General features: G+C 36.3%; 1 protein-coding gene across 2 annotated transcripts; it reads right to left on the bottom strand.

Annotated features, from left to right (window-relative positions):
- Window positions 1-17,168: 17,168 nt before the first annotated feature.
- On the bottom strand, window positions 17,169-50,616 carry LOC135077003 (neuropeptide CCHamide-1). Of its 2 annotated transcripts, XM_063971591.1 has the most exons (8): window positions 50,549-50,616; window positions 36,320-36,425; window positions 29,733-29,810; window positions 23,552-23,587; window positions 20,425-20,516; window positions 18,792-18,883; window positions 18,285-18,390; window positions 17,169-17,745 (listed from the first exon to the last, which is right to left on the bottom strand). In XM_063971591.1, exons 2-8 carry the CDS (start codon window positions 36,408-36,410, stop codon window positions 17,722-17,724), a joined length of 519 nt encoding a protein of 172 aa, XP_063827661.1. In that variant the 5' UTR covers window positions 36,411-36,425; window positions 50,549-50,616; the 3' UTR covers window positions 17,169-17,721. The 2 variants fall into 2 exon arrangements, with proteins under 2 accessions (XP_063827661.1, XP_063827662.1); XM_063971592.1 differs by lacking the exon at window positions 29,733-29,810.
- Window positions 50,617-59,784: the final 9,168 nt, after the last annotated feature.

The following is a 59,784-nucleotide window of genomic DNA, read 5'->3' as shown; positions in this document are numbered from 1 at the left end:
TACTGTCGTGACTACTTCGAATCAAAATAGCGCGAATTTCGTTATGCGCAACTTTAGGGCCCTGTAACTTTTGTATTTGTAGAGATATTTTCATGATTCTTTCACAATAATTATTATTAGTTTTACTTGTATTTTCAAGTTTTATTAAAAGAAAAAAATTAGAAACTTGTCCATTATGTAGTTTCTTTGACTCCAAAACGCGACTCCACAAAATATTTTTCATATCGATTACACCCAGATAGATTTTTTTCGGGATTTCAAAGTTCCTATTATGCAAAGTTCCATATGAGTCATATAGTTTAAAAGCTTATAAAAATATTTTAAACTATGAATAGTCAATTGAATTTTTTCACAATTTTTCATCCATAACGAGGAAGCTCTCGCTTTGCATCTTACGGCAACTTCAACTATCTATTTTCGGGGAAAAAGTTATTTTTAGGAAGTTGTGTCAAGGAATTATTGCATAATGGTGTCAAGTACCCAATTTTATGGGGTTAACTACCCAATTATTGTTAATAGCTACATTAACAAAGCCATTCATTACTGCTTAAAACAAGTCCCCGATTTCAAAAACCCAAGCGTTCATAAATAAGAAAAAATCCGAACCGAATGGCGGGTAGTTGGGAAAAAGGAGTGAAAAGTTTTAATTATTGCACAATACGTGACTTTCCCAGCACTAGCTCTGGGGGCCGCTAGATTGTGATTGAGTGGGAAACTGAAAATATGGAGCTCGTAAATTATCAAGTATACCTACTTTTAAGTAATTATTTTGTACATTTTGGAAGATGTGAAATAAAGCTAGGAAGAAAAGCGTTTTTAATTTTCGTGCGAGAAATTTTAGTGCAAGCAATTATTACTAGTACAATAGTTAATATAGTGACATAAGAAGGTCGATAGATATTTGAAAAATGTAGTTATAGCCCGACCAGTGGGTCTAGACAAAGTGCAAATTATAATCGCAAACCAGTCGCAAAGTGGTCGAAAAGCCCCTTTTTTGTATGGAGTTTTGACGTATTCGATTTTCGATTCGATCAAAAAGTGCGTTTTGTCTAGGGGGGCTGGAACATAAAAAAAACCCTCGCCATGTTGCGGAAAACTAATGGTACTAATTTCTTTTAATGGCAACAGTAACTGAAAACTTCATTGACATGTCACCTTGCATGTCAGTCTATTGCTGTCAAAGTGTAAACAAACTTTATTTAAATTTAAATGTGCGCAATTGATTTTGTGAAATAAATTGCTAAAATATTTTTATAGTCGTGAAAGAAAAGTGGTTCACAATGTGTTAAAGTATTTGTCGAAGAGAAATACTAAGGGTTCGAACAATATTTTCATTGAATAATGTTTCCGACAAAGGTTGTCAAATTGACTAACATGTTTATCGTATAGTACAGTCCACTATGAAAATTAGCTTTGGTTTGTTTCAACTACCTATTTTAAAGTTTTTTGTCACTTTCTAAGTGTTGAATTTTATGGAATTGGGAAAGAAGTACCGAGTTTGAAGCGTTCATGAGCAGACATTGCAGTTGAATATTCAAGTTCTGAATTTGATTATTGATGAATAATAAAATAAATCCTACTAGCTCGATTGATGGTTTCATTTAATTTATTTAAACCAAGTTACCTATAATAATATTTTTTCGTTAATTTATGAAAATATCAAATTAGCCCGTAATCCTGAATCCTGATACATAAAGTTAGTCTATTAATTTAACACAGGTACGACTGTACTCAGTGTTGCACTATCAAATGCAATTGACGCGCCTCTATGCCAGGGTTTTTATGTTCCTGGTCAGGCTATACATACATACTTGATAAAATGATAAATTCAAATTCAAATTGTTTATTAGTACCCATGTAGCATGTTTTAGAGCCCATTTCAGAGCACTTATATCCCAATATAGCTTACCCTACCACCACTTCGGGAAAACATATCGGCTGATACTGAGAAAAAGTGGCGGAAGAAACTCAGTCACGAAATAAATAAATCCATATATACTTATCTCTATCTCTACAAGGATAAAAGAAAGAGTTAGAAACAATTCGCAATACTTTACAGTGTAGAATCTGAATTCAAAAGTTATTATTCGTATTTTCAAGGCCTTCGTACTATCGTTTGATTCAAGTCTTTAAAAACTTGTTGAAAGGGTTCTCCTTATCTTTTGAAGGTAACCCTTCGAAGGGCTACAGTTTTAGCTATAAATCGAAAGATTTAACTTCATTGACGAGCCAGACGTTCACATAACCTGTAGGTTAGATAAAGAGCAAGTTTTCCTACAAATTTTTTTTTTTTTTTTTTATGTGATAGGAGGCAAACGAGCAGACGGATCACCTGATGGTAAGTGATTACCGTCGCCCATAGACACCCGCAGACCCAGGGGCGTTACAGGTGCGTTAAATTAGAAAAGAACTACAAAAATAAGGGAGTTTCATAACTATTTTTTATACAGGGTGTTGGTAAATGGGTATATCAGCCGACACTAGCCCATGTTAACATGGACATATAAATGGTATGGTGAAGTCAGAAAGTTGATATCTTCATTATAGTATAGATCAAACTATTTAATGTAGGTAGGTATATTTTACGAGATAAGACCACCTGGGGTCACATTCTATATGACTGTCTTAACGAACTTCTTATCTCACCCACAAATAAAATAAACTCATCCCTTAAAAATTGTATCTATTTTAGTATGAGACTTACACCCGTATTCACAAACGATGCTTGCTAAAGTGAAGCAGTAAATCGAACGCAAAGAGTTGAATAGAGCTTTGTGATTGGTTCGTGTGTCACCCTGTACGTTCACGCGCACTGTGAGACCTCATAGTAATGTTTGTGAATACGGGCGTTACACAAATAATAATTGTAACTGGGAACCAAATTTTTTTACGATGGTACAAAAATGTATGATCATAGTATTGCAGACTTAACTTCTAATTGAGTTGTGAACCAACGCACTCATTAATAATCTCAATTTCCCTCCACACTGGGAATAAGCTCAATTTGCTCAATTAACAAAATGAGTACACAGTCGGCCGTTTGGTGTAGTGGTTCAGAACGGACTACTATGCCGAGAGGTCCCGGGTTCGATTCCCGGCCGGGCAGAAATTGAAATGATGAATTTTAATTTCTGTGACGGGTCTGGGTGTGACTATGTATAATATTTATGTATTTAAAAAAAAAAAGTATATAAGTAGTATATCCGTTAAGCTAGCACCCATAACACAAGCATTAAGTTGCTTACTTTGGGGCTAGCTGGCGCTGTGTGAAATTGTCCAAAGATTTATTATTATTATTATTATTATTATTATTATTATTATTATTATTACATACAAAGTCTTGCGGGATAATTTAGTTGGGCAAACATTTGTAGTGATGCGACCACAGATGCCATGTTCTACGAGTACTTTCAAATTTATTATTACGAATACGAGAATATGAAAAAAGTGTTTTAATGAATGATAAATCAAAAGAAATCCTCACTGTTAATGAAATTAGTTATCTCAGTAAATTAATTTATTATTGTGACTATGAACGCAAAATTGCAATCACTCATTAATTTTACGGTTCATCTCACATTAATCTACAAAAGGACAAATATTGAATTGGTATCGAACCTTACACGGACGGTAAGGTATTTGAGATAGGCTGATGGTAGTACTCTACAAGTAATTTAATAAATAAAAAAATATATTTAAAAAATGAAGCGTTGTTACAGTATAAATCTTACTTTTACTCGTATATGCCTTCACTCTGCACTTTCACAGATAATAAATCTTTAAGTTAAGAGGTACTTTGGTGTCCTCCAAAATATGCATGTCACATGCAAACTTTATATTTTCACAAGTCATAAATACAGATTGTGTGTAGGCTCTACAACATAATAATATGAGGTCTCCTCCCTTCGCGGCGTTGATTTCGGCTTGATTAAATTTAAATAGAACATTACATTAGCAACTGACTTACGCAATTATCTTCGCCAGGTTACTGTTTAATCAAAATCTTTCAATTAAATATTTATCTCAATTTATTAAAAAGGATTAATGTGACACCAACCTAACTACTTATCAATCTGAATAAACTTTTAAGATGGTTGAATGGATTCGTGTTTATCGAACTACTAACGGTCGCCCGCGACTTCGTAAGCGACGATCTCGTCTTACCCCCTTAGGGGTTGAATTTTGCCAAATCCCGTCTTAGTGAGAACCTACGTTCTAAAAGGAACCCCCATGCAAAATTTGAGACTCCTAGCACTTGTAGTTTCTGAGATTTCGTGATGAGTGAGTGACCTTTCGTTTTCATAGATATAAAGATGAAGTGACTGATTGCGTTATGTCAGACGCTTAAGGATTTAGGGTTGCAACTTATTGAAAGGTTGAAGAAAATCTTGCTCTCTCCTGAAGTTTGCCCAAAAATAACTCATTATTAAGTGACCTACAGAAACTACGTAAATAATGCGGAATCAAATCTTGGACATGTTATTAGGAGGCAATAACAGACTGAAGCTTAAGTAAATTCATAATTCACGTATTACAATTTTAGAGAAATAATCTGAGAATGACAGGAAAGGGATGTGATTGCGATTGTGCGTTTGACATTATTGTAATAGCCAAACGTAGCGATTATTAAACATCCAAAAAACAAGCTTTATTTAGCTTCCATTGTTTAAGCTCAAAGGTTTCAATGATTAATGTGATGAAATAAATGCGGGAGCTTTATCGCGTAAGCTTTTGTAAACTGATACGGTGTTGCCATATTGATGTGTGGCCGATGTTGATATTTTTCAATTAATAAATGAGCACACATTGTCCGGAATTCAAAATCGCGAATAATTGAATAATCCTACCTGATGTTTGGTTTTAATGGTATTTTATCATGGCATTATAAAACTAAGTGAGATGGGATCTTGTATTAAGTGAGAAGCAGTCTAGGTGTAGTCTAGGTGATAGGTATGGCTTATGGCTTAGTTTGGCACCGTATAAATTTTAGAGGGTATTATAAGTATTTATTTAACTTGATGGGAAGATATGGTACTAGGGACACATGAAGCTTACCTATACAAAGTGTGGCATTTAACAAAAACTACTTTTAACAAACAAACGGAAGAAATGAATACTCTTTCAGTGTACGTAGCCTACCTGTATCTTACCAATGCGACTCATTTTGCGTCCAGTTTACCCTTCCCACTTAAACCGTTCCTCTCATACACGGTGTAGCATGCATCGTGGTGACTTATAGCCAAAATAGAACCACCACAACACAGGTGCAGTAACTTAGCAGCGTGATTAGACAGAAAAATGGGACTAATCCGCTATCGTGTGAATTTTGAGCTCTGAATGAGATTAAATATTGAACACATGGTTAGATATTATTTTTTGAATACAGTTGTTTTCTTTTAGTCAAAATTGTGTAAAAAGCATTATTAACTAGTTAGGTAATCTAAATTACCTTCTGAACATTTCAAACATCTAAGTCTAACAGGACTAACAGCAATGAAGTGTCCAGAACAAATAAATATGTAGTTCGTTTATCATAATATGCGATGGCTGTTCTCTTCAGGCTGTGCCCCGATAAGTCTCGGATCATTTTCCGCTATTTACGGGACCGTTTCACGGGTCAATAAGGAAATGAGTCGCTAACGATCGCACTGGATCGCTTCGCTTCGCTACTCGAATGCGTTTTTTTGCGGACACATTTGGAATGGACATATTGGACATGCTGTTAGAGACAAGCCTTAAATAGATTACGATTTATACTTGATTTAGATAGATTATATCTTTCTATCTGATAGAAAATACTCATTTGTAAATACTAAGACACACCAAAGAAAAAGTTTGTAATACTGAGTAACCGAAGGAGAATGAAAAGGAGTATTTTAAAAATCAAAGTATTAAGGTCTGTGTTGTATTGTGTATGCCGCAGCGATGCATAATCTAATAACTCAAAGCACTGCTCTAAAAAGGGTAGAACACAGATTTTTAGTTTTTGTTTAATCAAAATTCGTTATTTAGGTAGGAACGACTAATAGTATAACGTGTGTTACTCTTTGGAGTCTCTAAATGTCTCATTAATTTTTCCCTAGAACCTATAGAACCGAAGAGCATTTGGCAAGTTCTGAGAAGAAACTCTACCACAAACTCAGTTAACTATTCCTTTAATTAAAGGTTAAAGATAACTAGACCGTAACTGGTATTTCAGCTGGTTAAACCTGCGATGTTCCGTCTGACCAGCTCATCAAAATTACAAACTCAATACGCTTCACTTTAGTATTCATAAGCATTGCAAGACGGAAGTTATCTAAGTGTACAGTCTTGTAGAAAGAGCAATCTTTAAATTATTTATTAAGAACAATTTCATAGAATTGACTGTGACGAGTGTTAGGCTCGGCGCAAATGGGCCGACCACACAGACCACAGCCACCGGTGGTCCGGTGGCGGCCACATGCTATAGTAGTGTCTGCGACTCGCCGCTATGCAAAATAAATTAAAAAGTGTGTTAAGTCGCCGTCGCTGGCCACCGGTGGCTGTGATCGGTGACCCATTTGCGCCGAGCCTTAAGGATCACCTGAATTCGTCTGGCCAGTGCCTGGGGAGTGTAGGCCAAGTCCTCTATTCCATTCGTTGCTGGTAAACTAGAGAGGTTTGGTCTCCTGCAATACCTAGACTAAAAATCTAAAGATAGTGTGAACATGATATGTCTTCGCTCTATACTTTACAATAGATTTTATTTAATTTATGCACAGATTCATGTAAGGCATGAAGACGGCTGTAAGATAAAGACAGTGTATATTAGTAGTATTTAGACAGTTGCTAAAACTTATTTAACTTATCCCTTGATCGCACGCACCGAGCAAACGTGTGAGACAGTGCTCTCGGCCGAGTACTCGGTGTGTATGAACATTACGCCGAGTGCTCGGCCGAGCGCTCGAGTATGTGACTCGCTCACCCAACTGTCTCGACCGAGTAAACATTATACTGTCTCCCCCGTTTACTTGGTACGTGTGATCAAGGCTTTAGTTTGAATAGCAATATTATTCCTGTAATGTCCTGAAACATATACAAAACATAATAAATGTGACTTCTATAATACAGCTGACTGTATCTTTGATTAGCACTGTAGCAAACCCATTGGGATGCAGCGTTTCATAGTTTTCTTGATTATCATTTTGCTGGAGTTATTTTAAGAAAACTAATATCTGCTAAAACTAGCTTATCAGTGTTGTCTCCAGGGCATTATGTTATGTTAGCTAATTAAGGCAATTAGTAACTGCCCTATTTTCTGTAGTTTTCTTACCTTATTTTTCATATAATATTGTGTGGGTTGTTAATACGTTAACAAACAAATAATAATAAACTAAATAACCATCAGCAGCGCCAGATAATTTCTCGATTGGCCTGACTGACATAGTAAAAGTTCAAAAAGCTATGCGAGAGACCTTAGATAAATAAATAACTGGACTTTACGTTCAAGAAATGTTAATAATGAAAACAAAGAATTTCACAAACATTACGAAAACGATTAAAGTCGAGAAAAATTCAGAGTTGGTGAGATTTTAGAGGATGCTTGAACACCAAACATAGCTAGCTATAGCGAGAAGAATGGAAGATTGAGTGTATGTTATAATATACTAGCGGCCGCCCGCGACTTCGTACGCGTGGATCCCGTTTTATCCCCTTTTCCCGAATTTTCTTTGCTATAAACCTCACGGAGCCCGAGACCTTTCCAACGACTGCAAAACCGTGGAAATCGGTTCGTGCGTTCTGGAGTTATAGCGTCAGGGAGGAAAACCCGACTTATTTTTATATAGTAGACTAGTTGAAGTATATTCGTGGTCTACAATCCACTGTAAGTGTGGGGGCTAAATAGTATGCCGCGAATCCACACAAAATAGCGGGTTGAGTAAAAGGTTGTTTAATTTATTAAAAATTGCGAGAAAATGGGCTATTGAGGAATACAGCGGCCACTTCGCGTCCTGAACACTACCGAATCAAAAATTACAGACGATAGGGACACTTACTTGCAGCACATCAAGTCTTCTCACCGTGATCCACCACGTGAAGATGAAAAGTCTGCTTACTGGCGGGCCCGCCTTCTTCTCACTATCCAATAACCTGCTGGATCTTAGGGAATCAGATCACAGCCAGAAATCACCACAATTTTGCGTATTGTACACTATAAATCAGTTTTTTATGCGGCACGAAACACGCACAGTTTGAGATCTCAACGGAATAAAAAAAAAGTCTATGGTAGGACCGCGCGTCATTGACTGAGCGTGGCGCGTAATTCAAATTTCGAACTACGGCGTTAAAAGCGTTCCCAAATCGAATGATCGATTTGATTCAAATAGTGGGAAAGACTTGAAGTGGCACAAACAGTAAGCTAGCTTAGTCTTTGACTAACTACCTAGAAGCTAGCTAGTTTAATGTGTGCTTTGTTAAATTGACTGATTATTATTAATTATTATTATATGACATTCTTATAAGCGCTTTGGAACCTGTATTCTGTTAGCTTTTTAGATGTTTGAATTATAAATAAATAAATAGGGACTGTGTACACATCGCCTCGCATTGCTTTTACCTCCTATGGTCAAGTACCCTTATGAGATGATTATGCATGACTCAAGAAGTTAGGGAAAACGGCACAATAACGAACTAGGGTATTTTCGTGCGCTTACATTTCAAACAACGTTATTAAACGCTGCAAAGATGTTTGTGTTTTCACTTTTATTTTTATTTTCGTACTTCTAAACTTCCATTGTATTGGTTAACTATTGTTCTTCATATAACTTTTATGTAACCGATACTAAAATAAGGTATTACTTAATCAGTCTTAAATATAGCTCACTTCAAGAAGGAAGATGATACAAATTTTTAAACGTAGGTGCTCACTAAGAACGGATTTTACGAAACTCCACCCCTAAGGGGGTAAAACGGGATCCATGCGTACGAAGTCACGGGCGGCTGCTAGTTACTAAAATAAGAATAGAAATACTGTGTGTTTTACAAGAAATTTATTTTTTTGATAAAACTATAGATAACGCAAAACGTCATTTAAAGGTTGGTCCACATTAGTCTACGCGAAATGGAGTCATAGAGCAAGCAATAACTCGCACAGTAACTCAGCGGAGGCACAAAATATAACAGAAGACAAACTCCATACTAAACGCGCTCGAGCCACGCACACATAGACACCGCTCTAGCAAGACTGTCTTGGACGAATGCGAGCGCGACGTGGCGCGACAGACGTTCGCCACACGTTCGCTGTGGTTCGCTTGAGTCACGCGCCGGTCAACCGCCTGTGATATTATTTTGTTTTGCGAAATTGACGAAAATGAGTGAACAGAAAAAGTCGTATTATAATTGTTCGGTATTTGGTTGCTTAAACTCATCATTAAATACCGAATTTTCATTTTTTAAATTACCAGTTGATTCGGGGAGGTAAGTAAGTTATTTATTTGAATTTCAATTGAAATTAAAGCCAACTCAATTATTAGGAATATCAAATTGTTTTAGAGAGGTTTTAGGAATTATTGGATAACTAGCTTTTGCCCGCGACTTCACCCGCGTGAAATTTAGTTTGTCACAGATCGTCATAAATTATAGCCTATATGTTATTCAGGGTTATAAACAATAATACTGTAAAGTTACATCAAAATCCGTTCAGTAGTTTTTGCGTGAAAGAGCAACAAACATCCAGACATCCAAACTTTTGCATTTATAATATTAGTTGGATAATAGTGTCACTCAACTAAATACTACTTCCTTCTCGTGTATTTGTTTGCAAACTATTACTATAATAACGTACTAAATATAAATAAGTATACGTGGATATTTGTTATTGTCTTTCTTGCATAGTATTAAGAGTAACATTTTTCTATCTTATCGAAATAAACGCAACACATGACAAGACAACCCTAGCGCGACGGCCGAGCGTGCGAGCGAGAGAGGTATGCAAAGCGAGGTACATACATGAGTTTACCTTCTGTTATATTTTGTGGCGGAGGCGCACAGATACAGGTAATCTGTGCACGTTGAAAAATTCAATTTGTACGAGTGGTCAGAGAGCCAGAGACGATAGTGGAAGAGACATGGGAAACAAATGACGATCTGCTTAATTTGACGATGGATTTGGATATACTCGCGTGTCTGTTGAGATAAATTATTCAAAACAATTGCGCAATGTCAGTCACTAAGTTCAAATTCCTAAACATAGAGCCGGCGTGACGTGACCGAAGTTACTTTTTATTGAGTTTTGGGGTTTAACAATAAGAGTGCTTCGTAAATAATTAGAAGGGAAGAGTGGCAACAACTTTCATAATACAATTTCAGCTCTCAATTACGATATTAAATTATTAATAAGTAACTTGAAAAAAAATCTAGAAACGGTTTGAATTTTTAATGATCTCTGGGGTGCAGGCAGCGTGGGACGTCTACTCACAAGGCGGTATCAACCGTGCGATGTGGAAGTCATTGGGGGAGGCCTATGTTCAGCAGCGACGCGGACGTCCTGTGGCTGAAATGATGATGATGATGATGATCTTACCTCTATGCTAAAACTCGTAAATCAAACATATCAAGCGTCTCTTCTATGCATCTTAGATCTGTGCCCCATCGGAATCGGCTTACCGATCGACACATTCTGCAATTTAAACGTCCCTAGTTAGAGTATCATTGAGTGCGCCGTGACAGGCGGATTTGGGCCTTAACGGTTACACACCGCATACATATTCACGATTTTATCGCATGATCTTTTACCTCGGCTTCGTTCGCGGGGATCACCATCAAAAATAAATTTCAAATTGTCATTTAAATATTCTTTATACCATTTGTAACTAACCAAAACATTAATCAACGAAATATTTTTAACTTGTTACGTGTGTGGGTTCCCAATTCATAATATTTATTTCATTTGCGATAAAGGGCAGCTTATTATTAATTTACAGTATTTTCATAATTATGTGAAAATCCGTGTTTTATTAAGTATGGACTATTTCGTTTATTCTTTTCAAAATTCTTTTAAAATTCATAATAAGTAATGCATCATTTTAACTAAAGCACTATTGGTTTGATTTCATTTTGTATAAATCATCTTTTTATAGAACTTTTGATACGCTTTATACCTAAGTCCTAACTAAAACTATTTTATTTTTTACACAAGAGGGTTTCAGTTATTTTTATCACTTCTGTCGCTATAAGATGTTTCAGTCCTAATTGTTGTTAGTTTTCTGACAAGTTTCTTAAAACAATTAATTAATAACAATCTCCAATAGAAAGCATCAGAGAATTCCCCGCTGCAGGTCGCCATTGTGTTGTGACGGGTCATACATTTCCCATACGAAAACTCGTGGGCGGACATTTGGATGGACATTTATTTATATCTGTTTTATTTTATTTTCAGAAATACGGTAATGGAGGACAATGGTAACATTTTGGTAGACCAATGATAAGTGATATGGCAGTTTTGATAATGGAACAAATCTATCTGCGAAGGCCTGTTGAAAGGAATGTGGCGTGAGATCGTTTTGGAGGTTCTGGATTCGATTTCAGTATCAAACGATTACTATGGTATGCAACAGGCAAGAAAAAAAAGTTGTTCAGTAAAACATGGTGTTTTGCGTACAAAAATTATAACGCCATATTATGTGATTGCAGGTTTGATTTCAGCTCGAGGTAATATAGATCTGGGGGCACGGCAGTGCCCCCACCAAGTCGAGCAAAAAAGCGGCACGGCCGTACCATCCTTTTCTCGAAGCAATTCAGGCCATTTTCGACTGCCTGTAACTTCGTTGTGGATAAAACTAGAAAGCTGAATTTTCATTAGCTATGCAGGCATTGTAAAGACACGGTATATTTAAAATTTCATTCAATTTGAACCAGTAGTTTAAGAATTATAACGGGTCAAAGTTACTTAATTTTGTCACTCACTGACTCACTGACTGACTCACCGATCATCAAAACTCTAAGGCACTTCTAGCAGACCTAGAAGCTTCAAATTTGGAATATAAGTAGTGTTTGGTGTATGAATCAAGGAAAAACTAAAATATTTGGGGGCACGGTAGTGCAACCGCCAAGTCGAGTAAAATTTTTCAATTTCGGTCCAGTTTTCTAGATACATAACTGCTGTCTACAAAATACAAAAAGAAATGAGATTTGGGGGCACGGTAGTGCAACCGCCAAGTCGAGTAAAATTTTTCAATTTCGGTCCAGTTTTCTAGATACATAACTGCTGTCTACAAAATACAAAAAGAAATGAGATCCCATCAAAAACAATACTTGTCAAAAAAACCAAGTCTCGCAACTCAGTTGTAGAACAACTGAGTTGATAGATTAGATATTATTATACACGATAAGACAGTTCCTGCTAAGTAAGTAATATCGCGTCTAAAACTCATACATCTACAGACGAATTATCGTTCAATATTGAAGTATGAATAAATGTCCACTTTTGAGCGCTATAAAACCTTTTACTTTTGAAGTCGATTGTGCCACTTGAACCTTAACCTCTGCGACCTCTGCGTGCAGGATCTAAACCAGTCAACCGCAATTTAAGGAAAATAAGCCCCCAAAAATATTCCTTGAAAGATATTTTTCCCAAACGTCGTTATTTTTAGATTTTAGTTATTTATGGTAAGACTTTTTGTAAAATAGCACTTATGAGAACTGAATGAGATGTAAATGTATTTAGGTAACTTATGTGAGTCCTACCTAAGACCTAAGAAAATCCTAAACTAACCTAACCTATTCTGTAGAATCTAGACGCATGTTAACGTAAATAATAATTAGGAGTAGTAGGTAATTATTTCAATCTTGTATCTACTAATTATCTGCCTCAAAGAGAGCGGAGCTTAAAACATGGGATGGCGATTGAGCTATATTTGATATTTAATTGATTAGGTACGTTATCCACTCCCACACCTACTGCTTCACTACACTACTGCTTCTGGTGCAGGTCGCGGGAAGCACCAATGTATATGCGGGCAGCGCATTACCGGTCTTTGTGGAAATCCTTAGGGGAGGTATTTGTCCAGCAGTGGACGTCATTTGGCTGAAATGAACCGACGTTTTGCACAAAATCGTCATCATCATTACCATTTCAGTTACAGAACGTCCACTGCTGAAGTTCGACGGCTGAGGCATCTCCGAAAGATTTCAAGCTAGACCGATTGGTAGCGGTGCATTCAGCGACTTCCCGCTACTTTTATGAGGTCGTCTGTCCACCTTGCGAGCCACCCACTAAATATACATTTTAAGAGGAGAAATCTCGAAATAATTTCCACAAAGGAATTTCTAGTGGTCTTGCTCTGGCTTCTCCGCCTTTGTTAATTAAGAACAACAGAATATGATACACGATATCACTCCAAATGAACCGAGCTGCAGTAAATTCGTACGTTCGTTGGACAGTGGGCATTCTGCTTCTAATTGCGAGCGGCATTTTGCCGCTCATTTGCAGTTTGGTCTAAGTAAAAAATGCAAATGTGATCCTCTACTATTGTATTTTATTAATCCTAAGTCTTTAACTAAACTGTTGTGTAAAAATGTGTGTGCGCTAATTTGTGTAAAATAAGGATCACACAGCTTATGACCGCAGTCTGTGGAGGAATATTATCCGTGTGGTCGCGATCTTCATCAGTGAGGGACCAAGGAAGAAGAAGAAGGGATCTTTAAAATAGAACGTACCTATGTTCTTCACGTATTTTTGTTAGCCACCAGTTTGTTTATGACCAGGGCTGTAGCAATGCAGCCGAAACGTCAAGCTGTGTAAGTAATACTCATGTTTTTCACAAAACATTCGCCTTCTCTAATTCTCTACTTTAATTAAAATGGAACGTGAAAGTTTAAAATCTTATCCATGGTGAGATTTTTCTTGATTATTAAACTTCGCTGGAGTTGACAATTTGGGCCAAATCTTCCCATTCGTAAGTTGGTGTAATTTCACTATCCTCAAAGGTGGAGGTAGGCAACTATGCTTTTAGGGGAGGCTGGCCTAATATGCCTTTATATCTGTGATTATGAAGGGAATTATCTTAGGCACATATGTAATGATAGCGTTTATGTACTTAATAACCAACCAAAGTAAATATAGGTTGTTTTTTTCCCCTAAATACTGTTTTTAGGCTGTTGTACAAAGAAGCCGTTTTGGTATTTTTGACGTGCTTATTTGTCTACCTATATTTTGTATTGAAATTTTAATGTGAGTTCGCTGTTTTGATAATTTTACTCTACACTTATTTTAAGCTGTTATATGGGAGATAACACTCTTAACAGCCATTTAGTCATATTTTTCTTGTTATTTAAGATAAGCCATCTCAAATTATCATTAATAATAGTATTTGGACGTTCCTAAGTATTGTATCTTACCTACATTTCAATGTGTTGTTTTTATATTAAATACACTTTATAAAATAAAAAATGCGAACTGAATTTGAGAACTTCCTCCTTTTTGAAGTTAGTTAAAAAAGCGTAAAGAGCTGCAATCTGTTTACTTCCAGTTGGGATAAGTATCATCTGCTAATAGCCCACCCTCCCCTTCAAATGCTCCAGGAAATCTATATCTATAAAAGCGAAAGGTCACTGGTTGACTGACTCACTCATCACGAAATCTCAGAAACTACAAGTGCTAGGAGTCTCAAATTTTGCATGGGGTTTCCTTTTAGAACGTAGGTGCTCAGTAGAGGTGGGCGCCACGCCGGCGCGCCGCCGCCGCCGCGAATTTTTTCACGCCGCCGCCGCCGACGACCAGCTGTCGGCGCGCCGATACTGATACTGTACAAACTATTTGCAATTTATTCCTCTCCTATACTGTACTAATTTGTGTTTCAAACGCAGAAGAACTATCTTTTTATTGAGTTGAGCGTCTATTCTAGTTCAATAAAGTCCTAGTATAACTGCGACCGGTACCGATCTATTGTGATCGCCGCTATTTTCCTTACAGTTCGCCTCCGAGTCCTGCATCCATTAGGAATTGCAGTATCTTTTAGGGAGCGATATGTTTTACATCTTGTTGGCTTAGGATGTGATTGCCCAGGTGTAAGCTCCGCTTGCGCATCAAAAGTCCGCAGTCCGTGAGAATGTGTTGTGGCGTTTCATCTGCCTCTTGGCACATCCTGCACGTTCTTGATTCGGACAGTCCCAAAGTGGACAAGTGCTTGTTTAAGCTGCAGTGTCCAGTGAAGGCTCGAACTAAGATGCGCATTTTGATCCTACTCAGTCCTATGATCTGCTTAGAGCATTTTCGGTCATAGGCTTTTATAAGAGTTTTGGAATGAGTTAATCCTGGCGTGTCTGACCATGCCTTAAAGGATTTGTTTAAATAGATGTTCTCCAGGGTCATTCGAGCGAGACTTTTGGAAATGCCACAAAAGGGTTCTGGACCATATTGTGTTCCCTCCGCTCCCGCTCTGGCCATTTTCACGATTCCCGCGTGACCTGGAACCCATCTCAGCGTTACTCTGTTACGTTTTCCTAGGGTATTCAGTTGACTCATGCAGTTTTCTACCAACTTTGAAGTGATTAAGATGGAGTTTAAGGCCATCAGCGCGGCTTGACTGTCTGAGTTAATGTAAATTATGTGGTTGGCATAATTTTTTCGCAGGTTAGCTTCCACACATTCAATAATGGCGTAGACTTCTTGCCTGAAAGATAGAGGCAAATTTACCCAGGCTTTGAGATAGCCTAAGCTTCGGCTGCTCTCCATACACGCCAAAGCCTACGTTAGGGCCCATTTTTGACCCATCAGTAAACCATATTAAAACAGAAGAACTAACTATAATATTTTATCTTTAATGCCATATAAATTGGTACACAAGGCGAACTTAATGCCGTTGATATACTAATAAATTGATTGAATAACTTAATACTAACTATATTAACATTTAATCAAGGACATTATTCAAGTTACTGCTTAATTGATCGCGAGAGGCGCCGGTCCCTCTTGCTGTCAAGAAAAAAATCCCCGCCTTCGTCTGGCAGATAACCCACACTATTGGACTATAATTTAAGCGAATCACACACACAGAGATTGGCAAATATGTCTCGGAATGCAAATGGGAACCACAACCTCTGGAAGGCAACAAAGTACCTCCCTCAAAGTGTTCTCCGCTTATGACCCATATAGTATACCCGACCATAAATTTTGGCAGAAACCATACTAACCATAATCAGTACAATGTTTGGAAAAGAAAGAATCCTGTACGTCTGCTTTCGCTGCGGCTTCAGCTGGGTTTATCATAAAGGACTACTCTATGAAATTAAAAAGTACCTTCTATCACTTCTACTACCTGCTGATGGATTCTTATCTCAGTGACAGACAGTTTTAAATCAAACTCGGTGACAAAATCTTCTCTTTTTAGCTGCAGAGCTGGAGTACCCCAGGACTCTGTACTTGGTCCGATACTCTATAACATCTACTAGTAAAGTAGCCTAGACACCAGAAAACTACGGCATTCCTCTAATGTAACTGTGATCTTAAAGTGACTAGACTGTTGCAAAGTAAGCCCCGAAGTCTCACCATATATCATTTAAGACGTGAAACTTATCCTCCGGCCAATCTAGACCTCGACACATTGCTGCAATCAACCTGCATTAAAATCCTGGACCGTAGGATGACATGGAAAGACCATAAATTTTAATATAAATAAAACAGAACTGAATATAATATTCCACCGACAGTCAGCTAATCCAACATTAACTATGTGCCTCCAAAGAGCTCAAAAATACATGTTAAAGGTACTTTTATCGGCACATTGTTACGCTCGCCTTTAGGAAGTACACGAGAACCTGATCTCAGCCAAACCTGCTATCCAAATATCAAAGTACCTATCTATGATCAAGAGAGCTAATTTACTAGGGTAAACCATTGCTCTAGACTCTAGTGGCTCAAACCCCAACCAACTGCAAGTCACCTGATTAGTCTTGACGACAGAACAGATACTAAAAAAACCGGATTTATAAAAAATACCTAATGAACAAAGGTCAAACAAGGTCACGCCGCCGACGCCGCCGCCGCCGAGGTCAAAAAGTCGGCGCGCCGCCGCCGGCCAATTTTATATCGGCGCCCACCTCTAGTGCTCAGTAAGACGGGATTTTGCAAAATTCAACTACTAAGGGTAAAACGGGATCCACGCGTACGAAGTCGCGGGCGGTCGCAAGTATTGAAATAAAGACACACAAATGAATCTGCCCTATATTTCACAGGTCCACATTTTATAAATAACACATTCAACAATCATGACTAGTGCAGTCCTATGCGAATTTATATAATTTATATAACAAAATCGAAGTATACATCTAAAGCTAAGCGTTTAGATTTCGTATACAGTTTTAGATGAATGTAATATAAAGAAACACTTTTAGTTATGTAATTTATACAAAATAAATATTTAGATTTAAAGTACTACAAAATTTATGACAAAATAAATATTGTATTTGTAATAAAACTGAAGTTATAAGTTACAGAATTTACTTAGAGTAATGGTAATAGGCTAAGTGGAATAGAAGAAAATTATATTATACATAGAAGTGGCACATTTTACCCTATTTTTATATACTTTACATCTAATTGCCAATTGCAACCCAGCCTTACAATTGACATAGTTAATTACAGGTATATGGTATAAATTAGAGTATTATAAATGATAAATAAAGGAAACATTTCAAATATAAATTAGGAAGAAATGAGGTGAACTTAACGTCAGTCGATTTTATTTAGATAACTACGAGGGATTACTTATCTTCTGATGCCTCTCTCTGAAAAGAAAAACATTTCAATTAGTCATTGGTTCAAATAATCGTAGTTATATTTATGTAAGTCTTTCACTAGCTCCACTAGGTCTAGGTGGACTGACGATCTGGTGAAAGTCGTGAGAAGCACCCAGATGCTTGTTGTTAAGAAAATCCTTGAGGGAGGCCTTTATCTAGCTGTGGACGTCATTTGGCTGAAACGAACGAACGGAGCCTTTCACTAAGCCACGGTATTAATCCATTTAATTCTTTGTAAAATTAAATATCGTGGCTTAGTAGCGTGGGCAGGCCTCCTACTAGGTGGACCGATGATCTAGTAAAGGTCGAACCTGGATCCGGGCAGCGCAGGACCGTTCATTATGGAAAGCCTTGGGGGAGGCCTTTGTCCAGTAGTGGACGTTATTTAGCTGAAACGAACGAACGAACGAAGCTAAATCAGCATGCTTATAGCAAACGCAATCTCCTAAAATTGGGTCGGGTCATTCCAGACTTGTCAGTACCTAGGTATGATTATTAACTAAAGATAAAGTCAATTTATTTCTTACCATGATTTGCCACAGTTTGATCTTGGAAATTAGGTCGTCGTCCAGCATCGGTTTGGCTTCTAGGGTCTTGGGGCCTGTCTCCATTGGCATTTCTTCGTTATCAGATCTAAAATTGAAAATAAAACGTTTCTATGTGATTACTTAACAAAAACAAAACTAAACTTCTAGTTAGACAAAATTCTAAGTTTATAACCTTGAAAAGATAAATTAGCATACATTATTAAACAAATTAGAGTTTTTACTTTATTTTCCTCAAAACAATATCGTACAATACACCATCAATTAAATTTTAAGCTGTTCTTGACAACTACTAGCGTTATCTATTGACATTTTCTTAAAACAAAAGCAACAACGCCACTTGCAGTAATTTTCACAGTGTACATAAAACCCACACCAATTTCCACACTCCTACACAACCACTCAAAAGATGGCGCTATGGTTGCTAAGCGAGCGCTAGCATACAGCTAGCGCCATCTATTGGGAGTTTTCCGATTTAGGGAAACTTACGTGACTTTTTCGTTTGACGTGTCGTTTGGCACCTCCACCTGGAAGATGGCGTTAAGGTCTTCGTTGTTGTTTGAGGCCTGACGAACGCGGTTCTGAAAGTTGAAAAATTAATAATTTATATTTGTTGTTGGAAAATATGTACGAGTACAAAATAATCAGTATTAAGCAATACAAATACAATGCTGAATTTCAATTATGAGTTCTTTACAAAAATCTGTATTGAATATTTTTTACGCCGGCACAAAAACATTCACGGATTCGAACTCTTAACTGCTGGATTATAATGTTAACAGTTTAACATTATAATCCAGCAGTTAAGAGTTGTTACCCTGACAGGATAGTGTACATTATGTATAAAAACTAAATGTCTTGATCCATCTTCTACTGGCAAGCTCATAGATGAAAATCTACTTACTATTAATTCTAAATACGTATTCGTACTAGCTAGTTTTCCTTTTACATATTTCATGTAACACGGAAATGGCTTGGATTCCATAAGTAATCCCATCTTACTCGTGCTAACATTATCTGCATACGTAACAACATATCCGTTACCTAATCTATGGATTTTGCAAGTTTATCCAATTTTCGTGTTACTGTTTTCTTTTACACGACCTCCATTTTGCATATCTTTAGATGTTTTCCATAGAAATATAGATTCCTTCCAAAATATAAATTTATGGAATCAAGGCATAAAAAGTTCATATTGTTTCACAAGAAAATAACTAAGATTATCGTTATCACATTACGATTTATTTTATTAACAGATTTATATAGCATTTGACGCATTTTCAAAGTGTACTCTAGATACTTAGGCCGAGTTGTACCACCTAACCGTGACCTAACTTTAACCGTAACTATAACGATTTTGTATGGAGTCTGACAGATTTTTGACGTTTGTCGAAGTTAAAGTAAGATGATGCAACTCAGCCTTACACAATTATTTATTTTTCTATAAATGCTATGTAAAACAATTACAATAAGGGTAGTAATGCCCTGTAGGGCAAGACAATAAGGACCATTATAACGTGTACCCTGAATACTGAATAAGGGGTTTTGAATAATCAAAGGGCAAAAATAATAACCATGAATTTTAACATTCCTCGTAGCTACAGTACAACAAATCAATTGATCATTTATTTAATACCGAGGAGGGATGTTTGGCAATTTGGTATAGGATAGTTGTTTTAAAGTTTTATTTTGTATGCCCATTTCTTTCCCCGGAATAATGCATGATTTAAAACCTTAACCTACGCTCTTATTCCTTGTGGAATTAAAATAAACCGGTTAAAGGTGAGACGAACTCGCAGACGAGGTTATATATTTCAGATACTTCCTAATTGGAGAGTGAGGTACTCTCCGAATTATTTACACATTAATTTTATACTTATAGATTAATTTCCCACTAGGTGGACCGACGATCTGGTGAAGGTTGCTGGAAGTACTCTAAATGTGGGCAGCGCAGGACCGGTCATTGTGGAAATCTTTAGGGAAGGCCTTTGTCCAGCAGTGTACGTCATTTGGCTGAAATGAATTTTCAAGTGTAGGTAGGTCAAGCTACCTCCCATACAAATTTGATTCACCTATTTTGGGACATTCTGTTTGAAGGTGCATAGAGCTGAATGTTGCTTACCAGTTCAGCGTTGGAGGCCATGCGTCGGAGCATGGTGGTGAGATACCAGTCGGGTGCGGTGACCGGCGGCCGCCCGGACCTCTTGCCGTGGGCTGAAACCGAGTAAGTAAATTTTTATAAATTATGAAAATCTAACTTCGCTACAGTAAGGCTGAGTTGCACCACCTAACTTTAACCGTAACTATAACGATAACCGGTATTTTGTGTATGGAGTTAACAGATTTTGATTTTTGACGTTTGTTAATGTTATAGTAGGAACCCAGCTAGGTTGGCTGGATTGCACCATCTTACTTTAACTTTGACAAACGTCAAAGTTAACGCTAAGTCTTGCGCGGGTGCACGAAACGTGTGTCGATTGCACGAAACGTGTGTCGATTGCACGAAACGTGTGTAGATTGCACGAAACGTGTGTCGGTATCCAAAAATGTTTATAGGCGAGGATCTCAGGAGTTGGAGAGAAGTTAGAAGTACCTATTTAATTGGGTCAAAATATTGTCTGCTGAATAATATTTGCGATTTTAGATGCCTATACCATTGAACCTTTCTAAAGGTTGTGAAATTTTCACCAACGTTTCAAAATCTATTGACAAACTTTCATAATCTTAATCAAACCTTGGTAAATTACGTTGACTGACTACAGCTTAGAAGCTTACGGCGACAACGGTGGGGTTGTGCTAATTGGCAAGTTAAATGAATATTATTAATATAACGCAGCGTAATATTCATAAGATCCGCCAGTTCATTAATAAGTCGCTTTTATTCTGGGTAAATGTGAAATAACATAGTCATACAATTCTGTACGTACCTAATGTAAAGTCACGAGCACAAAAACTTATGTACTTAGACTAACTATTACTATTAACTGGCTGATAAACAAAGCTTACTGTTATTACCTATTTAAATAAACATTTTATTTCAAATAATGAGATTCCATTTTTAGGATTGTAATGGGGGAAAGGTTTGGGGTAATTGTTGTCACACTCGAAAAATATTCACATTCACATCTTTTGGGCGATGGGAAATATATTTACTCTTATACAGATCACTATGGGTCAGGAAATCAAAAATTGAATGAGACCTCTACTATGAACGATGTACTTTAGAAAGGCCGAAGCTTTTTATTGGGTTATTTGTTGCAAAAACGAAAATTTTAAAATGGGTGAGAAAGTTTTCTCAGGGAAACTATGTAGGTACCTACATCAAAATTACTTTTACAAATTGTTTCGTTCACAGAAACCGTATATCTTAATATAAGTACTAGTACAGGTAGGTACTTGTAGCGAAGCTTTCTTACAAAGCTCCATAAGTCATTGTCTTTATGCGACTTTGTGGTTGACAGATAAAGCTTCCTACTATTTAACTGGGCTTTTAAAGCTGGAATCTATTTTTAAATGAAAGCTAGTGTTGTAAATACCTACAGTGCCTATCGATGTTTACCCAGAAAACTAGTAAGAATATCTATAGTTTTATTGGTGCCATCGTTATCTCAGGTTTAATAATTGTTTATTGTCCGACTATATTAGGTACTCGTATGTATTATGATAGTTGCTTATCTTATATCAGTCTAGTAACAGATACATTTCAAGCTAGAATTGAAAATGTCTGTCATAATAGTAATATTGTTACGTATTAAATAGGGTCTTATTAGGGCACCAATACAAGCCAAAAATATCTTGCTGTTTTTATTGCTCTACCACTAAATATCTACTAGAGTAATGATTTAATCGAAATTGGACCTAAATAGTGTCATCATTAACATCACTACATAGTTTCATTAATACTATCCATAAGACTATCGATAACTTGGAATTACACTACATATAGACAGCACTATTCCGTACTATTACAATACCAATAACGGCCCAAATAAAAACACAATCGCGCTATATCGCACCATCTGCATCATTTCGCGTTTCAGTCTCGTAGTTATCGTTTATATTGCTATCGTTTAATCCCAGCTTACTGCACCGATAATAATAAACATTCTCGACTGGCCATAGTATTTATTTCGAAAGCATGATAGGAAAGTAATTGACGGATTATCTTGGGGTAGAACATTGACTCGTTCATGTGATGTAACGTGACGTCAAGTCATCATAATGAAGCTTTTAGGCGACGCTTTTGGGTACATGATGATGTACGAATTATAATTATTACTAGCTTTCCGCCCGCGGCTTCGCCTGCGTGTAATTTTGTTTGTCACAAAAATCTTAATCGCGCGCGTCCCTGTTTCAAAAAACCGGGATAAAAACTATTCTTTGACCTTTTCCGGGACTCAAACTGTGTCTTTACCAAATTTAATCAAAATCGGTTCAGTGGTTTAAGCGTCAAAGAGAGACAGACAGACAGAGTTACTTTCGCATTTATAATATCAGTATAGACTAGTATAGATTTCCACCCACAAGGTGGACCAACGACCTCATAAAGGTAGCAGGAAGGCGCTGGATGCAGGCCGCTACCAACCGGGCGATGAGGAAATCATTGGGGGAGGCCTAAGGCTCAGCAGTGGACGTCTTGTGGCTCTTTGCTTCTTATAATTGAATAGTAGTAACGCACGATCAATAAAATAAGCACCTTTAAGTATGTACTAGAATTAAACTACATAAAAGTTCATATATCTTCGTTCAACAAAAATCTATCTATTATATCTATAAAAGCGAAAGGTCACTGATTGACTAACTCACTCATCACGAAATACAGAAATTACAAGTGTTAGGAGTCTCGAATTTTGAATGGGGGTTCCTTTTTTTGCTTACTCAGACGAGATTTTGCAATTTTTTTTTTAATTATTAGTAATTTGTTATTACACAAATTACTAATACTCCCGTTAGCCCCTCGTACTAAGCTAAAATATGATTGTATCACGAGTGAGCTCACCACAATAGTCGAACGGCCGGCGGCGGGGACCGAACCCGCGTTCCCCGGATAACGAGTCGGCCAGTCCGACCCCTTCACCGTTCGGCTATCGTGGCTTTTCAACTAATTCAACTCCTAAGGGAGGTAAAACGGGATCCATGAGTACGAAGTCGCGGGCGGCCGCTAGTACTAAATATTTTCTTTTAGACGTCTATTAGTTACATGAAAATAAATGATATTAATGTAATTTATTAATAATACTTCAACTCACCTCCCCAGCACGAATGCCCGTAACTTAAGCACGAACCTGAAAGACAAATAGTCAATATGAATCTGAAACTAATAAATGTAATCGAACAAACATTGGTTTTGCTAGTTTAAAATATTTCAATGTTTTTGTAGGACCATATAAAGTTAAATGAATAGTAACGCGAATTGTTATTATGGGTCCACTAGTTGTTGATAGCTGAATACTTGATTTGTTATATGTGGGGCTGTGTAACAACTGTAACAAGTAATTTAACATGCGTAATAACAGTTAACAGTGTGATTGTTATCTTATTATTTAATTATATGCATAGATTTCTTACATGTGACACCGTTTACTTATTATTATGTACATTGCATAATTATATAATACATGTTTTTATTCCATTAGAAAACATAAAATAGAATAGAATTTATTTGCTTAAGTGGTAACTAAGGATGAAACACAACAAACAATATTATTATAGTCCTTTCAGAAAAAAAAAATGATTTGATTTGACCATTCCTGACTTCAGATTCACCTTACTTGTTAAAAAGTTTATTCTGTACATCAAAGAACATTATGCATATGGCTGACTGTACACCATGTTGCATTAGGGTAAGTGTCCACCTAATGCGCTATAGCTGGGCTATAAACCAGCTCTCAGACTTGATGCACCGAGTAATCAAATCGTGGCTAAGTGGCGTGCACTATGTGGACGCAGCCTTACGTTAAATGACTTGTTGACGCTTGGTTAAATGCTAAAAGGGGTTATAGGCAATTACAGAGTGTAATTGACAAAAGTTTGGCTAAAGAAAGAAAAGTGGTTTTTAATTCGTAAGTAGGTAGGTAGGTACCTACTCTATTGCCTACCATGAAATAAATGTAAAGTTTGTCACTGTCTTAAACGTATTAGTTGTACAGAATGGCTTATTTATCGTCGCTTTAGTTAGAGTGAAAACTTCGGGAATTCATTGCTTCTCATATTTATGTACCTATTTTATGCATTTTGGTCAATCTTACAGAATATAGCAGTTCTGGATATAAAAACAAGTTTTAACATATAAATTGACAAAAAAACATAAAAGACGTCGTACAAAAATTTTACAGCACGCAGTTTTATCCTCCTCCTGAAAAAATACTTCTTTTACACTTAAGAGGTTTTCACTCTAAGGCGTCGTTATGAGACTCTAAAATCAGGACCTACCATATATCGTTATTAAATGCTTTTAGATCAATGAAATCGATGCAAAACGTTTGCTCGACAATCTTGTTCAATCTTGGTTTTGTTTTATTAATAAAGTTGTACCATATAAATCGTTTAAGTACCTACATAGAAAGCCAGTTAGGTAATAAGAATCACATAAAAGTATACCAATTTTTGTTTAAGTAAGTACTAAAAAACTCATAAAACTCATTTATTTTTGCAAATAGGCTTTTAAAAAGCACTTTTACACGTCCCAGTATTAACCCTATCACTGCTTCAGGACAATAAATGGGCCAGTGCTGAGAAGAAGCGGCGCAAGAAGTCACTAATATTAATGCTACACTAGATTTGTATTAATAATGGTAATTACATTTCAAACGCCAAATCATCACACTACAATAATAATAACCACATTTCAAAACTGACTCACATCGAATTATTCCAACAAACAGCGATATATTACAAAGCTCTAACAACCCACTACAATACTAATAATGACAATTGTATTACGGAGGACATATTTTTATTAGGGACTCCCCCGCAAAGTTGGAATGACCATAAACAATCGTATTTGTTCGTAACAGCCATCGACATAAATCCATTGAACTCATAGGAATTTCCCAACGGGGTACTAATGTCAAGTTTTTGGCCGAAGTGACACGGATTGGCCCATTTCAATTGGACACTGATTGGGTTATATTATGAATAGATTGATGACAGAGGAAAGTTTTATAAAATGAAATATGGGAATAAGGAAATTGTCCTATTAAACGTTAAGTAGACACATCATTAGTAGGAGCTGGATGCAGACCGCTGCCAACCGTGCGATGTGGAAGTCATTGGGGGAGGCCTATGTTCAGCAGTAGACGTCCTGTGGCTGAAATGATGATGATGATGATGGGACACATCATTATTTTGTACAAAATTGTCTATGTTGTCATATATTTGAAAATGATATCTCTGGATGGATTCGCGAAATACCCATGTTAATATTGCGACATAAATCAGAATGGGATATAGGCTATTATTATTAAGACTTAATTAAAAAAATGCTTTTTAATATCGGTACTAAAAGCTACTTTTTATTACAATAGGTTTACTATAACGGCCCGTCTATTGTCCTTTACTAATTAAAAAACTTCGAATCTCAACTTTGTATCTTCAAAAACTTAATTATCGTTTTTAATTACGTCAAAGAGGTGCCGACGTCGATATAATTTGATTAAACATATGTTTCCGAAGCCTTTCTAGTAGTTTCTAGTAAGCACTCTAGCGGATTAATGTTTGGTTCGCATGTCTGCCACACTTACTTGTGTTTTCATTGCAAATTGCATACAAATATTAAGTCTTTCTAGTTACCGATCATAGTGAACGTGGTAAAGTAAGCTCATTTCTTAGTAGGGCATGTTTTTTTCAGGCCGTTGAATGCACTGCTACTGGCAAAACTATATTTCCGAGTAAAATAGCTTTTTGAAGATCTAATTGACTGATTGATTATTCAATCGTCGGATTACTTTTAACTGAAGAATAAGTTTGGCTTATTGACAGTTTCAGTATGGGAAATAAGTCAAAATGTGACATGTTTATTCCTTGTTGTAGTTCCTGACGATTGAAAAATCGACCCTAAGTAGGTCGTGCCATAAAATGTAGTGTGCATGGCCCATATGCACTTGGTAGGTAGCGGTCTGGTATTTTTTTTTACCCGGCTGCGCCAGAAGGAGGGTAATATTTTTTACTCTTTACAATCGGTACTACGTTTTGGGTTACGTTAAACCTTTACTATTTACTTCAAGATTTTCCTGAGCTTACTATGTATTAGTACGTTATGCAGTGACGTGTTTATTTTTTATGTAATTGTAGTTGTCCAAAGTAAATTAAATGGCAATTTTTAGGGTGTTTTCCACTGTTAATCACAGGGCTTCAACAGTTTGTTACTAATCTAGTACTCATTAACGCGTGGGTGTAACAGTAAAAGCGAGTAGAGTTCCAAGTGTGTGAAATTGATTGCATATGATGTCCTGAACAAAAAATAACATAAGTACGAGTAATAGGTTTAAAGACTTTGTGACGCTTTTCCCACTTATTAATTGAGGTGTGGTTAATGAATGTTTATAAATCTCTCACGCAAAGTTGAGTTGCCAGTGCCTATGAACGACAGTGGCAGATAGACCTGAAACTAAATAGAGCGTTAGAAATAGAAAATCCAATGTATGTTCTAAATTATAGCAAAATTTAATCGTTTTAGCCAATTGCAGTCCACTTCTGAAGTAGCTTCTGACACCTCTCATCGAAAACATCTGGATGGAAGAGGAACTCCCAGACGATTGGAATAAGGGGCTTTTAATTACTGTGCCAAAGAAGGGGGATCTAAGCCAGTGTAGCAATTGGAGAGGCATCACTTTGCTCTCGATACCGTCAAAGGTTTTCTGCAAGATTATCTTGGATAGGTTATCGGGGGCCGTTGAACCTCTTTTGCGTAGGGAACAGGCTGGCTTCCGCCCGAACCGCTCGTGCACCGACCAAATCAATACTTTGCGTATCATTTTGGAGCAGGCATCAGAATGGCAAAGGGAAGTCTACCTAACCTTTGTAGACTTTGAAAAAGCCTTTGATACGCTGAAGTGGGCAAGTATATGGTCGCGACTCGCTGACATTGGTGTCCCGCCGAAAATCATCGACCTACTGAAGGCCATCTACAGGAAATATTATTGTACGGTGACTCACGACGGCCTCATCTCAGAAGACATCGAGGTGCATGCGGGCGTCCGGCAAGGCTGCCTGCTTTCGCCCCTTCTCTTTCTGGTTGTCTTGGATGGAGTCATGAATCGCGCATATCAAGACCAACGGCGTGGAATAGAGTGGGGTATAATCGGAGTCTTAGAAGACTTAGATTATGCCGATGACCTCTGTTTGCTGAGCCACACGCATCACGATATGCAATCCAAACTTGATGACCTACATCGAGAAGCGGGTATCACAGGGCTCAAAATTAACTGCCGGAAGACCCAAGAGATGCGATCTGGAGTGAGAAATTGCACGCCATTACGGATTGGTGCAGAGGATGTGGCACGAGTCCACAATTTCACCTACCTCGGGAGCGTCGTGTCAGAAACTGGAGGTACCGAAGAGGACATCACTTCGCGCATTGCCAAGGCTAGAGCCACCTTCGCACAACTTCGCCCCATATGGCAGTCACGGAAATTGACCCGAAGGGTCAAGATCAAAATATTCGGGTCCAACGTTAAATCCGTTCTGCTCTATGGGTGTGAAACGTGGAAGGTCACCAAGGTTATCTCGCACCAGCTGCAGGTCTTCATCAACCGCTGCCTTCGCCGAATTCTCGGCATATACTGGCCCGAGAAAATCTCCAACGTCGAGCTATTGGAACGCTGCCACGAAATTCCGATCGACCAGCAGATCAAGCGCCGCAAGTGGAACTGGATTGGCCACACTCTCCGAAGGAACCCCGATCACATCCCTAAGCAGGCTCTGGATTGGAATCCCCAAGGAAAACGCAAACGTGGTCGACCCAGGCAAACTTGGCGGCGCACTGTAGCGGACGAGGCGAAGAAGATCGGCAAGACCTGGAGCGAGATCAAGCGAGAAGCTCAAGACCGAACGAGATGGAGGACTGTTGTGGACGCCCTCTGCCCCATCTAGGGGACATAGGACCATAAGTCAAAGTAAGTCAAGTCTGAAGTAGCTTCGTCCAAGGAGCGTCAAATAACCCAAACTCCTTTTTTCATTTGGCTACTGTCTGCCTTTTTCTAGAGGTATGATACTTTTGTAAAATGTAGAGTCATTACAAAAGATTCAGATTATTAACTTAATTAAAACTTAATCATTGAGCCTTGACAGTGAGCAGCTATTCGCCAAATAAACATTTTAACTATGTTCTAAGAACAACGGTCTAACGGTTCCCTAGAAACATATAATTTAAAAATCATATTAAAACCCGTGTGTAGTGGCGTGTCGCTTGAAATGATAATTGTTACACTATAACCTTTAATAACCTCCGAGAAATAATAGTTACAGAGTACTGGAGAGTTTAGAGAAAAACGTTAAGTAATTTTGAAGAGAAAATTAGTATGGAAGAAGCTGCCCCAATCTTAATCATGTTTTTGGCATAAGGGTGTGATTTGTTGAAATGTGAATAGAAATTAAGATGATTACTTCAATAACATTGCTATTAATGAACTTATTTTTCTTACATGTAGATAAATTTTTATCAACACTACATCTTTAATTCTAATTTGACAGATGTCAGCTAAGAGGCTGATAAAAACCTATTAAGATTACTAGTAGACTACCGTTACAGGTGTAGAACTTACATACCTATACATATAATAGTTTTATAATCTCAAAACGTGACTATCGCCAAAGCTCGTGTTGGTTGTTCTATTTGGTGTAACAAACTACCCTTGTGAAGCTGTGAACGCCTATTATATCTACTTAAATGGAAGCGCAACATTTGGTCCATGCGGCTTTGGTTGTGTTTGCGATCGATAAATAGAGCAGTCATTCGTTAATGAAACATGTACAAAGTGGGTGTTTTTGACATGAAAGCGCTACATGCATCTAAACGCTTCAGCAGAATTGGTACTTTTTTGCATATGTTAATTTAGCAGAAACTGGATAATTTTTACAATAGTTGCTTCTACTGTGCAATGGGTTGACAGAATTGGGAATTATAATTGTTGCCTATCAAGATGATACATTTATGGTAAACTAAACATCGAAGGATTTTTATGTGCTGCACGTGAACCAGTTACAAAATATCAAATTTTCGTCATAGGATGTTGAAATTTACTCTTATGAGCATAAGGTTCAAAATAAAACAAGAACAATTTGACATTAGCAGGTGTGTGCTGTCACTGTACATGCGGATGATAACAACATGTAGACATTTATTTGACTGTATTTTATTCATGCAGTGCGACTCCCGTTAAGGTCGGCGCATTCGCCTCAAACAGCCAAAGCGCATGCCACGTGACGTACCTCCGCGCTGGCTGCGCCAACCGTTGACCTTCTCGATAAGGTTAGAGGACTTGCTGCCTCTACTGTTAATTCTTTGCTCTGTGGATGAAATTACAAGGTTAGGGACAGACACAGAACAGACAACGTGACAAGGTATGAGCTCTCAAACAGACAGAATAGACAAGGAGACATAAGGAGTGAGCTCTCAAAAAAGAAATATGCCTACATTTTAGTTGTAAAACAGAGGAGTAGAGACAGGAATGAATGCGTAGTTTGTGATGCGGTGCCGATAAAGGGACGTTACAGTGTAGTATGCAAATTTTATTTGGTGTCGGTTAGCTGTGTGCAGTTTCAACCTTTGATTTGGCACGTGTACGCAAAATTCACTTAGTTTTTGTTTTGTTTTCGTTAATGTTAAACATATTATGCTCATCTATTATTCAGTTGTTAATTTCAATGATTTGACCGGTATTAATGATATAATTATTTCTTTTTTACTTTTTTAAATCCTTCATCAAACGAAAATATGAGTAATAATTTTCTGTACATTAGGTACCTACTTATTAAACTTACAGGACTATTCTTAACAACCTGAATTTTAAATCGATTTTTTCTTAAAGTTGTGTAAAACTGCATACTAAATGAGTCATCCAATGATCACAAACCAAACAAAGAACCGAATGGGTTTTGTGACCGAGAGATCTATTCAGTCCCCTTTAGTGAATGACTGTAACACCATGTTATTGACTGCAGGGAAATTGTAATCCCCTGCAGCGCCGATGAGACGTATCGACACCGCACGCAGTTAGATGGCCTTTAAAACAAACGTTACGCGTTATTGAAACGACAATTGGATTGTGTCGAATGCAATTGCAGCAACATTAATGCTTTTGGTGCGGAAATAATGAGTTATTAGTTTTTATTGGGTTTAAAAGTTGTAAAATTAAATGTACTCGTTTCTTTTGGAAAATTATTAAAAAGTACACATCATGAGAACCTTTGTATTTTCACTGGCGCTGAATTAGTCTCGACTCTACCAAAAATCGATTGATTAATATACATATATTAAGATAATTTGATTCTCTTCGGCTGTCTTACTCTTACTGTATCGCTATATTAGAAATGAAAAATAACATGTGACTGTGTTATTAATGATAGTAGATCGAATGATTTGTTACGTGTTCTCCATTAGGTGATTTTATAAACAGAAGTTAAATAATAAATTAATTGTTCACAGCCTCAATTTTAATCATTTTGCTAGGTTAAACGTCCTTTATTATATGCTGATATAATAGATTACCTTATTAAGTTACAACAATAATCTCAAATCTTTCAATACTCTGTGCTGCCGTGGTCTGACCTGCCCCAACGTGCAGTTATTGCTCTTTATTAATTACTTTTTGTTACCTGGTAACACGCGTACATTTAAATTTTAACCTTTCGTTTTTCAGCTTTCGGTGAACAGGAAATTCCTTTGCTTCTCAGTAATAAGTTTTTTCAAGGTTTCATTCATATTAACAGTTACTTTAGCATTTAAAACTTTTGAATTAATCGCTTCATTGGTCTTAATCATGAAAAATCTTAAACAATTCTTTAAGGTTTTAAATTCTTTACAAAGTTACGTTGCAGTTAGCTTATACAGGGTGACTGGAACTGAACCCGCCATAGCTAATACGCGTATAGAGGAGGTCATTTGCTAATTATTGAACCTTACTTTCTATAGTTTAGGAGATATGTAAATTTTTAAACTTTTTTCAGATTTTTGCGAAATTTTACCTAAAACTGCTTAAATTTTTTTCTCGCATGATTTTAACCGATTTTTTTATTTGATACTAATATCGAATAAACTTTTAGTTAAATAAAATAAATTTCAGATCCAGATAATGATTGAATAACTAGCCACGAGCCACCAAAGTTCAACAAAAGTACAAACCACGATAAAAAATTAAAGTTCGAATTCGATTTAAAAAAAAGCTAATGGTGATAATGGATTGCCAATGATCTTCGGAAAAATCTAAAAAAAAGTATAAAAATTGACATACCTCCTAAACTGTAAAACTTTAGTCATAGAAAGTAGGGTTCAATAATTAGCAAATGACCTCCTCTATACGCGTATTAGCTATGGCGGGTTCAGTTCCAGTCACCCTGCATAAACATGCATTCAACTGCAAAGTTGTTTATTCTTCAATCAAAATTATATTTATTTTTGAGCCCACTTATACAGGTGGTCTCAAAAAGTGATACCAGTAGGTATTTAGGGAAAATGTGAGGGCTTTTTCAAGGCGAGACTGAATAGGCACTTACAGGGCAGATATGTACCATCCTAGCTGCATCTCACTTAACACCAGGTGCGATTGCGGTCAAATGCCTTGATTATCATAAAAAAAAATCTTTGTTAAGCATAATAAAATATACCTAGCTGTATAACGAGAGGGCAGATTTGGATCACACAATCTTGTTGGTTTTTACCATCTTTGATTAGCAGACTGAATGTTTGCTTTTCCGTCTAATGCGGCCATTAAATGATAGCTTAATATCTTCTGCAAACATAATCCTAGGTTTACGACTTGACTTCACTTGGCACTGCCTTCTTTTCGTTTTGATTGAAAAAATTAAATGAAAATCTTTGAAAAGAAATTCGAAAATATTGCTTCTAATGATATTCCAAATTAGGATGGAATGAGTATGTAAAGTTCTGCTCTTCTTTTTTCAAAGTATTTAAATTAATAGGTTCGTTCGTTCGTTCGTTCGTTCGTTTCAGCCAAATTAATAGGTAATAAGATTAATTGATTACCGACAAACGGGACAGGTGAAACTAAATAAAAGCTTGTAAAATACAGTCAACAGCACATTAACTAGTCGTTTTTTTTGAAAAACTAGCTTTCCGCCCGCGGCTTCGCCCGCGTTGAATTTTGTCTGTCACAGAAAAACTTTATCGCGCGCGTCCCTGTTTCAAATACCGGGATAAAAACTATTCTGATGTCCTTTCATCAAAATCGGTTCAGTGGTTTAGGCGTGAAAGCAAGACAGACAGACAGAAAGAGTTACTTTCTCATTTATAATATTAGTATAGATAGTAGGTATATTTCATCAACACAGATATTACAATCTTTAGTTAGTATGTTGTCGTGCGTACGAGGTGTAAACTCGGTAATTTATTTCATGTGACATAAAACAAAATTGAATCGGTATGAAAATGGGCCCAATTTCACGATGTAGGTATTCGTCCGTCCAATTATTTTTATCAACATGTCTATCAAATGATTTACTAGACTTGATACTAAAATAATTGCCAGTCTCCTTTTTGGGAATAAAAATACTAAGTACTCAGATTTAATAGAGTTAAATTAAACAAGTAAAGGTATTATCGTTATGGTGGTTAATATTATCAAAAAATAAATTCTCTTGCTTTTGAATATTCAAAATCTGTAATATAGGTACAGTCCAGTTCATAAATACATATATTGGCAGTGCCCAATATTTCAAAATATTGTAGCGCAGTAGCGCAGTCAATACTGCTCTACCGGGACATGTTAATGAACAGTTTATATGATTACATTTTATTGGTGTTTGAGTTTGTATTGAAATGTATGATCGTTAAAAACTTAAAACGCTAACAATATTTTGAGACTGCCAATAGGTATATTTATGAACCCGATTGTACCCACGTAATAATAATATCTTACTTTAATTTAGTTGTTACGTCACAATATAAAGTACTTTAGTGTTGATACCGACCTTTAAGTGACCAGATGCGTAGTGGTTCCGAACAAAATCTGGTTTTATTCCACAATTGCTTATTGTACAGCCTACAGACCAAAGGTTATTAATTCATAGTATACCTTTGTACTTATTTAATGTGGCCCCAATTATATTTATTGGTAAATTGCAAGGGCCCTTCACAATTCAATGTGAACAATTCCCAATGATTGTATTGTCTTCACGTTGATTAAGCCTATCAATTAAATTACTAATTGAAGTATCCATCTATTGTGAACATCTTCAAAATTAGATGAAGAAAATTATAACCACAGTTATTTTTTTTTATGTTAGTTCCAGAAAATACTGTAGGCTTAATTTTTGCAACTCACAGAGGCGAGTGAGCTTTACTTGTGTGTGTACGTGTACCATCGGCAACAGTGTTAACTATCCATTGCCTGTCATGTCGTCTCGTTCTATCGCAAAGAATCACCATTTGATGAGAGCGAGAGCAAAAACGGAAATGGATAGTTAACAGTGTGGCCGTGTGTACCTACGTCGTGTGTACATGCACATAACGATTGTGTAATGTCTGTCAAAACTTGAAAAACGAACAGTAGCGAGTCACTCATGTAAAGCTCTCGCGCTTCTCGCGATTATTGCAACAACTAATCAAATTAAATATAGGCAGATTAAGTCAGCTTAAAACTTTTTTCATTAATGCCCCTCACTTGACATGGTTTACAAGTTACAAGTTACTTATAGTTTTAAGTTGCAATTACTAATTAAGTATTCTTCGCTAATTTGACGACACTTAGTATTTTAAAGAGCACTCTAGTTTGAATCTAACTACAAGTGGATTAAATTCTCTTGCTTTAAAAATTAATTAAAGTTCAACTAATCAAGTGTTGTTTTTTTAAACCTTTAAATCGAAACGAATGATAACAAAAAAGAAATAGTAGAAGTTCACTAGACACATAAGAGTCATTAAATTTTTAAATTGAATTAAAAATAGTATTATTTTGACTGGTCAAAAATATAAAATGTCACTTCAGTGGACTGTATCCTCACACGGTGGAGTGCTTTGAAGCAGATAAGAATGAATTGGTAAAAAGAAATGACGGTTATAGTGCGACAAGGCTATTTGTATTCATATTACAATGAATGATAATAATATTGATGTCATAGAGTAATATTAATTTTTCTAGTAAGTACTAATTTTTGTATTTATTTGCATGTCATACAGTCTATGACTAAGTAGGTCTTGAGTAATAATTTTGTATCAAGCCAGAACTATCTTGTAACTATTTATTTATAGCCGAATAAAGATTGATTTGATTTGATTCGTAGTTTTACTAATGGTGTCTGGTTTTTTGTGATTTTGAGTGTGGTTACATGATTGCATGCATGACAACCACAACTACACTGGGTTTGATTCGCTGTCGTTCGTTCCTTCTCTTCTAAAACGTGGCAAACCTCCAAGGGGAAATTTGGTTATTTTCGTCACGTAACTAAAGCTAAGTTGACATAATAAAAACGTCACCGAAACAAAATCTAGTTACAAACTATTGTCACCAATGGACTCGTGATCCAAAGTTGTGACAGTTACAGAATTGGGCAAACGTGATAACCGTAGCTGAAATATTTGATTTATCTTTTGTTAATCTTGATTATATTATTTTGTTTCATTGTTTGTGGAGTGAGTTTTACCGTATTCACAAACAATGCTTGCTTAAGTGAAGTAGCAAATCGAACGGACAGCGCTGAATAGAACTCTGTGATTGTTTCCAGTGTCACCCTGTGCGTCCACGCGCACTGTGAGACTTCATTGTAATCTTTGTGAATATGGGCGTTAGTTGTGTAGTAATACTAGTTAGTAATCAACTAAACTGGGAACAATTAAAGCAATTTTTCTGTTTGTTTCCTTCACTTGGGAATGGAACCCAGGACTTCCAGAGTTCAGAATCGTTAAAAATAGGATTTTAGGTTTCTTAAGTTTTAATGAAATAAGTAAAACTTAAGCTTCAACCACACCAACGCGTGCAGTTCGCCATTGCCAGCGCGATCATAGGCCAATGACAGGTCGCGCGTATGTTCGCGCCAACAATGGCGATCTGCACGCGTTGGTGTGGTTGAAGTTTATTATTATTATAGTTGATTATAATTATTAGGTTAGGAAAATTGTATCCATCGCAATTTTTTTATAGTGTCTATTAAAAGGCGTTTAATAATACTTTGTTTACTCTGTATACCCCACGCAAGGCAATTTTGTTGCTATTATGATGAGTTACACCATACAAGCATACTTCAGAGTAGGTAGGTAAGTTAAATACCCTTCCCATTAATATTGTGGAAATGAAAAATGATGATTAGCATTTTCGCCAAAAATTTGCTAAAAATAAAGGACAGGTCACACCTAACACAATTTAATCAGGTAAAAGTGCCTATTCTAAAGGGGTAGATATTTTTTCGTTGACTTGGAGGCTTATCCCTGTTGTTTGTATCAACAAAACAAGATTTCTTGCTTTGTAATCCTAGCAGATGTGTTCAAGGAACAAAAAATGTGTTTTTCCTAACCCAAACTTATGTTTCTTTATAAAAAATGTTTTTAGTAGGGAAAAGTAGTTTAGTGAAGATGCACACTAGGCAAAACGTCACAGCGATAGCTTGGCGACTTAAACGCGACCACAGTCTGCGGCCGACAATTTCATAATATTTTGTTCAAAGCTTCGCACACTTGGCACCAAGCTGTCGCTGTCGCCTAGTGTGCGCCTATACTTGGCATAGCAGCCTTTCGTCGCGTCTTGTCGCCGAACTGTCGCTGTCACGTGTCGCCTAGTGTGTGCCTACACTTAGTTTCCCGTGTGTTTTTTTTTCAGTAAAGTAGGTTAGTGTGAACGAGGCCTTACCTGTGGCGCTCTCGACCAGACAGACGATCAGCATCAGGGCCAGGAGTGTGGTGGCTGCGGAACTTCTCTTGGATACCCACGACTTGTCCATATTGCTGTTGTGATCCTGAAAAAAATACACTCGATTATCTATACTAATATTACTAATATTATAAAGCTGAAGAGTTTGTTTGTTTGTTTACTTGAACGCGCTAATCTCAGGAACTACCGGTCCGATTTGAAAAATTCTTTCAGTGTCAGATAGCCCATTTATCGAGGAAGGCTATAGGCTATATACAATCACACTACTAATAGATGCAGAGCAACAATGAAAAATGTTGCGATAACGGGTTTTCACGCGTACGAATTCGCGGGCACAGTTAGTTTTTTTAATCAACTGCTTTTTATGAGGCAACAGTAACCTGACGTTGGTGCTGCGCCCCGATTGCGCTAAATATTTTTAACTGCAACGCAACTGGACGACGAACGAAAATCAGCTGTTAGCACAAATTCGTACATCAGTCCGTTTTGATGAGTTTAAACCCTTTGATATGTTTTGTTAGTAAAATTATATTCTTTTAACCTATTGGCGGATATCATTTACTCGTATCTATTGTATTTTACGACGTCAAAAGATAATTTGTCTTACTTCACTAGACTGGGGACCGCATTATCCGGCGTTGGTGGTCAAATTGACAAATGACGATTGATGGCTGCTTATCGTCCACTCCGTTTGGCAGTCACCTTTATTCTAGTACGTTGGCACGTCAATCTCTACACTATGGTATCTTAAGTGTTCGTAATAGAGTTGATTGTGCAATGAAAATGTATAGTCTGATATGCAGCCAACTGTTCGTTGTCTTTAAAATCTGATTTCCTACTAATATTTCAAAGTGAAATTTCGTGAGCATGGATGTTATTTACCCTTTCACGCACTTTCACCTTAATTTCGAACTCCTCCTATGTTCTTCTGATTAATTTCGTTGCGGGTCCAATGACAGTTTAACTTTCCCCCGGACAAACTTGACCTTCATTGGTTGGGTTTTTATGGCAGTCAAGCTGTAGATCCTGGGTACACAGAAGTTGCAGCGGTGGGAACGAGAGGTGGGAATAGTCCCGTACCCTTTCACGCAAATACTATTGAAGGGATTTCTTGAAAATTTTCAGTATTATTGTCTACACATCAGAATAACATAATAGACTCTATAGTAAGTAATTGGATAAATAACAGCGATAGATAAGTACCTATTATAGGCCAGTAGAATTAAACACAAAAATTGATTAAATCGGAAATAATTCCTACAAAAGATTTTTTTGCTTTAATGGCTTCATTGGTTGCCCATTAAGTCTCTCCTAAGTTTTCGACTTCGACGGAGTTGTGCTTAAGTGGTGGGGGCCCCCGAAAGCGGCGTTTTTTCGGTTTTCCGGTTATACCGCGTAAAGGACTTACCCTATCGAAAAGTGGTCTTCATGACGGTTAAAGGGCACTTAATCCTGCATTGAATAAGACCAAATTCATATGTTTTGGACAAACCGTTCTCGCGCTAAAGTTCGGCAAAGTAGAAAATATACATATAATTAATGACCCTCTCCACGTCCAATGGCTTGTTACCCACATGCTTCCAAGCCTTGTAAAGGGTCGCCTTAATCAGTGTAACCCTAACAAGGCTCACGAGTTTGATTCGCTTATCCTTGTTCGTCCCAGCCGTTCCTTAACTGCGGTTGCTGCACCTCTTCCTGACACTCTCCTGAACGACTCTGTGTTACCTAATGTGGCTGCCTCTCTTCCTTGTACCCTCCTGTACGATTGCATTGCTTAGCTATATGCCTGGTCCAAGGTTCGACGCCACAAAATCAACTTTTTACGCGTGAAAATAGTTTAAATACTATTTTCCGTGCTTGCAACATTTTTCTTTACTGCTTCGCCTCTATTAGTCGTAGAGTGATTGTATATATCCTATAGCCTTCCTCAATGTATGAGCTATTCAACACAAAAATAATGATTTCAATCAAACCAGTAATTCTTAAGATTAGCGCGTTCAAACAAACAAACAAAAAACTCTTCAGCGTTTTAATATGAACTTGTTGTTGTTGATTTTTGGCGTCGAACCTTAGACCAGGCATACGGCTAGGCAACGTAGTCATGCAGGAGGATACAAGGAAGAGGGGCAGCCACAGTAGGTAACACAGAGTCGTTTAGGTGAGTGCCAGGAAGAGGTGCAGCAACCGCAGTTAAGGAACGGCTGGGACGAACAAGGATAGGCGCATCAAGCTCGTAAGCCTTGATAGGGTTACACTGGTTGAGGTGGCCCTTTTCAAGACTTGGAAGCCTGTGGGTAACAAACCATTGGACGTAGAGAGGGTCATTAATTATTCGTATATTTTCTACTTTGCCGAACATTAGCTCGAGAACGGTTTGTCCAAAACATATGAATTTGATCTTATTCAATGCAGGATTAAGTGCCCTTTAACCGTCATGAAGATCACTTTTTGATAGGGTAAGTCCTTTACGCGGTATAACCGGAAAACCGAAAAAATGCCTCTTTCGGGGGCCCCCACCACTTAAGCACAACTCCGTCGAAGTCGAAAACTTAGGAGAGTCTTAATGGGCAACCAATGAAGCCATTAAAACAATAAAATCTTTTGTAGGAATTATTTCCGATTTAAAAGCTAATTCTACTGGACTAATTAAGCAAATAGGCCTTTCTTTGACAAAATGAATTTCACACGGGCAAAGCCCTAAGCTAAAGCTATTGAGTAATAATTAGATTATTCTCAAGTTATACTCGGAATTATACTAGCTTTATAATTAATACAATGTTCACAGGTTACTAAAATAAACTATAGCAGATAGTAATAATAGAAACAGAATCTTGATTAGGTTGTTTATGCAAAATAACATCCGTTACAAACTCACGATGTTTATTATTTCCATTTGCATTAATAATTAATAAGACGTATCCCAGGTATTATTTATTTACACGAATGTAAATATTGTTGTTGGAAATTTTACGTTTGTGAAAGATAATTTAACATTTTTAAGATTTGGAACAGCTTTTCGTTTAATTTTAATGTTGTTATTTGTGTGTTTATTATTGTTTTGATAATTCTGCAAATATTATCGGTTTCATAGCGGTTATTCTACAAAAAAGTTTTAAGTAGGTACCTACTTCACTTATTTTGTACATATTTTTGTACGTGTATTATCTCGGTTTTAGAGTGGAGTCATTTTAGTAAGAGAGGACTTTCAGTGTTGGTTTCTAGTCCAAACGACTTGTCAGAAAAGAATGATTCCTGAATACATATCAAGCCGACGTTAAAAATAGTCTTCCATGTTAAAAGGCACAGACACAACTAGAAACTAGCTCTACAAATAGCTAGCCAGTTGTGGCGTCTTGGTAATTAGTTCAAATCTGAACAAACTTCAGGATTTCTCGACTCCCCTGCGGCGAACTTTTGCAATAATATTATTGTAATGCGAACTGCTTGGTCAAGTAAACTACTTCCGGTTTAATCCAGATTATGGGGACTGACTTATGGAATTATACCAGAGGAAAAGATCTGTGGGATGTTTGTAAAACTCTTTCTTTTTTAAAGAAAGAAAAAATACATATTTGATGCAAGGACATCCTTACAGCATAAAGCAGGTATTTGACTGCATTTACACATGATGTTAAATAAAATGCATTTGCCCTGTAAGTGCCTTGAATTAAAAGACTATTCAACATCAACAATACTCAAATTAGTCAAAATCAAGAATAATTATTATATGTATTACTGTTAACAGCTCTTTACTAAAAAAAGCGTATCTTTGAAGCAAAATTAATGTGTATTAAAAAGGTGGTAACAGACAAATAGTTAAAAAAATATTGAATTTCTAATCACTAATTTCTTTTATTGTTACAAAGTTTAGTTAAAATGGAAACTTTACGTTTAATGTTTCTTCTGTATAGAGACTTCCTCAATCGCTGTCCTTAATGACAGAGCTTTAAATCTGTCCTAATTGAAGATCAAGGTCGAAGCTGATTGACTGTCCTGTAATCTGGACAATTAAATCAGTAATTAATGCAGTTTAGTTGCCAGAACTGATTTAATACGTAGGTAATAACAAAGTTCCTTGAGACGATTAAGCAAAGAATGTAAATTCAATTTTAATCATCATCATTTCAGCCACGTCCACTGCTGAACATAGGCCTCCCACAATGATTACCTTAGTTCAGTTTTAATCATACCTTTTCATCTTCATAATTTTTAAGTTTTAATACCTACTTATCTTAATAAGAAAAAAATACATAATTTAGGTTTTTGGTAAAACATTATCTTCAATGCCAATAATTGTGTTGCATTTTTTTTAATAGAATTTTCAATTCTTTATTTCAGCCAATACAGAACTCCGCTGCACGCGGTATTCGAGCAGAGGAGTCTTTAGTTTTTACTTCATGTAAGTTTTAGGACATTATGTTCTTCAGAATCAAACCCTAAACTAGCCAGGAACACTAAGTAACACGTAACTATCACCCGTCACGCTAAAAGCTCGCATACTTTCAGCCGCGCATTTTTGCTCTTGCTCTCAAGTACTAGTTCGCTCCCTTTGTGTTCACGCAGGTTGCGAGTAACTCCATTCACATCACAGGGTGCTGTCACAGCGGACGACATGCCGACGCATTGTGGGGATAAATGCTTCTCTTGGGCTTGGGTCAAGTTGGAAGATCTGAGGGTTCAGCCGGGATAGAATATTTATCAATTAGACGACAATAACACGACGGCGTACCGGAAAACGCAGCGTGGGACGTCCACCCACAAGGTGGACCGACGACATCATAAAGGTATCAGGGAAGCGCTGGACACAGAAAGCATTGGGGGAGGCCTATGTTCAGCAGTGGACGTCCTATGGCTGAAATGATGATGATGATGATGATGAAACGACAAATGTAGGTATGAGCTTATCGTTTGTCGATAAAATAATTGGATAACATTTTATCTTCTGTATCTTTAATTCTGCCCTTCTTCCTGTATGTTGGCCTATTCTTTAGTCGTGTACACTGGTCACAAATCAGGCAAATGCTGATAATATTTTTAAATACTAACTAATGGACCTATGTAATCGTATTTAGTCTGAATAAAAAGCGTTTTGATTTGATTTTGTCATTGATGTTGGAGACCAGTAACAATCTACATATTATTATGTCAGTGTTAAGAAGGAGTTAAGCAAAAAACTTAGTCACTAAATGTCTATTTCAGCATTTTAAAACTGATAATACGACTGAATTTATTTTGTTTTCCTACTAACTATCCGATAAACTTTCTTTCCCCGCCCCCGCTCATACCTCATACCTCTTTAGAACATTGTAGCGATTATAATCTTTTATTCATTTTTCTGTCAAGATGCGCCCGCGATTAAAACTGCACAAACCAAGAAACTTCCATGGGAAGTTGGTATTTATTGTGATAAGCTTTTAACTTGGACATTTTGAAGTACACTTAAGCATGCGTAGGTAGTTTAAAAATCCGTTTTAATTGCCTACTTAGTTCTTTTTCTTTATGTGACGTTGAAATTTTATTTATTGACTAGTTAGTAGTATATAGTAAGTTTTCTATAAGGCATGTACATAACATTTTAGATTTATTTTGAACGAATGCTATGGCACCAATTACAACAGCTAAAACGTATGATTCTCCAGTTTTTTATATGAAATTATCTTTCCTAATTAGGAATATAATGATGCAAGAAAAAGCTAAATACAATACCTAACTATTTTAGCTTAATAAAAGTATTAATGTTTTCATAAACGAATAGTACAAAATGTCTTACTTCTGTCTAAAATAAGATTTGGTCTTGTCGTACTTACGACAATATAATATTGACATGGGTCATCCAATCCATTACTTGAATGAGTACTTACTGGTTGCTTACTAAAGTAAGAAAACAAATATTATTTAAGGTATGACCAATTTTAGTGTATTATTTTAGAACTAGTAACTTGTTTGTTATAATATAATTTCAATTTGAAAATTACAAGCCGGTATTACAAGTTGGGCAGAATATTTGGAAAATGCCTAAATATTTCAATAGGATCACTTAATACAGGTACATTTACATTGGGATGTAAGTAGATTATGTACTTCAAAAGGTCCCTAAGTAGAGATGGTAGAGTCTTGTGGGATTTTAAGCAATTTTACATACCTACGCAAGTTTTTAATTGTTAAGGATAGTTAAATACGTACATTGATGTGTTATTTCAAGTAATATCAATTTAATACATCCTGGTTTTAAATATAGAGACACGTTTAGAGTGAAATGGCGGCAGTTGGAGGAGGTCTTTGTCAAATAAGTTACATAAAGACGGACGGCATTCATAAAGGTATATTATATATTATTAGTTTAAATAGAAAATTGCCAGCTTAAATATATTGTAATAAAATTCATGTTTGGGTGTTGTAATACGAAACCGATCGCTTGATACGTCAGAATTACAAGAGTAACATTTTAACGCACGTAATTCACAAACGATGCTTACTTGAGTGAAGCAGTAAATTGAACGCACAGCGTTGAATAGAGCCCTGTGATTGGTTCGTGTGTCACCCTATGCGTCCACGCGCACTGTGAGACCTCATAGTGATGTTTGTGAATACGGGCGTTAGTTACAAACTTTAACTAAGGTTTAACTCACAATTTGGACATTATTAAAACTATGCTTTCTTTACCAAAATGCGTGTAAAAAGTTGGTATACTTTCGTCGTAGACCTTTAGTGTAAGAACACGAGTATAGGTCCTAAAATAATATTTTCGTATTATATTTAAAGGGTTAGGTGGTGGATTGATGTTCCATTTAAAGGTTTGTACAAAATGTACTTTGGATAGAGATATGGTGCACAAGTAAATATTACCCTATATTCATATTGAAGGTCACGCAATATTCATTCGAAGATTAAAACAAAAGAACTTCACAAATTAGGTTTTTTTTTTTAATTTCAGTTGAGTACCAGTACCACGGCGTGTATTTCAAAGGAGTACCGACGATGATTGTCCAAAATAAATAAAACTTTTTTTGCTAACAGTTGACTGACAAAGAATGGTTCTAAGGCTGAGTTGCACCACCTAAATTTGACCGTAACTATTACGATAACCGGTGTATTTTGTATGGAGTTTGACAGATTTTTGACGTTTGTTAAAAGTAAGATGGTGCAACCCAGCCTAAGGATCAAATCCACTAGTTAAATATTTACGTATTTTGACATAAAGTATGTTTACAAATTCGTAAATTAAAGCTTGTTCGTTTACTTCAATTTCATCAGTTAAGTTGCATAATTATCATAATTAGTCGGCCGTTTGGTGTAGTGGTTCAGAAAGGACTACTTGCCGATAGATCCCGGGTTCGATTCCCGGTCGGGCAGAAATTGAAATGATGAATTTTAATTTCTGTGACGGGTCTGGGTGTAAATATGTATAGTTAATATGCATGTATTTAATAATAAAAAAAAAGTATTTAAGTAGTATATCCGTTAAACTAGCACCCATAACACAAGCATTGAGTTGCTTACTTTGGGGCTAGCTGGCGCTGTGTGAAATTGTCCAAAGATTTATTATTATTATATTTATTATTATTATAATTAATGTGGTTGCCTTTTTTTCTCGAGAAAGAGAAAATGGCTGGATGACTGTTAAAAAGTTTTAACACCATTTTAATTGATTGAGCTATTATTTTGAAAGCTCCGTCATTCTTCGCTTACGTTTCATATGTTAGGCCAAAGTTAATATTTGTTATCGTATCTTAAAAGTTCCTTCCCATATCGATATTAACAAGTAACCAATCAATCAAACAACTTTTGACGCAAGCACTCGCTTTTGTCTTAAAATTAAGGATAAAAGTTATCGTACCTTTTTTTAGCTCAAACTTATTCGTTATATTTTCAAGTATTTTATCTTTATGCTCAAATGTTCAATTTTGTCAATGTAATATAAAATTTAGGATAAAAAGTTATGAAGTTTCCTTCTTTATCTTAGTAAAAACTTCCTTGTATCAACACCTAGCAGTTCCTTCTTTAGCACAAACTTATTTGTATCCAATACCTTCAAAGCTTATAACTTTGTACGATAAATGAACTTTATTTAAAACACTTCTTGGACTTAAAAGTATTTTGGTTGTAGGTAATATTAGAATATTACAACGTTAATCGTTAGAACGAATAAAATGAATATTATATTTTATTTTATTAAATAATTCGGTTCTATAAATTAACCTTAATACCTATAATATCACTCTTATTTTGTTACAAATGTTAAAAGTTGGGTAATTTAGAGCCAATATCAAACCTTTCAGATAAAAATGATGATAGTAAAATGCATTTGTTACGAATTTTTTTATGTAAAAAAAACTATAAGAACTTCAGAATTTCTTTTCAAACAGGCGCAACTTTATAGGAAGTAAATCTAATTAAGTGACATTAGCATATCGGCGTGTGTAACTTTAATTTCGCTCTTAATTAACCAATGTTGGAAATTTAATTTTTAATTTAAGATAATCCTGAATTTATTTTCATTACCTAAGTAAAAGCTTGCGAATACACCGTGAATAATCGTGAGATTTTTTATTTTTATGATTTAAAACGCAGTCTGCGTTGCTTTGAATGCAATTAAATTCATTTAATATTATTTTGTTAATATTGCTTTGGTTATTTTGAGTTAGTTATCACATTGTTAACTTCATATTTGCAAGGAGATTAATCTAAGTGTCAGGTAGTTTGATAACTAATGTCAATATTTTGTTATGTGCTTTCACCCGCATCTTATAGAATTAAATCAGTCATTGCTCAGCCCTGTGTTTCATTGTACGTGCCTCACAAACGTTTACATGGCGCAGTCGGTAGGACATTCGGCAGTAGATAATTGAAGTAGTAATTCGTATTTTAAAAGTGTTAAAATACAGAACATTTCGTCATGGAGACAGTGCTCACTCCCCCGTTGCCGTTTAAATACGATGAAAACTCGATTGACACTTCAGGAAGAAATGCAGACTGGATACGTTGGAAAAAAGGTTTTGAAATTTATTTCAAAGCGTGTCAGCTAAAGGAAAAAAGCCCTGAGATACAAATAAACATATTATTGCACGTAATTGGCGAACAGTGTCGAGAAGTCGTAGATCAGTCCAACAAAAAATACAATACGCAGCAGCAAGTCATCGACATTTTGGACGACCATTTTAAAGTGAAGAAAAATGTAACGGTCGAAAGACATAAGTTCTTCACAAGAGGCCAAATGGAAAACGAATCGATTGATCAATACATATATGAACTAAGGAAACTGGCACAATCTTGCGATTTCAACGATTTGATGGAAGATTTGATAAAAGATCGGTTGGTATGTGGCGTGAACGATGCTGGAATAAGAGAAAGATTATTGCGGGAAGAAAAGTTAAACTTAGATAAAGCACAAGAGATTTGCCGAATAGCCACCGTGTCAAGATTATACTCAGAAAATATAAAACAAGAATACGTTCACGAAATAAAATACAACAAAAACAACGGTATGAGAATGGCGGTATCGAGAAATTGTGAATATCCTGAAGATGAACAGAGAGAGGTCAATGCTTTGATCTCACGCCGAGGGACCCGAGCTCGAGGCCGCCCACACATGCAACATCAGCTGGCGGCCCGCGGAGCAGCGGGACCGTCGTCGGCGTCGCGGGCGTCGGCGCAAGGAGCAGCGGTACGACGTGAAAAAGCCAACTGCACGCGATGTGGAGGTGTACATGGACAATATAAATGCCCGGCTTACGGAAAAAAGTGCCTACGGTGCCTGAAAATGAACCATTTTGCTCGTGTCTGTAATTATGAGTCAAATGTTTATTGTGTGGAGTCCGAGGAACAGGTAAACAATTTTATTGATAAACGTGTAGATTATTGGAGTGCTATTTTAAAAATTAATAATAAATTGGTGCGTTTTAAATTGGATTCTGGTGCAGATGTAAATGTTTTGCCTTTGTATTACTTATCACAAATAGGCGTGTCCAAGAATCAATTGATTAAAAGTAATACAAAGTTAAGTTCATACTCAGGTGAAACCATACATGTATTAGGGAAAATACATATTAGAGTTTATTATAAAGAAACCATGTATGTACTGGAATTCAAAATAGCTGATGTCCAATCTTGCCCAATTTTAAGTAAACATAGTTGTCTTGAACTAAATTTATTACAGCGTGTCATGTCGATAAAATCATCTAATAGTGTTCCAGTGTTCTTAGACTCATATCAGGATGTTTTTGAGGGTATAGGCTGTTTACCCGGATATTATAGCATAAAGTTAAAAAATGAAGTGGAACCGGTCATACACGCGCCACGAAAGTTACCATTTGCAATAAGGGATGATGTTAAGAAAAAGTTGTTAGAAATGGAAGCTCAAAATATTATTGCGAAAGTAGAAGGCCCGTCGGAATGGGTGAGTAGTATAACCGTAGTAAAAAAGGCAAATGGTGATTTGAGAATATGCCTAGACCCCAAAGAATTAAATAATGCTATCAAACGCGAACACTTTAGATTGCCCACACTTGATGAAATCTTAAGTAAGTTATCTGGTGCCAAATACTTCAGCACACTGGATGCAAGTGCAGGGTTCTGGCAGGTAGCTTTAGATAATAGCAGTTCACTGTGTACTTTTAACACGCCATTTGGTAGGTACAAATTTTTAAGAATGCCCTATGGTATCTGCTCAGCCTCAGAAGTATTTCATAAAAAAATGGTCGAAAATTTCGATGATTTAGAAGGTGTATGTATGTATATAGACGATTTGTTGGTATATGGCAACACTAGGGCCCAGCACGATGAACGATTAAAGCAAGTTCTAGAACGATGTCGGAAAATTAATTTAAAACTAAACAAAGATAAATGTAAATTCGGGTTGGAAGAAATAAAATATCTAGGACATAGAATTTCTAAGAATGGATTATATCCTGAAGATTCACATCTTACAGCAATCACAAATATGCCAATACCTAAAAATAAAAAAGATGTTGAGAGACTGTTAGGCTTAGTAACATATGTAGGTTCATTTATACCTAACTTATCGGATAAAACATTGCCTCTAAGAGAATTACTTAGGAAAGAGACAGAATGGCACTGGGATGAAAGACATGAGAAATGTGTGCAGGATTTAAAGGCATGTCTAATAACACGGCCCGTGCTTCAGTATTACTGTTTGAAAACACCAATAGTATTGTCAGTGGACGCCAGCAAAACAGGATTAGGTGCGTGTTTAATGCAAAATAAATTACCAGTGTGTTACGCCTCGAAATCGTTAACTACTACAGAGCAAAGATACGCACAAATAGAAAAGGAGTTATACGCCTGTCTGTTTGCCTGCGAACGTTTTAATCCTTACATATATGGTCGCGAGGATGTTACCATTGAAACGGATCACAAACCTCTAATAAGCATATTTAAAAAGCCAATTGTAGATGCACCCTTACGCTTACAAAAAATGTTGCTGCGATTACAACGCTATTCGTTTAGATTAATATACAAGCCAGGCAAACATCTATACATAGCAGATGCATTATCTCGTGCCTATGAGCCGTGCGCGGTGATGAGTCAGTCGGCCGCCGCACGCGGCGATGGTACGAGCTCGAGTCGCGAGCTTGATGAAGTATGCGCAGTGGTCCAGCACGCGGCCCGCGTTACGTCACAATATATCTCGGATGAGCAATTTATAAACATTCAAAAATATACGGAAATTGATGATGAACTTGTTCAGTTAAAAAAGTATATATTGCATGGCTGGCCCATAGAAAACAACAAGGTAGTTGAGGTAGTTAGACCTTATTGTACATATAAAGAAAGTCTTTCAACAGCTTACGGTTTAATCTGGAAGGACGACCGGGTCGTTATTCCAAGGTCGTTGCGGAAAGAAATGCTAAATAAAATACATTTAGGACATATGGGTTTAGACAAATGTAAGCTAAGAGCTAGGGAATCAGTGTTCTGGCCGCATATCAATAAAGATTTAATTAATCTCATATCAAATTGTGACGTGTGCCTGTCGCATAGAAAAAATAATCAAAAGGAAGAATTACAGTCGCATGAAATTCCCGATAGGCCTTGGGCTAAGGTAGGCGTTGACTTATTTCAACTAAAAGGCCTGGATTATTTATTACTGGTAGATTATTACAGCAAATATTTTGAAATAGTTGAACTGCAGTCTACTACAGCTGAAACAGTCGTAAAGTCGTTGAAAAATATATTTAGTCGTCAGGGTATACCTAACATAGTAATGTCTGATTGTGGTCCTCAATTTTCATGTTTTAAATTTAAAGAATTTGCAAAAACTTGGCAGTTCCGTCACATAACCTCTTCTCCATATTATCCGCAGTCCAATGGACAGATTGAGCGGACCATACAAACAGTAAAAAATATTATGATTAAGAGTATTGAGGATGGTACCGACTACCGCCTTGCTTTGTTGGAGTGCTTAAATACTCCATTGAGTACAGACTTGGCTTCTCCTGCAGAGTTACTACAAAGTAGGAAGTTACGCGGCATCATTCCACTCAGTAACAAGTTACTAAAACCTAAAATACAAAGAAATGTAAAAAATAATCTATTAAAACGACAATCTAACCAAAAGCTGTATTATGATAAAAGTTTTAGAAAATTGTCGAAGTTATCTGTTGGGCAAAAAGTTAAATTTCTAAATGTAATAAAAAATGTGTGGGTTTCAGGAACTATATCACGCATATTAGGCGATCGTTCATATGAAATAAAATATTCAAATGGACGCACTACTAAAAGAAACCGTAGACACATCCGTTTAGACACGCGGGATCAAGAGACCGCGATACAAAACAAAACATGTAACTTTGATTACGACGACATTGCAGTCACCTGTTCCTCCGAACCGCAACGTAATGCAGATAATAGAAATGTGCCTAATCAATATGTTACTCGTTTCGGCAGGACAGTGAGGCCACCAAATAAATTGGGATCCTGATGTGAAACAAGACTTCAATCTGCATCTGTGTAATTTAAACTAAACAGACAATGTTTAATATTATAATTTCATAGAAATTTTTAATTTTAATAATGTATTTAACTAATCTTAATATTTACACATTTGATAATCAAATATCGTGAATAGTTTTGGTTATAATAAATATAATAAAATGCCTATTTCAATGTTTAATATTATAACTTCATAGAAATTTTTAATCTTCAATAATGTATTAATATTTACACATTTGATAATTAAATATCGTGAATTGTATTGGTTATAATAAATATAATAAAATGTCTATTTAAACTTAACATATAACGCACCATCTGATTTAATGTTAAAAGGATTTAATTAATATATTAATACTAAAATATTTAAATCCAACTTTATTAAAGGTGTGTAAAACTTGTTGAGGATTATGATGTGGTAATTTAAGTATGTTATAAAATTATCAAATAATAGCTAATTTAATTTGTATACATACTGTAGGTTATAATTGTTTGAAAAATTGAGAATACTGAAAATACACTGTAATTTAATATAATCTAATGATAGTGCAGGTAGATACTTAATTAGATACCTATTAGAGGCCTTAAGTAAGATCAACTTATTATTATTATATTTAATCTATTTTACGTCTATAATACATTGTATTTATTATGAATACAATCAAATACTCATAATTTTAATTATTATGTATATTGCATGAGTTAATTATTTTTAGTAATAATTAAACAAAGAAATGTCATAAGCTAAATATAAAAGATATTGCATGCTTAAAATAGGTACCTACTAGTGAAAAACATCAATAATTATGTTTCCTTGGAAGGATGATGTCAGGTAGTTTGATAACTAATGTCAATATTTTGTTATGTGCTTTCACCCGCATCTTATAGAATTAAATCAGTCATTGCTCAGCCCTGTGTTTCATTGTACGTGCCTCACAAACGTTTACACTAAGATACAATGCAACTATGCTTTTTCCAGTAGTAAAATGGGCTCAACTACATTTTGAGCTTGTAAATTTTAATACAGAAAATATTTATTAATGAATTAATTCAAGTGTTTAAATTTGCATTTAAAATACGTATAAAATCATTTACTTGAATAATAATAAGTGAATATTGAAATTCCGTCACAAAATTAATTGAACTTTAAAAAATTTCCTAAAACCTTTTTTCCACACAACTATTTTAACAATAGAACATCCTTGCCGAACACAATTCAAAAATTCAAATTTCGAAAATAAGAAAAAAATAACTCACGATGTGCGTTCCTCTATCCAGCCAGCACGCGCAATTCTACACAGGTGTCTACTCTCGCGGGCGGCCCGTCCTTCCTTTTATACTCTGTGGAAACCGCGCTAGGGTTAACGTAATATGGGATTTTTACCAAATGATTATTAATTTTTAGGGTTAATAAAGCGCGGGAATGTTACGACTCCATTTGTCATGGACAAGTTCATTTTGAATGACATTAAGCTTACAGGAAGCAAAGGTCATAGTTAATGCTTACATATTATTTTCGCGAATAATATGCGGTATTTTTTTCTGCTTGTTCTTCTTCTTGATACTGATGCTATTAATTAAATTTAATTTTCACGTTTATTTAAATTAAATTAAGTTAAGAAAGGCTGAAACGACGATGAAATTGTAGTAACCTATGCTTAAAAAGTGTTTTAGTTTGTTGTTTCCAAACTATTTATTTTTTTATGGTTTCGTAGTCCTGACAAAGACCCCTATAATAACTTCAGATCTGAACATGACGCACCATGTGACGGATGAAAAAAACAACATGGTATTACTATGTTACATTAATTTCGTAAGTTTGTAGGTATGTTGCCTATTCTGAAAAATTTACATGGCGAATGAAAGTTTTTTAGTTTTTTATCAGAATAATGTTCATTTTTCAATTCCAGTGCCATAATGGAAAGTTTTAGAAGTTTTTATAATACGTAATTTTTTAATTACCAGAAGTTGAAACGCGCTCTCGACAGCGCGCAGCGCAGCGCCCATGTGGTCTTTGGCTGAGGTGTCTGCATTTATAAAACTGTTAATTCTCCCGCTCGTTTCTGAAAAGGAAAAATATTCAGTAAATAAAATGTTAATTTTACACATCAACCTCTTGGAAAAAGAAAAAAATCTGCTATGAATGGTGGTTAAACACATAGTCCTTAAAATTAAGTTAAGTAAAATTAATTATGCCTTTACTAGATGGAATTCAGTCTGGAAATAAAAAAGGTGCTTTTTTATAAAAGTAAGTATGAAGTAACTTTAGGTTTTACCAGGGAAATAAAACATAATTTTTTAAATAACTTAAAAATGTCGAACTGCCTAAAATATATCGAGGGAAGTTTAACGCCAGAAAAAAATTAATAACTAAGCATAAATTAGCGTAGAATGAGGATGTACGAATAGGTATATCGTTTTCGTGTTCGCTGTTTGGGGAGTTTTTACTTTATAAAGTTGTAAAGTTTTAGTTCTTCCCACACATTTTTGTTAAAAACCGTGAACTATTTCTATAACACATCTAATAAACATCTTTCTTAGAAGTACAGTCGGTCGCAAAAATAGCTTGAAGTCTTAGGAGATAAAACGTTTAATGCGTTTTTGTGTCACCTGCTGATGTAGGTAGGTACAGTCCAAAACAGACTTTAGTTCTTATTTTAATAATTCAGATAATCATGGCACATACCGCTAGTGCAGATGACCCAACAAATAGGTATTGCAATTTTGAATTATAAATTATAATTAAAATCGGTTGCAAATGTTTGAAACATTGATACTCGTAATGTTTCTTTTAGGAGTAGAGCCGAGCTTCAAGGAACGTGCGACATTGCCTTGGTGTCGTAAGTTTTGGGATTATGTCATTATTCTCGAAGAGGGCACACAATGCAAAAAAAATTAAAGAAAATTCAGAACATTTAAAAAAAAAGGAATTTCTTAGGCTGCGTTGCACCAACTAACTTTGACCGTAACTTTAACGATAACCGGTGTTTTTTGTATGGAGTTTGACAGATTTTTGACGTTTGTCAAAGCTAAAGTAAGATGGTGCAACCCAGTCTTAGTATTATTTGTTATGCAGTAAGTCAGCGTCAGAAAAGTGGCAACGATATTTCGTTGAGTCCACGTTTCCGACGCAGACTGTACTCTCCCGCGAGCCGTCATAATGCACAGTCGGATTCTCATACCTTCCTTGCACTTCCTTTGTTCGCTCTGTTTTATGGTGCCCACGCAAATTTTGACGTCTGAGTGTACCTCCAGTATAAATAGCCTTTATTTGCGAGAAAGAAGGATGTAATGGATCTGCAAGAAGATATTGTGTTTTAAATAACTAGTTGGGACTTTAATCGTTTGTCCAGCGTGTGGAATGTAGGAACGGGGAAGCGTGGGGAACAAATTCTCCGTTTCAGCCAAATGCCGTCCACTGTTGGACAAAGGCCTTCCCCACGAATTTCCATAACGATTGGTTCTACGCTGCTCGCATCCAGGTACTTTCCGCGACCTTCACCATATCGTCGGTCCACCTAGTGGAGGCCTGCCTGTATTACGTTTCCCGGATGGTGGTCGTCACTTCAGAACTTTTTGCCCCAACGGCCATCAGTTCTTCGAGCTATATGCCCCCACTCCCACAGTTTGCGAATTCTGCGGGTTACATTGGTTAATTTAGTTTTTACCTATGGATCTCCTCATTTTTCATTCGATCCGGGAAACTCCGAGCACAGCTTGCTCCATTTTTGGGTAATCTTGCCTCTGGTAAATTAAATTATAGAGGGTTGTCCTCCTGCAGCAGATAATAAATGACTAGATGATAATGATGAAGATTATTTAATCGTGAAAATGCAATTGCAATTTAAGTCTGAGACCATAATATGATGCGTGTTCTTACTAGGCCAGTTAATTAAGAGGTATGAGGGACTTGGAACACAATTGTGGACTTTGTGCCTTTATTTCAACAAGTCAGGAGGTAAATATTAAATTATTATTTTTTTATTCACTATAACAGAAAATGTACACAGTGTAACAAAACTTATTACGTAAGTATTTTAGTACAGTAGGTACAAGTCGGTAGAATGGCATGCCCCTGTCCTCTAAATTAGGATAGGTCCTGTATCTTAGAGAACAGTGATTCCTCTAGAGACATTATAATTACATAAATTTAATTTTGTAAACATATCAAAAGGGACACAAGGTCTAATTTTTCGGTTTTTTGTTTATATCTCGAAAACTACCTATACTGTATTTTGAGCATTCATTGACTAGCTTAAACTCGATGATACGCTAATTAAAAAGCTTTTACCGATCTTATAACTTTATAAAGACTTGGAAATACTGATATCAAAAGAAAAATAGCGCAAGAAATATGGCGATACATCCTCTTTGGAAACTTATTTGCAAATGTTCCCATTGATGTTAGCTCGGACTAATCAAGGCATGCAAAGGATTCGCAAATCGAAGAGTTTGTGTGAACATCGTTAGGGCTTATCAGTGTACTAATTAATTTCTAGGAAATATAGGAGTTTTTTCAGTAGTGAGGTATATGTTATTAAATCGAAGAGCCCGTACAACAGTAACAAAAACAAATTATGTTCCAAAAAGAGATTGGATTAATTATGAATAGTTTTTTTTTTCTAAACATTATAATTAGGTGTAAAAGAGTATCTTAAGTGAATCTTTTATTTAAGGCCGGGTAGCAGAGAAAATGGCGAAAATGAGGTTTTCATTTTTCATTTTTGAGGTACTAAACAGTAAAATTAAAGGCTAAGATTTTTATTGGGCATAGTTGAGGATATTTTCTAGGGCTATTAACGGATGGAAACACGATTTGATGAAGTTGACTCGATAGAATAAATTCCCAAAGTTACCTCTATTCGTTTTCTATTTATGGTTTTATTTTTAAAATAAGCGATTTGAGATTCTAAATCTTTTACTAAACTAAAGTTCAGAAATAACTTGAGGGCTTTTAACGGATGAAATTTTTATATTGCGTCTTATTTAGTTACTATGTTAAAAAATGTGGAAAAAATCGTCCATGACGGCTTGGACAATCTCAATCAGTCGCGCGGTGGCGCTTACGGAGGACGGACGCGTGTCAGTTTTTTGGCCGTGACAGTTCGCGATTTGTCAATATTTTTGACAATGATGACTTTAATGAGTCACAGTATAATAATATCAGTGTTACTGGAAAAAGCTTAAATTTTTGATAATTAAAAATTATCTATTTTGTCTACCTATTGAAATTTAAATCGTTCGCATCCTTTTAAACGAAGACTCTACTCATGATACATAGTACATTCCTCAAATATGAGACAAAACCAATGAGTTAAAATTACATTTTAATAGTACCTACATACAATCGTCTTACACTCTTTAGAAGAGCACACTGACACAAATAAATAATAAAAAATACTGTCTAAGGTCTGTAGCTAAAGGTCTAAGCTGTAAGATAGAAGAATCTTCTAGCCAAAAAGATGGCAGATGCAGCAGATGTCAACGGATTTAAAACTGGAGTTCATATGACTCCTTGTAGACTTGAGTCTCTAGAGCGTCCCTTCCTCCACCATGCGTAAGAATTTTCACAAAAATACTGTCTAAGGTCTGTAGCTAAAGGTCTAAGCTGCAAGATAGAAGAATCTTCTAGCCAAAAAGATGGCAGATGCAGCAGATGTCAACGGATTTAAAACTGGAGTTCATGTAACTCCTTGTAGACTTGAGTGTCTAGAGCGTCCCTTCCTCCACCATGCGTAAGAATTTTCACAAAAATACTGTCTAAGGTCTGTAGCTAAAGGTCTACGCTGCAAGATGGAAGAATCTTCTAACCAAAAAGATGGCAGATGCAGCAGATGTCAACGGATTTAAAACTGGAGTTCATATGACTCCTTGTAGACTTGAGTCTCTAGAGCGTCCCTTCCTCCACCATGCGTGAGAATGTTTCAAAAATACTGTCTAAGGTCTGTAGCTAAAGGTCTAAGCTGCAAGACAGAAGAATCTTCTAGCCAAAAAGATGGCAGATGCAGCAGATGTCAACGGATTTAAAACTTGGAGTTCATATGACTCCTTCTAGACTTGAGTCTCTAGAGCGTCCCTTCCTCCACCATGCGTAAAAGTTTTCCAAAAATACTGTCTGAGGTCTGTAATAAAAGTCTAAACTGCAAGATAGAAGAATCTTTTAGCCAAAAACATGGCAGATGCAGCATATATCAACGGATTTAAGACTGGACTGGCACCACCTTGCAATGTCATCCTCTCATTGTTATCTGTAATGGAAATTATTTTTAAAATGTATTTAAAAAATAAAATGTTCGTTTTATTATTTCAATAATCTGACCTCTCAACTCAACTACACTACACAAACACCTTTGTTCGCAACTGTACTGACGAAACCTCGATATTATACCGTTCATTTAAGATGGCAAGCTTTTTGCTGCGGTAACGCACTCCAGGTAACCGTGTGTGATGCTTATTGCTCATAGTGATTTTCGATACAGAGCCCCGTACATACGTTATACATAAATTATGGAAAGAAAACACCCAGACCAATACAAACAAATATGTATGCAATTTTAGCATGATATTTTTATTTATGAATAAACAAAAAGACAGAACAAAATTGATGCATGTACTGATTAATGTAATTAACCACATGCAAAGCTTTGTGAATTGCAACAACTATAATTTATTATCCAAGCTCTAAATAATCGCTACTACGAGTAACTGATCATAAAATGTTTTTCCAATCGCTCAAGCTCCAGAGGATCTACCGATAGGTCGGGTGACGTAATCTTGAAATTCTTTTAGCCCGCGCGGAACTTCCGGAAGGTCGGGTGACGCCATGCCTCTTTGAACCGTGTTTACTTTGGCAGTTATATTCTATATTTACTCGATTCTAAAATATATTCCCAAAAATTCTGAAAGTTGTTTTAATTTGTATCACTTGGATATGATTTGTATTAGAAAGTGCTGTGAGTGTGACGCTTGAACGGAAGGAAGTCAACCTAACCTAACCAACTGCGTATTTCTAAACTGCGTATTTCTATACTGTGTAGCCGCGAGAGCTCTTTGGCGCGCTGTCTTCGGCGAAGTATTGCGCGCGCAGATTTTGACAGCGCGAAATACCTACTTTATAGATGACCCACGCTGAACTGTCCCACCAAACTCAATGACAGGGGGGCGCTACCATCGTTCAACTGTATGGTTTCCAACATGGCAAAAATCGGAACCAGCGATCCGGTATTGACGGTGGCGCCCCACTGTCAATGTCATCGACAGGACAGTCCAGTATTTTGGAACTATAGCAGAAATACCAAGCCTTAACGGTGAAGGTGTACCCGTGTCTAGAGTAGGTGGCACTTGGATACGGCCAGCAGGACTGTTGTGGAAATCCTTGTGGGGCCTTTGTCCAGCAGTGGACGTGATTTTAACGAATGTACACCAGTCTCTACTAACTTTAAATCTATGTTACGGTTAAAGTGATAAATGTGAAAATTATGAATAATCGCCGGTTATTATGAATAATTACCACATGATTTGGTAAATGTGATTAATATAAGATCATTTATGTGTGTATAAAACTAAATAGGCGGCTTAGGGGTGGCCCAAGGGCCACCCCCGCCGCACCTTAACCTATTTTTCACTTTAAATTAAAGCAATGTGCTATAAGCATTATGGTAAAGTACTTAATGTTACGCAAGAAACAGTCCAAACTCATTTTGCCAAATTATATTAATATATGATATCAAAACGTTTAAAGTGTGAGGCTGTACCTACACGAGCGCTGTACACGAGCCGGTGTTCTCTTTTATGATAGGTATTCGTTAGTACTAAGGATACGAGTACATTATGAAATAATCACTGATAAATGTGATTAATTTATCAATTTTACCTCGCCTGTCGGTAATTATTCACAATAACCGGCGATTATTCATAATTTTCAATTTATCACATTAACCGTAACATCTATACTAATTTTATAAATGCGAAAGTAACTCTGTCTGTCTTGCTTTCACGCCTAAACCACTGAATCGATTTTGATGAAATTTGGTATAGAGATAATTTGAGTCCCGGGAAAGGATATAGGACAGTTTTTATCCCGGTTTTAAAACAGGGACGCGCGCGATAAAGTTTTTCTGTGACAGACAAAATTCCACTCGGGCGAAGCCGCGGGCGGAAAGCTAGTAAAATAATATTTTGTAATCAGGTACATCAATGATCACAATACAAGCCTTATGGTACGTGTTCCGCATACCGGATTGCTTATGCCAAAGGTCGCGGGTTCGATCCCCCATATTACAAACATCTGTGTATGGGTCTAGGTGTTTTATATTATAATGCCTTTTATACCATTACCATTGTAATAACATTATTGATTATACATTATAGCTGTGCCCGCGATTTTGTACGCGTAAAAATCGTTTTAATAGTTTTTCCCTTATCGTAATACCTACTTTTAAATGATGCTCTGCTCCTATCGGTCAAAGCCCTCCTCTATAAATGGGCTGTCCAACACAAGACAATATTTTTAAATCGGACCAGTAGCTCCTGAGATTAGCGCGTTCAACCAAACAAACAAACTCTTTAACTTTATTCTATTCCTTTTCATTGCAAGGTCTTCGTATGCTTTAATGCTTAACGCTATCTTTTTGAGTCAGACTATCACACCCACCCCAAAGTTTTTTTAAAAACAAACTTAATAACACACATTAAAATTCATTTTTGACTTATCAAAGCTTCATCTATTAAACCCTTCCGCCGCGTGCAAAAACAGCGACAAAAATGGCGGCGTTTCAACTAGAGCCTAATTTCGCGCCTTGACGCACAGCATTGATGAAACTGTAACAGAGCAAACAGCGTTGTTTGACTACTGTTGTCTGACTATAGTTTGTGTCAAGTTTGTGTCAATAATGAAAATCAAAACGTGATTGAAAGCGGGCGATTAACATAACTAACATACGTTTGTGTACTTGACATTTACTTGGTGTTTAGATATTGTTCGTGATATTTTTGAGCAAAGTTTAAACAGAAATAGCATTCTAATCCAGCTCCAGTGATTACAAGTACAACTTTCTTCAGTATTGTCTCCAGTGATGACAATTGAAGTACAATATCTTGGGGCACGGTGGACTTGATTATACCTAAAAACCAAAATTAATTTAATTTAATTTCGGTAGGAAGGCGCTGGATGCGGGCCGCTACTAACCGTGCGAATGATTGGGCCTCCCCCAATGATAACCGAGTCATTGGGGGAGGCCTATGTTCAGGAGTGGACGTCTTGTGGCTGAAATGATGATGATGATGAATTTCAGTAGGTAATTTAGATGCGAGACATGTCAGAGCCTATAGCAACACAACTAATCCTAATACTAGATAGAAAGAAAAGGCGAATTTAAGTTTAAGAATTTTTAAACATAAATTACTACTTCGCGTTACCATCTGGGATGTTTAGGTAATTAGTTTTGCCTATTTCTAACAATGTTAACAAGACTCGGAAAATTAATACACGCGAAAGTTCTTAATTTAAATATGGTTTCACTAGTCTAGGGCAAGCTTTTCTTATCGGAGATATAAAAATAGATTTTAATAATGTACTTTTTAAAGTATGTTGTCGTCATCGCTTAAGCCAAATGACGTCCACTGCTGGACAAAGGCCTCCCAAGGCTCTCCACAATGAACGGTCTTGCGCTGCCCGCATCCAGGTTCTTCCCGCGACCTTTACCAGATCGTCGGTCTACCAAGTAGGAGGAGGCATGGCCACGCTACGTCTTCCAGCCCGTGGTTTAAAGTATCTTATCTAATTGAAATGTATTATTCCGCATAGCGATATAATTCAATTGATTATAAAGAGAAATAAATAACTTAAATAAACCTCTAAACTATACAGACGGAGAAGCAAATAGAAAAAAAAAAGGGTTTTCAAGGTACCTTTTATTTTTACTATGGATCCCTAAATTATCCTATTAAGCACATTACTATCACTAAAATGTATACGGCGTTATAATATTCAAATCATGAAGTGCTTTTTTCATTGCATATTAAAAGTTATGTGGTGTCTGACGTAAGAAGGTTTCTATTGAGCTTCAATGGCCATTTCAGTGTGGGCTCTACGTAAATATGACCTCAAAGGTCAGGCTTGTAAGTGTGGTTATAGTATGGTAATCGAATGTAGCTTACAGAACCTAAGAAACTAAGGCTGGGTTGCACCATCTTATTTTAACTTTAACAAACGTCAAAAACCTGTTATATTCCATACAGAAAACACTGGTTATCGTTAAAGTTACGGTCAAAGTTAGGTGGTGCAACTCAGAAAGGTTTTATTTGGTTATTAAATGCTGGAATTAATTAAAGAGGTTTAATGCCAATGCCAGTGGAAAACCTTGGAGGAGGCCTTTGTCCAGCAGTGGACGTCATTTTGGCTGAAACGAACGAACAAACGAACGAATGCAAATTGAGACGATTTGTCCCTCTAATATCATAAATGCGAAAGTAAGTAAGAATGTATGTTTGAT

The sequence above is a fragment of the Ostrinia nubilalis genome, chromosome 12 (genome assembly GCF_963855985.1).
Source record: "Ostrinia nubilalis chromosome 12, ilOstNubi1.1, whole genome shotgun sequence".
Taxonomy (NCBI): Eukaryota; Metazoa; Arthropoda; class Insecta; order Lepidoptera; family Crambidae; genus Ostrinia; species Ostrinia nubilalis.
This window is presented reverse-complemented; position numbering and strand designations above follow the sequence as displayed.

Excerpts from the sequence above, each read along its gene's own strand:
- LOC135077003 (XM_063971591.1), bottom strand. The coding sequence starts at position 36,410 with ATGGACAAGTCGTGGGTATCCAAGAGAAGTTCCGCAGCCACCACACTC. Across the intron at positions 20,517-23,551 it reads CGGGCATTCGTGCTGGGGAG|CCCACGGCAAGAGGTCCGGG; the intron begins GTGAGTTGAAGT and ends ACTCGGTTTCAG. Across the intron at positions 18,391-18,791 it reads ACGTCAAACGAAAAAGTCAC|ATCTGATAACGAAGAAATGC; the intron begins GTAAGTTTCCCT and ends TTTCAATTTTAG.